Raw genomic sequence first — 72,089 nt, forward strand, 5'->3', positions numbered from 1 at the left:
TTGCCGACCTCTTCGCAGCTTCGTGAATCTCTGAGAAAGTCTGGAATCGAAGGTTTTCTAGCAAGGCCTTGTAGACCGGGAGCATGCCATTGATGCATAAGTCCACCAGTTGTTGCTCCGTGACGTTTGTGTTGTGACAATCTAGGTCTTGGACTCTGAACCTTTTCACATAATCATTGGGATTTTCACTGACCCTATGAAACATCCTTCCAAGGTCGGAGAGGGTGACTTGTTCTGACACGAAGAAGTATTTCCTGTAGAATGCGTTAACCATTTCTCCCCAATTGTTGATAGTCCCTGGTGTGATGTTGTTATACCAGGTGTATGCTCTGCCTTTCAGAGATTTTGAGAATTCCTTGATACGAACGACATGATTATGTTCATGTTCTCCCAGGGCTTCGAGAAAACGAGAGACATGTTCCCGAGCATTGCCAGTTCCATCATACAAGGTGAAAGTTGGAGAAACGTAACCTTTGGGGAGTGGAATCCTCTGCGTAGCGGCAAGAGATAAGGAGGTTGATGACGATGGTCATGCGATGTCTTGCCTTTTCCACGGTTATCCAAGAGGTGCTCCAGATCCTCGCGAGTAACGAAGTTCGATAATCCCTTTGCTGATGAGTTGTCTGCAGCAGTTTTGCGGACTTCGTCGTCTTCCACTGTATGGATTGGAATTACTTCAGGTTCGTCGTCTGAGGATTTATCCTTTTCCTTTCCATTATCTTGAGTCCTCTATGACATCTTGTCAGTAAGGGTTTTGAGATAATTACACAGCTCCTTTTGTGTAGCAGCCATGTCAGTCTGATTCTTTGCAAGAGTCTCCTGAGCTTTGATAAGATCAACAATGGTAGGTGGTGGATCTCCTCTAGCTTTTTCAGGGTGTCGTCCGGACAGTGGATGACCTTCAGCGTGAGGAGGAGTAATGTCACCACCATCAGTGTTGGAGGTCGGAATTGTCTCCGGGATATTCTGATTGTTGTTGTTGCTAGTAATAGCACGGTTTGTGTTAGGATTCGTAACTGAACCCGACCTGAGATCAACCATCTTGTGAAATTGTGAGATTACAACCGAGGGAATGATCTCCCACCGTGGTCACCAATCTTTAGATGGGGAAAAACGATTTGCTGGTTTTTAAGGAATTGAGGAGCCGACCGTACGGAGGAGACTCCTCGAACCGAGCGAAATGTTAAACCTCACACAGATGCACCGCTGCAAAGGGGGTGCTTTAGATTCGAGATATCAATCTGTAGTACTCTGGCCTAAATCAAGACAATGACCGTTCCAGAGTAAAGTCGGTCACAAGAGAGGATGGGTTGATATGTAGAAGGGAAGCTGAGAAATGTGTGGAATCAATGGTAATCAAAGATTGTGCGTGTGTGAATTCCGAATACGATAAGCTCTGAGTAATTGAAATTGCTCAATTGAGAGTAGTTGCTCAATTGATGAGTTGATGATCTCGTGTTGTCGATGAGACGTGATATTGATGATACTGTTGATGCCGATTCAATCATGATTCAGAGACTTATTTATATTGCTGGAATTTTAGACACCATGATTACATGAAGTGTGACAGTTGATGGAATCAACGAGTGGGGAAGTGGAGATCATGTTTGAAACCAGTTGCTCAACGTGTGGAGACTTGGTCGATTTTCCATCCACTACCTCGTGGATTCCTTCAACTGATTACACGACTTTCTCACATTTCATCGTGTGTTTGAACACACGTGTCGTAGACTGCCAGACCAAAACCCTAAGTGATATCTCCCAAGTGACACGATTGACGTCTCGTGGTATCTTATTCAATTTATGACTTCATGGTTTGATGGGATGATGAGTCCATGTAGTTGCTGAGTTGAACATGATGTTTTGAAACTCATGAATTGAACATGTCATGAGACAGAGGTATAGTTCTTACGATTAAGTGATCAAGTATTGCTCGTTCGATGGATCGTTGAATATTGATTGTTGAACCAATATTCCTTGGTTTGAGCAAATATTCCTCATCTGAGCAAGTGCTGCTCATGTGATGAATTGTTGAGTATTTGATCGTCTGAGCATGTGTTGCTCATCTAATGGATTATTGGCAGCGTACCAAAAATATTAATTAGAATACTGGTCGTTGAACCGAGCATAATTAATAAAATTAATGACCATGAGGTCGTCGTAAAATTATTAAGGTTGGAATCTGGAATGATGATCTTTGGATTCAGAAACCCTAATTTGATCAATTGATGATCAATTCATGGTTCGTCAGAATTTTAACCATGGGGCGAAGGAGGGAGCGACTACATGGGACCGTGGATCAAACATGTAGTGTCCATATGCTCACGTGAGAAAATATAAAGAACTCATGAAGATTTGACGATTTGTTGGTGAAAAAATGATCAAATGCTGATTTAATCATTTATTCGAAAATGCTCGTCTGAGCCTTAGGTAAGAAAACCTAATTAATTATGACGAGGCGAGGGACCGACCATGAAGTCATGAAACCGGTCCTGGGTTGTCATGTGACCGTCTGACGATCACTTCATGAAAATCCAAAGTGTTTGGAAGAGTTTTGGACCTAATACGAGAAATTGTGCATATTAGGTCAAAACTGTGAAAATTGATGGGACCGGCTTCCGTGAGCCAAAGAGCCAATCTTGGTCGGTCAAGATAGCATGCTCGTGTCCCCAAGGCGTTCGCGTCTCAGTCCTGAGAATTTGGATATTTTCTGGCGTGCAATTGAGCATCCATTCGAGAAAATATGTCAAAATTAGGGTTTCGACGAAACTGAGGAAAACACCATGAGATGATGAAAAATAATTATAAAATAAGGAATGAGGAGGCATGGGACCGCCGTGGTCAAGGCATGGTCGGTCGGTCGTGACCATGGTCCTGTGGTGCCTTTTCCTTAATTTTATAATATTTTGATGATTTTATGAAAAAATCATGAATTTTGAGAAATTTGATGAATTTAGGGAGTTTCCATGAATTGAAGGAGTTTTCATGAGTTCAGGAAGCAAAAAATATTAAAATAATAAAAACAAGGGCGTGTGGGACCATGGAGGCATGGTCGGCCGGCTATGAACCAGTCCCACGAGTTTTTCATAATTTTTTAATATTTTTTAAGTATTTTTGATGATTTGAGGGAATTTTTCCTAATTTGAGAGAAATACCATGAAATCAAGGAATTTGATGAATTCAAGGAAAACTAATAATAAAATAATAAAACAAAGGGGCGTGTGGGACCGGCTAGGGCATGGCCGGCCGGCCAAGGCCCGGTCCCACAAGTTTTTATATTTTATTTTATTATTATTATTTGATGATTTTTGCAAAATACCATGAAATCAAGGAGTTTTTTCATGAAATTAGAGAAATAATAATAAAATAATAAGGAACCGTGGGGTGTGGGGCCAGTTGGGACCAAGGAATGGCCGGTTGTCCAATGGTCACGCCCCACACTCCTTTCTTTAATTTTATGTTATTTTTATGGATTTATGGAAGTACCATGAAACCGAGGAGTTTCCTCGAGACGAAGGAGATTTGATAAAATAAGAGAATTTTCATCAAATCATGGAAAATAATAAAAATATAGAACTGGCGTGGGATTGACCACGACACGGTCGGTCGGTCGTGTGTCCGTGCTCCCAGCATCCTGGTCAATATTTTTAATTATTTATTATTTTCTTCCCTATTTTGCATAGGTTCATCGTTTTGTTGTATTTTTGAAATACTCGTTCGTGCGGTAACTGTTAGTGTATCGTCGTTGAATACACCTTCACCATTTGAATCGGGGCTTACTTAGAGGTAGCTCAGACGCCCGGTTGTTGATTATTTATTACTAATTATGGAATTCAGTGGAGAATAATTCACAAAACTGAGTAATAAGATGTTTATTATTAATTCATAGGATCAGCTGAGGATTCGACTACGAATTCAGAATAATAAAGTGAGCATTACCATTCCATGGAATCGTAGATTCGACCATAGAATCGGAGTAATTAAGATTTATTTATTACCATTTATGAGACCAGTTGTGGATTCGATCATGAAATCGGAGTAATGAGATAATATAGTTATTGCTATTCTATGAGATCAAGCCGTGTATTCGATCATAGAATTAGAACAATTGTTATTGCCATTCCATGGGACCAGTCGTGGATTCGACCATGGAATATGAGCAATTGTAATTAGGAATAATTAACTTTGTGGCTCTATACTAGCAGAGCAAGATGTCTAGGAGTATTAATTATCCCGATACGAGCTTTTCGGTAAGTCATATCCTTATATAGTCAGGGTAAACTCGTTGTTTGTTCCTGAAGACGTTATCGCTCTATACTAGCAGAGCAAGCTGTCTAGGAGCCGTCCATCTCGTGATACTATATAGAAATAATCACTAAAAGTATTCAGTATTCATGAGATATGCCGTTGTCCAGTCGTGAGACTACATATCTATATGTACTCTGAGAGAAAGTACTCTCTATTGAGAATTCGATGAGAGACTCGTGTCTCGATACTCACGTCTGATTGTTGAATCAGGGCTTCGTATAATTATGAGTTTACGAATTTAGCCTTTGTCGAAAATCCACCATTTACACACAGACATTAGAATTTTGTTAACGAGGAAACCGCAAATGCAGAAAAACCCTGGGACCTAGTCCAGATTCAACATCACACTGTATTAATCCGCTACAGACTCTAGCCTACTACCAATTAACTTCGGACTGGATTATAGTTGAACCCTAATCAATCTCACACTGATTCAAGGTACAGTTACACTCCTTACGTCTTTGATCCCAGCAGGATACTACGCACTTGATTCCCTTAGTTGATCTCACCCACAACTAAAAGTTGCTACGACCCAAAGTCGAAGACTTGATAGATAAATCTGTCTCACACAGAAAAGTCTATAAGATTGAATAAATCTGTGTCCCACAGAAATACCCAAGAGTTTTTGTTCCGTCTTTTGATAAATCAAGGTGAATAGGAACCGATTGATAGCCGGGACTTATATTCCCGAAGAACAACCTAGAATTATCAATCACCTCACAATAATCTTAATCGACTAACGAAACAAGATATTGTGGAATCACAAACGATAAGATGAAGTTGTTTGCGATTTTTTTTCTATATTTCCTATCGGAGATATAAAATCTCGAGCCAATTATTTCAATTGCACTCAACACGCTAGAACCAACAAGATCAAATCACGCAACTATAAAGATAATAGTTGGGTCTGGATTCACAATCCCAATGAAGTCTTCAAGTCTTTAACCTACAGGGTCTCGAGAAGAAACCTAAGGTTAAAGGAGAATCGACTCTAGTTATGCAACTAGTAACACACATGAGGTGTGGGGATTAGGTTTCCCAGTCGCTAGAGTTTTCCTTTATATAGTTTTCAAATCAGGGTTTGCAATCCAAGTTACCTTGGTAACAAAGCATTCAATATTCACCGTTAGATGAAAAACCTGATTTAACCAAGCTAATATTTTTTAACCGTTAGATCGAACTTAGCTTGTTACACACAAATGAAATGTACCCTCATTTAGGTTTATATAACCATACCTAAACGTGTACACCATGTTGGTTCACAAATAGTTAAGCGAGGTTAGCCATATGATTACTCTCATATCAACCTTATTCATCTCAACCATAACTAGTTCAAATGACTCAAATGAAACTAGTTAAAGAGTCGTTCAATTGCAAAGAAAACACAATTGAAACCAAATCGGTTTAATTCACTTGAATCAATCATGAACATTATAGCCACGGTTTGCAAAGATTGCATTCCTTATGATTTAAATGTTTAAGTTCATGAACTGACCGATTTGACAAAGTAACCAGCTTAAGTATGCGTATTTAAGCAACCATATTTGAATTTGTTTAGTTTCCAAACTCAGCAGAAATTTTCGATTCGAAAAATTCCGCCAGTATGCGTACGGGTACGCATACTTAAGGTGACTAGTTAAGAGTTTGTCAATACCAAACTCAGCAGAAATTTTCGGTTTGAAAACTTCCGCCAGTACCCATACTTAAACTGTCTCCTTCACCAATTTCGTATACACACATATGCATACACTTGGCTCCCGGTTTATGGATTTATACACTAATGTGCGAACACACTATATACGCTTATATCCAAAGATGGTTACATTCTCAAATCTTTATTTAAATCATTGAAACATTCTTCTATAATGACAATATCCGTTTTCGCACACTATTAGCATCAAAGCAATTTTCAAGATATTGAAATAATCATTATCGAAACATTACAAGCCTACATCAAATGATTGTATCACACAAACCATGTAAGATGTTACTCGGAAATTTTCTCATGATATAAGATGAACTTGGTCGAAGCGAAAGCTTACCAACACATGTTTCGAGAAATATGTAAGCGAGATATACTCAACTCGAAATCTCAAATGTGTATAGAGAAAACTATATTGTAACACGACTTATGTCTCAATGTAGGAAATAGTATAAATAAACTTTCCAAGTGATAGATGAGTTCAAGTCTCCACATACCTTTTGTCTAAGAAGTTCCACAATCTCCCCTCAGTAGTTCTTCGTCTTCAAGAGATGGACGCCGTGAAAACTAAGCTCAACTATACTATATATGCCCTAGTCTGAGATATCTATAAATAGGCTAGAAATCAAGACTTATAGTTTTGATCACCAACATTGACAAACATGTTTGAGATAGCAACGCATGCGAGTTCGACCGAGCAATGCTCTAACAAAACTCCAATATACTTTCAAGAAGAATCAACTAGACAGTCATACTCAATATAGAGAAAAGTATATCAAAGAGTTTATATCTCTGTTTCACAATGTAATCAGCAAATCAAACAGATGGAGATCCGCGAGCCTGATTATTATGTGAAACAACTTCAACGGTACCAAAGACCAATGTTCAAGTGTCAATCAATATAACAACAACCAAAGTTTGGATTCATAATTGATTGAACTTACGCACAACCTGTGATATCTATTATATAACAAAATATAATGCGGAAAAGAAAGAACACGGACACCAGGATTTTGCTAACGAGGAAAACGGCAAATTAAAAAAAAAAACGGGACCTAGTCCAGCTTTGAACACCACACTGCATTAAGACGCTACAGACACTATCCTACTACCAATGAATTTCGGACTGGAATGTAGTTGAGCCCTAATCAATCTCACACTGATCAAGGTACAGTTGCGCTCCTTACGTCTCTGAACCCCAGTAGGATTATACGCACTTGATTCCCTTAGCTGATCTCACCACAACCCAGAGTTGCTACGACCCAAATTCGAAGACTTGATAAACAAATCTGTCTCACATAGAAAAGTCTATTGGAATAGATAAATGTGTCTCCCATAGAAATACCTATGAGTTTTGTTCCATCTTTTGATAAATCAAGGTGCACAGGAACTAATTGATAAACCATACTTATATTCCCGAAGAACAGCCTAGTATTATCAATCACCTCACAATAATATTAATCGTATGGTAGCAAAACAAGATATTGTGGAATCACAAACGATGAGATGAAGATGTTTGTGACTACTTTTAATCTTACCTATCGGAGATAAATCTCAAGAAAATCTTAGCAAAGATAATACTCAATCACGATAGTAAAAGTAAGATCATAACACGCAACTACAGGGAAAATAGTTGGGTCTGGCTTCACAATCCAATGAAGTCTACAAGTCGTTAACCTGCAGGGTTTCGTGAAAAACCTAAGGTTAAAGGAGAATAGACTCTAGTCGCAACTAATATCACACAGAAGGTGTGGGGATTAGGTTTCCCAGTTGCTAGAGTTCTCCCTTATATAGTTTTCAAATCAGCATTTGCAATCTAAGTTACCTTGGTAACAAAGCATTCAATATTCACCGTTAGATGAAAACCTGATTAGATTCAAGCTAATATCTTTCAACCGTTAGATCGAACTTAGCTTGTTATACACAAATGAAAGTACCTTCATTTAGGTTTGAGTAAGCGTACCTAAACGTGTACACTTGAAAAAGCGGGGGTACAACAACCACACCCAATATTTCGATTAGAAATCTGTATGGACTAACTCCAATATACTTTCAAGAGAATCAACTAGACTCAATCTTCATAAAGTATATCAAAGAGTTATATCTCTCTTTCTCGATTCAATTCTTACTCAAGCAAATAGAAATCTGCGAGTCTAATTGAATACAAGAGAAATCACTTGAACGGTACCAAACACCAATGTTCAAGGATCAATCAATTTCAATCAACAACAATGGTCGGATTTCTAAATTGATTGATTCAAACGCACAACCTGTGATATTTCAATTATATAACAAAATATAATGCGGAAAAGAAATAACACAGACACAAGAAGTTTTGTTAACGAGGAAACCGCAAATGCAGAAAAACCCCGGGACCTAGTCCAGATTTAACACACACTGTATTAAGCCACTACAGACACTAGCCTACTACAAACTAACTTCGGTATGGACTGTAGTTGAACCCCAATCAATCTCACACTGATCCAAGGTACAGTTGCGTTCCTTACGTCTCTGATCCCAGCAGGATACTACGTATTTGATTCCCTTAGATGATCTCACCCACAACTAAGAGTTGCTATGACCCAAAGTCTAAGACTTTAATAAACAAATCTGTATCACACAGAAAATTCTACGGTAATAGATAAATCCGTCTCCCACAGAAATACCTACGAGTTTTGTTCCGTCTTTTGATAAATCAAGGTGAATTGGAACCAATTGATAACCCAGACTTAATATTCCCGAAGAACAGCCTAGTATTATCAATCACCTCACAATAATCTTAATCGACGCGGCGAAAGAAGATATTGTGGAATCACAAACGATGAGACGAAGATGTTTGTGATTACTTTTATATCTTGCCTATCGGAGATATCAATCTCAAGCCAATCGTTACGATTGTACTCAATACGATAGAAACAGCAAGATCAGATCACAGAACTACAAGAAATTAGTATCGGTCTGGATTCAAAATCCTAATGAAGTCTTCAAATCGTTAACCTACAGGGTCTCGGTAGAAACCTAAGGTTAAAGGAGAATCGAATCTAGCTTATACAACTAGTATCACACAGGAGGTGTGGGATTAGGTTTCCCAGTTGCTAGAGTTCTCCCTTATATAGTCTTTCAAATCATGGTTTGCAATCAATGTTAGCTTAGTAATAAAGAATTCAATATTCACCGTTAGATGAAAACCTGATTAGATTCAAGCTAATATCTTTCAACCGTTAGTTCGAAACTTAGATTGTTACACACAAATAAAATGCACGTGTTAGGTTTGTGTAACCGTACCCAAACATGTACATTTGTTGGTTCAACAGTAGTTAACCAAAAGGTTAGCCATATGAGCACTTTCATATTAACCATATTCTTCTTTACCATAACTAGTTCAAATGACTCAAATGAACTAGTTAGAGAGTTGTTCAATTGCTTAGATATTATAGAAGTATACAAGACACAATCGAAGCAAAAAAGATTTGATTCACTCGAATCAGTTCATGAACTTTATAGCCAAGGTTTGTAAACTTGCATTCCTTAGTTAATATAAGTATAAGTTCACGAATAATCGTTTTTAGAATATAACCAACCTAAGTACGCGGACTAGGTACGCAGACTTAAGTACCCGGAATAAGTTTGTAAAAGTTTACAAACTCCAGCAGATTTTTTCGGGAAGAGAACCTCCGACAGTACGCATACTGGGTACGCGGACTCTGTTCTGGTTTTCCTGAGCAGCAAAGTACGCATACTTTGGTTCAAGGAATAAGGACTTATACATGTATGTGTTACCACAGAATGCTTATATCCAACAATGGTTATATAATCTAAACTCTCATTTCAATCATTGAAACATTCTTAGAGGACGTTATATAATTGTTATTCACAAACCATTTTTCGTCAAAGCCATTTTCAAGTGATTGAAACATAATATGACTTTCGTCACTAGGTAAAGATGAACTTGGCCAAAGTGAAAGCTTACAAACACATATTTCGAGAAATAGATAAGCGAGATAGACTCGGCTCGAAATAGAAAATGTGTATAATCAAAGTCTATATAGCAAAACGACTTTTGTCTCAAGATAGGAGATAAAGTAGATAGAATTTTGAGTGATTGATAAGTTCAAGTCTCCACATACCTTTTAATCGATGAAGTTCCACCATTTCCTTGAGTAGTTCTTCGTCTTGTATGATGACCGCTATGGAGTTCTTGAGCTCGACTACACTTTCTATCCTAGTCCGACACTTAGCTATAGTAGACTAGAAATCAAGACTTATAGTTTTGATCACTAACATTGACAAACATGCTTGAGATAGCAACGCATGTGAGTTCGACCGAGCAGTGCTCTAACAACACTAGGTTGGCTCAACAGTAGTTAACCGAGGTTAGCTATATGAACACTCTCATATCAACCTTATTCATCTTAACCACAACTGGTTCCAATGACTCAAAATGAAACTAGTTATAGAGTCTCTCAATTGTTATATTCTCATAGAAGTATACAAGAATACAATTGAAGCAAAATCGATTTGATTCACTCGAATCAATTCATGAACATTAATAATAGCCACGGTTTGCGAAGAATGCATTCCTTATTATATAAATGTTTTAGTTCATGAACAAAACCGATTTTAGAACTTTAACCAATCAAGTATGCAAACGGGTACGCATAATTTAGTAGCCAGTCTGAGTTTTGGGTTCGCCAATATGCAAACGGGTACGCATACTTCCGAATACAACAGAAATTCCCGGACCCAAACCCTTCGCCAGTACGCGTACGGGTATGTGTACTTAGGTACTCAGAATTTCATAACTAACAGGTACGCATACGGGTATGCATACTATAGTTCCGGTCATGGATCACATACATGCAAGAACGTATACTATATTCATAATCCAATGATGGTTAAGTGTCCTAAACTCTATTTCAATCATTGAAACTTTCTTAGAGGATGACAATTGATGTTTTCACGAACTATTAACATCAAAGCAATTTTCAAGTTGTTGAAATAATCATAACGAAACATTCCAAGTCTACACCAAATGATTGTATCACACAAACCATGTAAGATGTTACTCGGCGATTTTCACATGATCATCCTTTGACTTTCTTCAAGAATATAAGATGAACTTGGTTGAAGCAAAAGCTTACCAACACATATTTCGAGAAATATGTAAGCCAATTAAACTCATCTCGAAATCTCAAATGTGTATAATCGAATACTATATAGTAATACGACTTTTGTCTCAATATAGGAGATAGAGTAGAAATAGACTTTCCGAGTGATAGATGAGTTTTAGTCTCCATATACCTTTTGTTGATGAAGTTCCACAAGCTCTCCTTAGTAGACTAGAAATCAATTGATGAACGCCGTGAAATTTAATGCTCGACTACACAATCTATCATAGTCCGAGACATTATTATAAGTAGACTAAAAATCAAGACTTATAGTTTTGATCAGTGACATTGACAAACAAGCTTGAGATATCAACGCTTGCGAGTTCGACCGAGCAATGCTCTAACACAAGTAATGCTACAAAGTGCCAAGAATTCGAGTCTTAGTTTTCCATCTGGCAAAAGTGATGTTGTAAGTAAGTTTTCTTCACCCCTTAAAAATGTGGATCCTAATTTGAACAAGCAGAGCCATCCCACTATCAGAATATCATTTCTCATAAATGAAAAGCCCAACTCTATTTCCAGTGAAATTTTCAACCCAAATATTACGTTACACCCAAATCAATTCCTTTGTTAGTTAATCCATAATTCTGAAATTCCCATTGAAGATAATGTCTCATCTTCATCCACATCGACTACAGATTCTATAATCAAAAGGAAAAGGGGTTGGATGCAAGAAGTTCAATTGCAAATCAACAAGGATAAAACAATGAAACTTTTCTATGTTTTGAAGAAAGTTGCTTGTCCCATGCATGGAGATATACATACCTTTCAAGAGACACCATCAATCACATACTTCTCTAGTGGGTTTGGTGGCTGCCCAAAATCAGAAATAATCCCAATGTTAATCATCTCATGGAATTGTCAAGGATTGAGAAATAACTCGATAGTCCGCAATATGAAAGCGCTTCTCGGGGCATGCAGTCCCTAAATTGCAATTCAACAAAAACGAGTCTTTTTTTTATCTCAATTAATAAGAACTTAGATTTACGTACTACACGTGTCATTCCTATTATAAAGATAAAACAATATAATACGGAAAATGGAAAAAGATAAGCACCAGAAGTTTTGTTAACGAGAAAAAATGCACCTGACTCAGGGACCTCGTCCAGCTTTGAACACCACACTGTATCAAAACGCTACAGATACTAACATACTATCAGTCTGCAGACTGGAATGTAGTTGATACTAAATTCACCCTCCAAGTAATTTAGTTGCAGTCGTATCCCTTACGTCTCTTGAACCTCACAATATCCTAAACACCTAATTTCCTTAGCCGATGTCCTTTGCAGCCTATGATTGCTTCAACCTAACAGACAAGCCAATTTGATTTCCCTTTTGATTTTTTAATCTAGATTTGGAAATTTTTTTGAAGTAGACAAAGTACAACAAACCTTATGAATACGAAACACTTACTCTCAGTTAGATGAGAAGCCTGGATTATTAACCACCTCTCAAAAATAATCCAAACAAATCAAAGAAGACTTTGAATATGTACCTTGAGGAACCACAAAGTCTAAGATGAAGAGAACTTTGTGATGTCTATCTATCTTGTTCTTGATCTGAGATTATTGAAAACCTCAAAGAGCAATAAGAACAAGAACTATCAGGTAAAAGATAGTATGACGGGGCTTCACGAATACCTAAGTAGAGTTTTCAAAGTCGTAACTTAATTATGTTTCTCATATGAAACCTAGATTTTAGAAGACGACTCTAGCTTAGCAACTAGAACACAAGAGTGCCAGGTATTGAGAAATCCAGTTGCAAAAGTCTCTCTATTTTTATATTTACAAGGCTCCAAGTAGTTTTGAATTCAAGTTAGGTTTCCTTAAAATTCAAGTAAACACTTTCTCAATTTAGATGAAATTATTGTTAGGAATTCATGTAAGTGTGTAAATGTCTACCTTGAAATTACACAGAAGAATCCACCATGGTCCAGGGTTCTGGAACCGTGGACAATGATAATTCACGATGGAAAGTATGCGTTTTTAACTTGTAAGCATGAGTGGTGTTCGATAACACTCAAGAATTAAATAATAATCGACAATCCCAAAAGAGTTTTTTGAATAAAGTTATCCCAGAAGTGTTTATGAGAGTTATAACAAAATCTAACATAGTTGTGAAACACTTCGTGAGCATCTGATTTAATAGAACTGGGTAAGTATGTGTATCGGGTATGTATACCTCGTTCCAGTTCACGAACTCAGATTCAAGGGGTACATATGTGTACCGGGTATGCATACCTCATCCAATTCGCGAAGTTAAATTCAACGGCTATGCATACCTCCTTTCATTCCCGAACTCAAATCCGAGAGGTATGCATACCGAATAGGCGTACCTCTCCAGTTCGCGGAATTCCATATTGACTAGGTACACACACCTTGCTCCAAACAGTTATGAAAACTCTCGTTCATAAATTTGAAACACTCTCAATTATTAGCTATAGACAGTATGCACGATTGTTGGGAAATTTCCAAATGATCAACTGAAAACAAAATAGTTTCTGAACAATAAATTGCGATTAACTAAGATTGTTAAGGATTAAATAACATTCATTGCTTGAATCATATTTCAAGAGATTTATCAATACAAGCTTGAACTCGAAATTTCTTCTTTACAATATTAAGCCTATAATACCGGGATTCGGCAGGTAGGGTCGCCGATTGAAATATAAGTAATGGTTTTCCCTTTCATAACACCGAGGCCTTTTTAGAAAATTGGCTCAGAAAACTCTGCAGTTAAGCGTGCTCAGGAGAGAGTATTCCAGGGATGGGTAACCTCTCAGGAAGTTTCTACTGGATTACCACAGTGATGCCCGTTGAAAACCCCAAACTACTAGATAACCGCGGTGGCTAAGTAGGGACAGATCGATGGAGGGATGTGTCATTACAAAGTCTATTAAAATCGTACGACACAGTCTCATAAGATAAAATAATAAATTCCTTGAGTAAATATAATCGCATAATCTTCACACATACCTCTTTGATAAATTTCTCGCCAAGTCTTCGTTTATTCTCCATTCTTCAATCTTTGAGGTTATTCAGTGATGTTTGATACTCGACTACCATAATATATTCATATTCCGAAACTTCACTTTAGTAGACCAGAAATCAAGATATGGTTTTGTGAAACTAACATTGAAAACAACCTTACTATAGAAAACTTGTGCGTTTTCCAGAGCGATGCTCTAACCCCCACAACAACAACATCTCCTTGATTCTCACTGATAAAGTTTGGTCTACCATCAAGAGAATAAAAAGCCTAAAATCTCCATGTCCTAATGGAATGCATGTTATTTTCCATAAAAGATGTTGGGAGATTATTTGAGGAGACATTGGTGAAGTCATCAAGGAATGTTTTAATTCTGCATTCCTTTCCCCAGGTCCGAATCATACTAATTTAGTTCTCAAGGACATCCTTCATTACCCTATGAACCGATAACACTTACCAACATTTTTATAAGGTAGTGACAAAAAACATAGCAAATAGACTAAAAGCTCATTTGCAATGTCTTGTGGACAGATCTTAATATATTTACATCTCAGGCAGAATGATTATTAATAACATTATAGTTGCTAAAGAGGTTTTGCATTATATGAAAAATTCCAAAAAATTTTCATCAGAGTTTTTGCTCTGAAAATTGACATTGTAAGTCTAATGACAAGCTTAGTGGGAATAATTCATATGACAAGCTCAGTTGGAGATTTGTTAGTTAATGTCTTAGGCGTTTTGTTATTATGGGTAAAACTCATGTGTTGATAATGAAATATGTTTTTACTGCAACTTTCTCCATTATTATAAACGGTCAAGCTGAGGTACTTTTTGCGAGTGAGAAGGGCCTAAGACAAGGGTGCCAATTAACCCCTTATTTATTTTATGTTCTCAAGATTTTTCGTGGCTTATGAGAACTATGAAACAAAACGCTATATATAACAGGTATAAAGTTTGCAGAAATTCCCCTATAGTCTCTCATCTTATGTTTGCATATGATCTCTTATTGTTTGGCACTTAAGAGAATAAGAATGTACAGACTCTCCAAAAGGTCCTACATATCCTGGTTGGTCTGGCCAGAGTGCAAATATGCAAAAGTTTGTTGTTCATTTCAGTAAAGGTGTTAGGAACACTACAAGAACTTAAGTTTCTACTATGCTGGATTTTCAACAATTGCAGATCAATGACAAATACCTTGGGAATCAACTCCATCTCTCAAGAATGCTTCTTTTAGTTTATTGATTGACAAATTCGATGCAACCTTGGTAGGTTGGGAAATGATTCTTTAACTCATGCTGGAAGGACCGTGCTAATAAAGGCTGAGCTTGGCCTTATACCTCCCTACTACATGGCTACCTCTATCATCCCAAATAATACTCTGAGTATTCTCACTAGAAATACAAGGAATTTTTAGTGGGCCCATGCTAGAGATGTTAAAAGAACACACTTCATTGAATGAAACTAGTTTGAGTTGCCTAAAGAGGCAGGTGGTATGGGAATCAAATATCTGCAATGTCTAAAAAAAGCTCTAATAAATAAGATGATATATAAAACCTACTTGTCTTTGTATACAACTAATGGCAGTCAGATATCTTAAATGCAGTAGTTTTTCGGATGCTAATAAACCCAGAAATTCACATACTAACTGATCAAGATGGCAACCTTACCGATAAGCTGATATGGACGCACTATCCAAAGGTATTTTTTTAGCCAAGTCTTTCCTCAAAACTATTCATGATAGACAAACCGTCTTCTTCTTTCAATCGAAGTCAGGTGTTTCCATGAAAAAAGGTTTTTGGAAAGTTAAAGTCCTCCCCAAAATCATCTCTTTTTATGGAGACTTCTCAAGAATGGTATCGTTGTTGACCATACCATGATGAGACTCATAATTGGTATTTTATCTGAATGCAGAATATGTTCTGAGCATTTATTACTATACTATCAAGCCACTCAAGTTGTGCTCTTTGCTTCACCCATGAACTTAAGAACCAGTGAGACTCAAACTTATTCCATTCAAAGATTATAAAGTAAGTTGGTTTTCTGAAGGAAGTGATTTCTTTAAAAATAAAAAGATATGGGCTTGTATTTTCTGGGCCATTTGGAGATCCAATAACAATATTATTATCTTCAATGGTGGCAAGTTCAATATCCACTCCATTATCAACGAAGCTATTTATTGGTTCAGCTTGGAGGTCCATTATTACGAGCCTATGGTTTTCCCTGCTGAACAAAATACTATCCATTCAGAACCTTATTCAGCAAACAAAATCAAGAATAATTTTGATGGGGATGCTGGCCATAAAGATGTTGCTTGTATCGCCACCGCCAGGGATAGTCATTCTTCTTTTAAAGATAGCCAGACCAAGTACTTAAATTTCACCGTTGAAGAGACTAGGGCATGTGGATCTTTATTAGGTTTTGAGTTGGCTATCAACAGGGGTTCAATACATTGTCCTGGAGGGTGGCTCGTTAATCGTAATCAACACACTCAAATTTAATTATTCCATCAACCCGCAAGAATATTAGCCTCGCGTTTTTAGGGGCCACCGGAAAGGATTTAGGGGCCATCAATTCATACCCATCCAAAGACTCTAGTTAAGGGGTACCCTATATGATATTGAAGTTGCATAAATGCCCTTCTGGTAAAACTGTATAAAAACCAAATCAAAAAAAATTCTACTCATTTCAACTCTTCTTCTTCCAGTTTCATATTATCTTCCGATTGTGGAAGAAAAAAAACTTTCCCTCGTTCTTGTGTTCAACCGAAACATCGCCGCGAATCGTAAAATCAAAACATCGTCGATTCGTTTATAAAACAATGGATAAGGGAAATGAAACCCACAGACCTAGAACCAAAAACGTTGCTCGGGGTATCGATCCAAAAATTGGGATTTTAGCAAGAAATAAAGAAATTGTTGCTGCAAATGAAGAAGAACGCGAAGAAGAAGTACCCGTCGATGTAGTCGGTGGTGGCGATTCCGATAGTCAAACACTTCGTCAACTTCAAATGGCCCCAATTAGGTAAGAATCTATCATTTTTGGGGTTTATTTCGCTTTAATTCGACGAATCGAGAAAAAAAATTTCTAGGGTTTTCGGTTATTTATCCAGATTCGGGCGATATTCATGCTTATTTACTTCCGAATGTAGTCGTGTTCTTCATTTCTCAAGAACATCGACAGTATTCGGGAGAAATATTTGATGGTTATCGGCCGAATATTGTTGGCCATATCTTCCTGGATACAAACTGGTAATAATCGGTAGTTTAACGAATTTTTTGGCTCCCGAATATATTTAAGTAGACACACAGTATTCGGAAGTACACTCACTACCGAATATATATATATATATTATATATGTATTGAAAAAATCTCAAAATTATGGATAACGAAGATTATGCTTCCCAGTTTGGGGAGAAAGTCACGAAGAGGCATCCGCCCAAGGTGGCAGTATCAAAGACGTGTAAAAGAACTCGAGCTTCATCGAGCGCTGAAGGTGCTCCAACTGAAGCTGATCCAACTGAAGGTGCTCAAACCCGTGGTCATGCAGGACTGGGAGGTAGTCACGGTCGTAAAGTAAAGAAGAGCAGATAAATGACAATGATTTGTGTTGTACATTTGGGACTATACAAGGGCCAATATAGAAGGTTAGACAACCCATATTCGGAAGTTTGAGTAACTGAGTTGACTTCCGATTATTGCAAGTTCAAAATTTGAAAAGTATCAGTTTTTCCCAAATTCTGATTTTTGAGCCATCGTACATTCGGGACTTTACAAAAAAAAATTATACTCCGAATATTACAAGTTCAAAACAAACCATGTCATGGCTCTATGTGGTTCCAAGGGCCAATATAGAAGGTTAGACAACCCATATTCGGAAGTTTGGGTAACTAAGTTTACTTCCGATTATTGCAAGTTCAAAATTTGAAAAGTATCAGTTTTTCCCAAATTCTGATTTTTGGGCCATCGTACATTCGGGACTTTACAAAAAAATATTATCCTCCGAATATTACAAGTTCAAAACAAACCATGCCATGGCTCTAGGTGGTTCCAAGGGCCAATATAGAAGGTTAGACAACCCATATTCGGAAGTTTGGGTAACTGAGTTGACTTCCGATTATTGCAAGTTCAAAATTTGAAAAGTATCAGTTTTTCCCAAATTCTGATTTTTGGGCCATCGTACATTCGGGACTTTACAAAAAAAAATTTATCCTCCGAATATTACAAGTTCAAAACAAACCATGCCATGGCTCTAGGTGGTTCCAAGGGCCAATATAGAAGTTTAGACAACCATATTCGGAAGTTTGGGTAACTGAGTTGACTTCCGATTATTGCAAGTTCAAAATTTGAAAAGTATCAATTTTTCCCAAATTCTGATTTTTGGGCCATCGTACATTCGGGACTTTACAAAAAAAAATTATCCTCCGAATATTACAAGTTCAAAACAAACCATGACATGGCTCTAGGTGGTTCCAAGGGCCAATATAGAAGGTTAGACAACCCATATTCAGAAGTTTGGGTAACTGAGTTGACTTCCGATTATTGCAAGTTCAAAAATTGAAAAGTATCAGTTTTTCCCAAATTTTGATTTTTGGGCCATCGTACATTCAGGACTTTACAAAAAAAAAATTATCCTCCGAATATTACAAGTTCAAAACAAACCATGCCATGGCTCTAGGTGATTCCAAGGGCCAATATAAAAGGTTAGACAACCCATATTCGGAAGTTTGGGTAACTGAGTTGACTTCCGATTATTGCAAGTTCAAAATTTGAAAAGTATCAGTTTTTCCCAAATTCTGATTTTTGGGCCATCGTACATTCAGGACTTTACAAAAAAAATTAGCCTCCGAATAATATAGTCGTGTTTAGAAATACCAACCTAATCGGTAGATAAAAATTTAAGTTCGCTACCGAATGTCCTTTTCGGATGAAATACGTGTATCGTTAGCAACCGATTGTAGTGCATCATTGATACGAAACCTCAACGGCCATATTTTCAGAAACCTCAACGGCCATATTTTCAAAAATTAGAGCCGTTGGAACTCTAATCTATATAAGGAGGGTAACCCCTCTCAGTTATTATTGAGTAAAAATCAGAATGAAAAACCTTTTCAATGGCAAGTCCATCATCAATCGACAACATACTTCGAAGATGCAAGCGAACAACTACATCAATTGCAGTAATGGAAGAAGAAATACAAAAAAGGAACAAACAACCCAAAAAAATTAAACCATCGTTAGTGGCAACGAAGGAGAAGGAAGAGGAAATCAAGGCTAAGAAGCGAGGTCAAGAACAATTCCATCAAAGATAAAGATTAAAACAAGTTGAGGAAGAGACCGAATGGATAAAAAATTATTACATTGTGAAAGATCTACCCAAAGAACAGCAGGACGATCGTATATTTTGGATTAACGTTTCATTGGGTCCTTTTGTTGGTAAGTACAAGAAGCCACGCCACAATTATGAACCATCCCATGTTTCTTCAAGGGTGCACCATGTTATAAAATTGTGCACCGAGTACAACTGTATTCTTGCTAGGCACAGAGACGACAGGTTTGCGGCACAATATGCTTATTTCAAGTGGACATGAGAGTCGTTTCTACATTTCGAATCCGCGTTGATTGTTGCATCTCGGACTGGGAAAAAAGAATAACATGTGATGTTTGAGTGCTGTAAATTCAATTTTTTAATATTAATCGGCGGTTTGATAAAATATGGAATTCCCGAATATGATTAATCGGATTAAAGTGTTATAATACTGTTGTTCCGATTACATAGTTTCAAAAAAAATTATAGTTGTGCCTCGAAATACCCACCAAATCGGTAGATAGATATTTAAGAGTTCTACCGATTATAATATTCAGAATCAAAACGTGTATCATTACCAACCGATTATAATATTCGGAATCAAAATGTGTATCAAAGAGCCCGATTCCTGCATTCGGGAGACAACATTGTATTTTTTGCGACCGATCAAATCATATATCTTCACAAAAAAGTTTCCAAAAAACTTGTACAAATTACATGTTCGAAAAAAAACGATCAAACATCGTCATCATCCGAGGGGATCAATTCGAGTAACTCAGCGGGAAAGTTGTTGTCCATAACGCGATCCCAATCAACCATGTTATACTTGTTTGTCTTATAAGTAGCATCTATCAACAAAATTTGATGAAAGCATTGAGCCAATTGGATCATTTCGGGATGTGCCAAGAAAATACGAAGCACTATACCATCCTTTTCTTCCCTTCTCAAGGTGTAGCCGTGTAACTCCGCTAACCACTCCGATTGTTGCATGACCGTTCTACCATCCCATTCAGTACTTTTGATCGTATCTAGGGCCGACTTAATTGTAGACAAAGAAGACAAGTTATCGGGGTCGTCCGCCTTTATTTTACTTAAGATCGCACTCGCTTTTTGGATCCGCATAGACCTCACCGTCTGCATTTGATGTTGTTTTAACTTGGCAACCATTACATGTCCAATTAAATCCAACGGATCATCATGGTTGTGACAACCGTTATCAACTTTATACATTTATACTCTTTACCTTTAATACCAACGGGCTTATAGAAGACAATCTTAAATGGGCATCCTATCTTCTTGGTATTGCTTCGGTATTTCCTATTCGTCTTCCGTACGTACTTACTATTCTTTCCCTCGTGACTCTTTCGCGTCCCACCTCGCTCACAAATCATTTCAAATCGAGTGTCACTAACATGATTATTTTGAAATACCACGCACATGTTATCTTTTGCCTTGTTCATAAGCCATTCCTTTGCCTCCTTCTTACTTCCAAATGTATAAACGTGCATAAAACAAAACAAATCTAATAAGCATAACCATTTAACATATAAATTTTGAAAAAAAAAATAGTAATGAATATACCAAATCGTTTGCATAGTATAGGGAAGTGTCGGGCCTCAAATAGAAATCATCAACAAACTCTTCAACGGCCTGCATATGAAAGCAACAAATTATTATACAATAATCGGAGGTTATTAAATAAGTCAAACTGCCGAATATACTATATTCGGAATCCTATCGGTTACCCAAAACACCCGATTTATGCAAATGAATGTACACAGTTTACTGAGTGCAAAAATGATATAATCGGAAGCTAAAATATATAGTAAAACAGCCGAATATAAATAACCGGGAGATAACTTTAATCGATAAACATCCGATTTTCAAGTTTTCGGAAATTTTATTTTGAGGCCACTATTATATTCGACAGTCAAATAATGTTAAACTATGACCGATGGTAAAGGATAAGAATACTGAGTTTTGAAATTTTTTGAGGAATTCGTTTTTGGGGCCATTCGGGGGTAAATAACTCTACATAACTACCGAATGTAGATTTTTTTGGAAAACCAGTTTGGGGTTTTTTCTCATATTCGGCAGTAAACTAATATCTTGAAACTACCGAATATACATATTTGGTACTCTGTGTGTTATATTCGTAAGTTTATTCGAGAAATTATCTACCGAATCTGGGTAGTTCATGGCATTCAATGCATGCAATAATCGGTTTTTCTTGTTTACAAAAGCACACAAACGCATGCAAATCGAGTATTTGAGTTTCTTAACACAATATCTGTGTTTTACATGCATCGTTAGCTTCAATATCAGGCGATTCTCCATTTTCTTCCATGAAAGGGTCGTCTAGGTTTTCCTCTCCACAAAAGTTTGGATCATTCAACATATACCCCAAATCGTCTCCGCCATGATTCTCACCTTCTTCTTCAAATCCATCCATTTTTGTAGTGATAAAATGGTTTTTCCCTTTTTTCCTTCACCTTCTTCTCTATAACTCTAACAACTCAAAAATGAAAAAGAAATGGAAAAAATGAAACAAAAATCATTCTAATACTGCACCGACTACAATCGGAAGTCTGGGTAATATTTTGGCTTCCGATTGAAATCGGAGGATAAAAATGTTATCATATCCTCCGAATATATAAGGGTAATTTTGCCATTACGAATTACGCGAGATAAGGGCTGGCTACATTTTCCTTTTGGGTGCCCTTTTTTGTTTTATTGTTGGCCCCTAAATCCTTTTGAGTGGCCCCTAAAAACGCGAGGAATATTATCAGCAGAGTTAAAATTTTATTAAGAAGTTTTGAGTTTGTCGAGTTTCACTGTGTTAAAAATGATGCCAATAGTTTGCTTCAATCCTCAACGACTTATGCTGCTTCAAACCGCTCTTCTGACATGTGGTATCTTTCCACTCCCTCGTTTATTTCTCATCTCCTTAAGGACCCTCCGTCTAATATGCGGACGTGCCTCATACATTTTGTATATGTTCCATCTTTATTTTTTGACACATATTTAAGTTAAATCCTGCTCCAGATTCCGTTAAATATTTTACTTTTTGAGAAAAAGTAGGAAGTTAACAAAAAATATAAATCAACGGTTAGGTAATAAAACTTTTTTTTTATATCATAAGGGCAAATTTAATTAAAATTTAACACTCGTCAAAGTGATGAGTGATAAAGTAATACAAAATAGAAGTAAAAGTAAAAAGAAGAAAAAGAATCAGTTGCGACTAGTTGCAGCTTCCCAATTACAGATCAAAGTACTTAACGAGTAACCTTCAAAGATTTTTGTTCCCAAAGACCAATTAAATAGAGTGTATTTAATAGCAATGATTAATTGATCAAAAGATCTTCGCTTGTTGTTAAAAATTCTGTTGTTGCGCTCTCTCTAAATAGACCACCAAATTGCAAATGGTAAAATACCTCAAATCTTCCTTAATCTGTTGTTGCTCTTCTTAGCAGATCATTCCCAAATATTTGACTTGATGCTTTCAGAGAAAACCCATTTAACTCCAAAACCGGCCAAAAAATATTGCCAGACCTTTCTCGTTTCTGAACAAAAAAGAAAAAGATGGCTACGTATTCCATGTTCCACATTGCACAAACGGCAATGCTGGAATTCACCTTCCCTACTCTAAAAAGATATTCTAAAGTAGGGGCTCCGCCGTGACATAAAGTCCAAACCAGAAAAGAAACCTTTAAAGAAATTTTTGGGTTCCAAATCTGTTTATATGGAAAAGTTAGAAAGCCATCCACCTCTAAAGAAGAGTCACAACTTTCAACTGTGAAATCCGGAGCAAAATTCCATCTTCTACTGTCCCCCTCAGCGTTATTGTGCAAACCAGTGATAAAAACTTCTAGCATCTGTAACAATACAACAACCCCACTGACTTCCCGAGACTTCAAATCTCTCTTAAAATTAAAATTCCATGCCCCTTGATCTGAAATCATATCTTTTACAGAAGTATTTTTAAATCGAAAAAACTTATACAGTGGAGGAAATCTAGCCTGTAGAATAAAATTTCCATCCCACCTATCAGTCCAGAATCGGATGCTAGCGCCATCTTTCAACATGGGGACAATATTATTTTCAATGTATTTTCTTGCTTTAAGAATCCCCGCCCATAAACTATGTCTAGCTGATTTAGAATAAGTGTTAGGAAAAGAAGAACTAATACCTCCCCCAAACTTCTTATGAACAATCTTCCTCCAAAATGTTAGGTAATAAAACTATCTTGGATTTTTTTTGTCCAACTTTACAATACATATCAGCATATAAACATGAGTCACGATCACATTATAGCCGCACCGCCTTGAAAGTGAGATTCATTTGCTTGCGTAGCTTTTTTAGCTTGCCTTGAGCTGTCTTCTCCTTGTTTTGTTTTGTTTTGTCGAGTTCCGGGTTTTCCATTTAAGGATATTTGACTCTAAATAATCCTGTGTATTTGACTTTGCCCTCTATAAACTCGTGTAGGAGCAACTGTAATGGTGCGATCAAAACCAAAGACCAAAAACTAAAAAAAAACGACCAAATTTGGATTTAGTCCGGGATGCTACGCTATGGTGCACGAGTAAAATCTGGCCGAGCACACATTATACTCCCGCCCCATTCAAACTCACATTAAATTTTCGCCTCTCATCAGGCTCACATTAATCTTTCGCCCCATTTTACACTTGCTTTTGATTCAAACGTAAGTATAATATTCGCCACACCATCATACGGATTTTAAATTTACGCCCCGCTATAAGCGGACATTATACCTACGCTCGGTATCAGGCACACTTTTAATATCCGCTCGGCTAAATTTGGTTTTGATCTGGGTTCCAGACCAAGTATAGTCTGATATTTGATTTTAGTCTGGTTTTTAATCTTTAATCCGTTCGACTGCGTGTGGTTTCTGGATTAAAATTTTGGTTTTAGTCATCGATTGTGGATGCTCTAAGTGGCCAATATTGCACAATTAACCCAATTTGTTCCACTATCTCTAATCTCTAATGATAGATGATAAATGTCTTTCGAACAAAAAAAAAGATGATAAATGTGTCACGTATGACGTATGCATGACGCATAATCGCCATTGCGTTTGAGGAGGGCTTGGCTAGTTGCCTTGGTGAGTGTGAAATGGTGAATTGATTTGGATTGTCTGTTTGTGTGAGCTTAATTTCAGAGTCCGATGAATTTAACCTTTTCGTCCCTATAAAGATTGTGTTCATTATTTCTGCACGAGGAAAGAGTAATATTTTGATATTTGAATTAGTTGTTCAAGAGTAGGTTAATCACAAGTAAGCAAAGTATTGTGTTCATCAAAAATTTTCTATCCAAGTAGGTTAAACACGAAGTTTTTATGACACAGATAAACACTCCACTTCTACTCCATCCAGTTTATATACAGGAGTTGAGAAATTTCACTTTGTGCTGCGTTTTAAAATAATGGGACTATACGTCTAGTTAATGATCAAATGGAAGATGAAATTATTGAAGGTATTAGTGAAGTACCAGTAGTTTCATTATGATTTTCCATATGAAAAGGATATCAAGTAGTTAGATTTTTTCTTTCCGTATGTACACATTTCATCATCCACCGCGTGTACAGGAAGAGACACGTGAAAAGCATGCAAAGCGAGACATCAAAATTTGATAACAAGCAGTCATAACCTAGGGGAGCATCTCAACAGAAAATATCACCGGTCAGCAGATCTGACGGTTAAGGACTGAGGATCACAGAGGTATGATGGAAAAGAGGAGCACCAGATAATACCCCTCGGATGTTAGTACATCCTATCCCGAGGAAGATCCAAGATCAACGACTGAGAGAGAGTTTGACTGACACGGATGTGACCAGACTAAGAGACACTTGTCTGACACGAGCGGACGTCCAACTGCCCGCATTAAATACCAAGAGATATACACGCGTCAATCAGCATGTGGAATAAGCGAGGATAGCTCTTCGTATTCAAGCTTAGACCGCAACATATACCGAAGACCTCTGCGTAATGGGCACAAAGCACAAGAAGATAAGGTCGCAACGGCATCTCAGAAGTAGGACCCACGTTTCAACCCTATAAGTACCCCTCTCCACTAAAAGAGAAGGGGTCGACCAATCCACAATCCTTAGAAGAGAACATAAGAGAGAGAAATAGTAAGAGTAAGTAAATCCCCTGCTTCCGCAGACTAATGTATACTCAAAATTCATTCGTCTTTGTAAACATTCAATACATAGTGAAACACCAACCCCCGTGGATGTAGGCCTTAGTGCCGAACCACGTAAATCTCCATCTTATTTATATTTCAGTACTTTTATATTCATCGCATATACCTTATGATTCGTATTTATGTTCGTATTTGTAGTCTTACTCTTCATACAATCATTTTCCTGATATTATTCGACTAGGCAGTGATGAGCCCGAGGGCTTTGAGTCGATGAACCGATAGTATCATCTATTTTATGCATGTGTCATTTAATTCAAGAGTTTTTAGTATGTGCGAACATTGTTTGTGAACACGTATAAGCCCTCGTGATTTATGTGTTCACAATCTGGCGCTAGAAACAAGGAATCCAAGTGACGAAGATGGTTGACTTCATCATTCATCTCCCCCATCCTTTTATGGAGTCGATACACATTTACTTCAAGATCTCTCTCAGACTCCACTTGGCGGGCAACATAAGCTCGAGACGCTGCTAGGGCTTTACTAAGAGAGCCGACCTCAGCCCTAGCATTATCTCTTTCTTCGGTAAGATGCAACATACTATCCCTAACCTCGGGGACTAAGAAGGAATGAGCCTATCGTACAAGATGAAGGATGTTTAAAACTTCTTCCACTAGAGCCCAATTGTACTTATTTGGTTTCCGTTGAGGTACTCTTCTTCCAAAAGGCACACTCTAGCCTCTAAGTCCGAAGCATGCCCTCGAGCTTCCCGCAGGTTATCACGCGTCCATAACAGCGTACCATTGAACATGCGACGGTCATGGTTGTACTTATTTTGCATATCAACCATTTGTGTTCGCTTTTCACGTCACTCAGTTGCTAAGGCGTTGTGCTCATCAGCACGAGCGTTCCACGTTACGGCTTCGCTTTTCAACTTCCCCACCAACTCTGCAATACGGGATTTCTGTCGTTCCCTTTCTTTCCGAAGCCATATCAGCTCGGGGACTCCACTCACTGAAGATAGGGTGGGGATACTCAGACAGAACACCAAAGTACAAATAGGGAATCACGAGGAGTGAAAGATTGGTAAAATACGAACCTGTGAGGGACGAGACATTTCTGCGAGTCTTCTCCAATTCGTTGAGGGCTGAAGCAATCTTTGAACGAAGACTCTCCTCAGAGTTACCCAGCTGTTCTTTTTCCTTAAGACGGCCCCTCAGTTCATTTATCTCCACTTCAGCCGCAGACAGTTCCTCTTCTCTATGACGAAGCTTAGCCTCCAACTTTAAAGACTTTGCTTTGAAGAATTGGTACAGAACATGGTTACAATGTTCGCTCCTTATCATCTATGTTTCAAACAACAAACATTATTACACCAAAGGGTTCAAAAAAGAGTACAAGGATTTACCTCCAAGAAACGCTACTGGGGAAAACCGTACTGGTACCCATCAGCTATAGCCATCATATCCGAAACAGAGGATGGAGGGTCAACCACCAAGTTAGCTTCCGAAGCTCTCAAATTCTTCTCCCACATCTCAGCAACACGGTCCTCAGAAGACAATTGCATCATCTGATGAGTATAGGCGTCAGAATTCTTCTCACCAGTGACCACTGGGGCAGGATTAGGGATGAACATCAGATTCTTCTTCTTAAGCCAAGCCAAGATGGCATCTTTACCCTCAGGCATCAGCGAGTGAGGGAAATCCTCTGAAGGAGACTCAACGGCAGACTTCTCCTTGGCTGTTATCTCCGCATCCGCGCAAGTTTCGATATCACAACCCTCAGCCTGACTACCTGCATTTTCAGCCTGCTGACCAGTGGCACCCTCTTTACCAAGATTTCCAAGCAAATCCCAATCATCATTTGGGGAAAGCAATGAGAAGTCTTCGGCAAGACCCATGGCGGCGTTTACATCAAAGGATTCTCCTGCGGAATATATCCTACCAAAGGAAAACTCTGGGGAAATAATGGGCAGAGTACCCACAATCTAATTCCCACCAGCAGCAAATCCTTTACCACCCACACCACCAGTATTACCGCCAACAGGGGCAGATCCCTCCTCGCCAGTACCACCTGCGGTAATATTGCCCTCAGCTTCACCATCACCACCCGCGACAACTTCTTCTTCACCATTACCACCCTCGTCATCAGGAGGAGAAGTATCAGTGCGTTCTTCTCCATCGGACATTTCTTCATCCTCAGCAAACCCTTCGTTCACAGGACTAGTAACCTCCTCATAAACCTCAGCCTCACCAGTCACAACAGTAGAAGATTGCTTGAGTCCAATTTTCTTCTTCTTCGACACCTAACAAACCAGTACATGTCCCAATAAAAGCTCATTTTCTCCCTCACTTAAAAAATGTTTTCAACCAAGAAAAAGAAAGGGGGAAAATAGAATAGAGAATATAAGAAAAAACTGTACCTTGGCAGTAGCAGCACTCTTCGGTGGAAGGGTAGCACCAGAACCCTCCTCCTCATCTCCATCAACGACATCAAGAGCGTAAGGGAAATTCATGCCCGCAAAATTCAGACGCCAAGGACAGAAATCTCCATAACGAGCAGGAGGAGTTTCACGAGGCTTGCTGTTTTCAGAAGGACGCCAACCGCGCGGACCAGGAATCCAACCGTAAGCCCAAGGGCCAAAAATTTCAATGACGGTAGCATGCCACTCATAATCATGATCACGCTTAATCCTTTCACGAGCAGGAAAGAGTTTCTGTTTAGCAGACCCCTCGGTGCCAGGAACATACTTCAGCTTGGCATCGCTCACCTCACTTAAAAGACGAATTTCACCCTGAGGAGCGGCAATGTTACGAAGACTAACACTCCACGGTTTTCGGTTCCTACTGTTGACATAATCCCCAAAGGAGCTATTAAAATTTTGAGGAGTGTACCACTCTCTCTCAGCAGAATTTGGAACGTAGCAGGTCATCGTCGTCTCCCCCTTTCTCCGCAGATAACATTCCTTCAGTGCACGAAGATAATTCCCAGACAATTGAGACACATAATTATTATGAGTGTTTGTGGAAGAACCTTCACGACTATCCAACACATCATAATAAAAGGAGTCACCCGACTTATACAGGGGCAACATGAGACCCGCCTCGAAGGATCCAACCGTTGTCAACAGATGAAACTCATCAAACTGATACTTTGAGATGAGTTCGTAAGTGATATCATCATCAGGGGCATAGAAGCGAACCTCAAAGGCTTGAAGATCATGTTTTTCCTGGAACATCTCAAGATCAATATGCTTGAACGTGACCTTCTTCCTACCAACTGAAACGCTAAGTATCACTGGGGCAGCCTCTTCCTCGTATGCGGAATCTGACGTAGGACTCAATTCTGAAGCCTTCCGTTTGGAAGGAAGATTTTTAGGTGGATCAGCTTTCAACGTAGTACCCTTGGAGTACTTCCCCTTGAAAGAAACTGTTGGGGGAGGCGGCAAAAAACTCTGTAGGGACACTAAAAGAGGAGCCATGGAACGAAGGGGCGGAACATCCAATGTTTCACTATGAGGAGAAGGATCCCGCACACTCCTAGAATCATCACGAGGAGGAGGAGCCTGCGTACTCCTAGAATCTTCACGAGGACGAGAAGGAGCGCGGTTAACAGCGTACCTATACCTAGAAGGACTCTTCGGCGGATCCCCTTTCTTAGTAGGCAAAGCCTTCGTACCAGAAGAAGATGAAACCCTATGACCGCGAGGATCCGTTTGCGAAGATTTAGAGGAACCTTCCCCAAGTGGAGATCTATCAGAATCTCTACGCGGAGGAGATCTTGGAGGACTAGACGGTGGAGTCTGGTAAGGAGCCCGAGGACGATCAGACATAGCTACGAGGAAACACAAAAACAGTTTAGAGGAGAGTACGAGAGGATCACTAAAGATCAAAAAACCCAGAAACTGATGGTTCATCCGGATTAACATCAAAAACCCTAAAATCTGAAAATAATCAGAAATACCCCATCAGACTCCAGAGATGACACTTAGATACATACTTATAGACTTTGTAACGAAGAACAGGGGCAAGCATATATGCTTCGACATATGTGTTCTTCGTCACAAAGCCAAAAGTACAGCAGCAGAAGATAAACGGGCAGATACAACAACAGAAAATAGATGAATCAATGATGGAAATAATGAAAAATCCCATACCTGTATAAAAGAGGACGACAAGCACCAACCACAGTCGAAGATAGAAATATCAGAGATATCAAAAGCAAGTTATCTTTAATACAGGGGCAGCAACAGTCGAAAGCAAAAGAGTCAGAAAATTGAAAATAGGTTATCTTCCTCACAAGGACGACGATAATAAATGACTAAAGAACAAGAATTAAAAACAAAAAACACATGAAGAAGATGAACACTGACAAGAAGAGGATGAACACTGACAAGAAAAGGATGAAAGTTATTTTCACATTCTCTTTCCTATTTATAAAGCTAGAGAAGACAATAAATGTCCCTCGTACCAAGGAGCAGTTAATGCAAAAGTGGGAAACGTGCCCGTATTTATAGGGGAAGTTATTTCATGAGAGATAAAACGTGTGTGACGATCTTTCTTCTTCTAAACTGCAAAATACGCCCAGGTCAGAAGAAGAGGGGAAAATCGTATGTACACATTTCATCATCCACCACGTGTACAGGAAGAGACACGTGGAAAGCATGCAAAGCGAGACATCAAAACTTGATAACAAGCAGTCATAACCTAGGGGAGAATCTCATCAGAAAATATCACCGGTCAGCAGATCTGACGGTCAAGGACTGAGGATCACAGAGGTATGATGGCAAAGAGGAGCACCAGATAATACCCCTCGGGTGTTAGTACATCCTATCCCGAGGAAGATCCAAGATCAACGGCTAAGAGAGAGTTTGACTGACACGGATGTGACCAGACTAAGAGACACTTGTCTGACACAAGTGGACGTTCAATTGCCCGCATTAAATACCAAGAGATATACACGCGTCAATCAGCTTTTGGAATAAGCGAGGATAGCTCTTCGTATTCAAGCTTAGACCGCAGCATATACCGAAGACCTCTGCGTAATGGGCACAAAGCACAAGAAGATAAGGTCGCAACGGCATCTCAGAAGTAGGACCCACGTTTCAACCCTATAAGTACCCCTCTCCACTAAGAGAGAAGGGGTCGACCAATCCACAATCCTTAGAAGAGAACATAAGAGAGAGAAATAGTAAGAGTAAGTAAATCCCCTGCTTCCGCAGACTAATGTATACTCAAAATTCATTCGTCTTTGTAAACATTCAATACATAGTGAAACACCAACCCCCGTGGATGTAGGCCTTAGTGCCGAACCACGTAAATCTCCATCTTATTTATATTTCAGCACTTTTATATTCATCGCATATCCCTTATGATTCGTATTTATGTTCGTATTTGTGGTCTTACTTTTCATACGATCATTTTCCTGATATTATTCGACTAGATAGTGATGAGCCCGAGGGCTTTGAGTCGATGAACCGATAGTATCATCTATTTTATGCATGTGCCATTTAATTCAAGAGTTTTTAGTATGTGAGAACATTGTTTGTGAACACGTATAAGCCCTCGTAATTTATGTGTTCACACTTTCCTTTAATTTATCCTCTTATCATAACTCTAAAGTCCAAATCGTCTGTTTACTGTATTATATAGGTGAATGCATCGGAAACAAATTGGAAGCAGCTTTGGATTTGTTTTGAGATGTTGGCGAAAACTAAAATTTGTAAGTGAAGGTTATGTTTTCTGTCTTGATACTAATTTAAGTGTTTTGGTATGCAGTGGATGGAGAGTTGGCCTCGTATATGTTCTGCTCCAATTGCCGCCTCTTTTTTCTGGGGGCATGAGTGGAAGAACCACGGTGCTTTCTGTTCACCCGCAACTGCTATTTCAGGCGACTTTGCATCAGTCTGTAACCAATTACGTAGTAAAAATTGTATCACTATATTCGCTAATTTCAGAAGATAAAATGCATGTATTTCAGCAATGTTGTTAGCTCTAGCATTCTTTGTTAGAAGCAGTCTCACAGAGATTTCTACCAGACCAGTGGATTTAACAATCATATTTCGGCTTAAAAGATAAGCCCATTAGGTGAATTTCAGGCCCAGAATGATACTGCATACACTACTCTAACACTGACTGCCCTGGTAGTCTCTCTGAAAGCTGAAACCAGAACATCAAAAATCTCAAAGATTTTCATCAAATTTTCATGCTATTCTCTTTAGAAGCATCAGGCATTCCTTTTTCTACACACTCAGCCTTATCAGAAACTTTCAACTGAGAACTCTGATGGTGGAAAGCACTTTCAACTGAGAATTCTGATGGGGGAAAGAATTTGATAATGTAGTGCCCTGAAACTTGTGAAGTATAGAAAAATGAACCCATGAATAATGTGAACAACACACATAAAAACTCCAAGTATAACAGGCAGTCATCTTGCTTTCCTGCAAGAGAGAGGCCAAGAAATCAAGACTAGAAACATAAAGTCAGAAATCCTGCCAGTAAAGCTCACTGAAAATCAAAATATAGTTGCCGAAAAGACTGGGAAATAACCATAAAGGCAAATTGATAGAACTGTTGGTTTATCTAGCAGCTGTCCCACAATGGAAAATATACACCAATATGAAAACCATATCTCATAAGAAAAACATTAGCATGTTGCTGCTTGAAATATTCAAACGCATTGGGGTTACATATACTAAACAAAATTACTCATGAAACAAAACTTAGTACTACAGATTCTAGCCAAGGAAATTACATATAACATGTAAACATCAAAATCTTTCTGCCAATCTGGCACTCACAGCTCTAAGTTTTGAGTAGACCTTTCCAGCAGGAGACCCCATTATGAGGCTACAAAGAGCATCTCTAGCTACTTTGATGTTAGCGAAAGATCCCAGAATGTGAATACGAGTATCAGCTACTACAATCCGGGTTCTTGTAGAGTTTTCAATAGCAAATCTAGTTTTACCCCCTTTACCCGATAATCTACCGATTGCACGAGAAAGGTGCTCACCTCTTAGTGTCTTGACATCCTTGATCTCGAAAGAATCTACATATAGTTCATCCATACGTAAGAGGGCAATAGCATCTATGACCTCAAAACCAAGCATGAAAGCATGGACAAAATCAGCACATTTCTGCAGGTTGCTAACATCAGGTGTATCTGTTCTGGTTTTTAGTTCAACCTTACGGGCTTTGAGGTTCATACGAACATCAATCTTCATCTGCTCATAGATTGGGGTGTAAAGATCCATCCATGCTTTCTTCAGGGGAGAAAAACGATGTGCAGGAACAGCAACCTTGCGAAACTGGATTTTACCTTCAGACATTTCATGAGGCTTCAAAGGCTCAAACTGGGGCTTTGATGGGAAAAATCCAATTGCAGATTTTGGTTCTGAAGGAACCTTCTCAATTTCCATTGAAGTCATAGCTCTGCCAATTTGAATGTCAAAGACTCAGATAAATCAATTAAGGCTATTATGAGCAAAATCCGGATAGCAATAGATACAGAAATTAGGGTATCTTACAATAAGTTTGACACATTGATATATCAAATACACATTGATCTTCAATAACACTAAAACCTAAAATTGGTCAATTCATTATCGGCAACGTACAGCGCTGTAAACACTATCGAGTAAGCGTTTCAGAGACTCTAATTTGTTGTCTTCGTTCTCAAATTCAAAATGATATGTGAAATCTAAACATTATCATTTCTACAAAGACATGGGTTTGCAACGTGAACATCAAATTTAATCAAGAGGACCCCTCTGAATCAACAAATCATCATATATATCAGTCCACTACTTTAATTTTTGAACATGATCATCATTGGGATACAAGAGTAGCATACAGAAAGAGAAGACAGGAGGAAAAACAAACCCTAAATAAGAAATTCCCGAGGTAAGTGCACCCAGCGATGAAGAAGCTCAAGCAGCCAAAGGAGAGCCGACAGAGAGTTGATTTAGGGTTTATGGAGTCTGGGACTTAATTTTTGATCACCCTATAATATACGCCATCATAAGGATTTAGATATTTCCACCGTTATTCATCACACCCCAAACACAACTATAAAATGCATCTCGCTTTTTTTTTTTTTTTGTCAATCAAATTTATTCAAAACCCTAACAGTCCGCGAGTTATAACCTCAAAGGTGTCACTATTCATCCACAAAAAACCCATCAAAACAAAAGTAACACAAAAACCCCAACAAAAGAAAAGTAACTCGCGGTTGATGAAACCAAAATTTGGTTTCATCATAAAATTTGATGAAACCCCAAAGAATTTGATGAAACCAATTTTCAAATTTGGGGTTTTTGTATCAATTCTTAAAAATTTGGGGTTTTTGTATCAATTTTGTTCATGATGGAGTTTTAATGGATCCCAACATTTGAGTGGGGTTTTTGTACCACAAGTTTGGTCACCTTGGGTTTTTATGACTAGTTTTGAAACCCTAATACAAACGAATACATCAATAGTAAATCGCGAAAAGAAAGAGCCATAAACTGCAAAGATATCCGATTTTTCTATAAATGTAATAGGGAAGGATGATGGTATAATCCGGAATCGATTCCGACCATTTAATCTGATTTTCATCTTCTTCAATAAGAGATGCTCCTGTAAGAAAGGAGTAATTCGCCTAAAATCTTTAAACCCAAACGAACCCGGATGCCCTAAATTTTTTGGATTGAATATGGATTCAAAGCAATACCGAGTTCAATAGGCGATGTTCTTGAATCGAGAATAGCAAGTCACGAACCAACGATCAAGGTTTGAATAAATCGCCATCAAAGCGAAGAGAAACTCGCCCAAAATGGCGAAGAAAAATCGCTCTAAATAGCGAAGAAATATGTCAAAAGACATCAAAAACATAAAAAAAAAAAAACTGATTTTTATTCAATCAAAACTTAAAAAGAAGAAGAAATCTTGCTCAGATCTGGTCCAAAAAAGACCAAACCTGAGCAAGATGTAAATGGAGGTTAGTTTTTTGTTCTCCAAAGAGAGAAGATGAAAAGAGAGGAAAGAAAAAGTATTAGGTTACTTCATTAAAAGGCATCTCACTTGATGTATCTTATTTCGAAGTTCACCATTGAGAGATGATGTGACCCCGCTTCATGATAATAAAGTGACCCATCATTTTAACATTATCATACAATAACATCGTCATTCTGTCGTGAAAAGAAGGTGGGACTCGATACATGACCAACAATTCCCAAATTACTAATTATAAAAATATCAATACGACATATGTGGGGAGGAGGTATTGGTTGAAGTTGCATTAGGTGGAAAATGCATTATTATCCCTATGCTGCTTACTTAAAAATGCGTCATTATCCCTATGTTGCTTACCAAGGAATGCATCATCTAGCATGTACCATGTTACAAAAAGGGTGAGAGTCGGTGCATGACACCTAACTTCCAAATATTTATTTATAAAAATGTCAATAAGATATATACAATGAAGGAGTGTTGGTTGAAGGTGCATCAAGGAAAAATGTATTTTTAAGCTACAAAGTTTAGCCGGTAAAACATATTTGACACAAAAACATCATTACGCATGTTGACTACTGATGAGTGTTTCATGATGTGTAAGCATCATTGTTACTGCATTGATGAACAAAGAATGCATCACTTTGATGCATTATGAAGGAAATGTGAACTTCGTATCAAATTTCATGTCCCGAACAAGAGAATGCATGATTGTAAACGAAGTGGCATTAATACTGCACAAGTTTATGGATCTCCTGCGAATGTCCATTGGCCCATATGTATTAGGCTTTGCTTGGCCTTTTTCCTTGCAATAAGAGTTGGCTGTGAGTTGAGAGTTCCGAATTTGATTAACGAGGAAAAGTACCTGGAAGAAAACCACATGACCTAGTTTAATTTTGAACCCTCTCACAATCAAGATGTTATATAAATTGACTATCACACCTTTGTATAGTTGAGACCAATCAATACTCATTCGTTGCTCAGTTCCTTCAATATCACTGCGTCCGCAACCAATCATTCCAATGCACGTGAATCCCAAGATAGATTCCATTATCTTGAGTTGCTTCACTGATGTGAAGACTTCTACACTCAATTTCTTAGATCGTAACCCGAAGCTGCAAAAGGCTAAATCTATTTCAGTAACCACTTACTTATCGATCACCAGACTCAATCTTTAAATCAATGATAAAATATAACGAAGGATCTTACGTTTATATCTATAAAATATTTTGGTTAAAAGATCAAACCCAAGATAATGATTATCGAAATCCTAATTTATCAAGGTCTTCGGAAAAGAAACTGTTGTTTTCTTCCTCAGATCTATTCAATCGACGTTATAAGTCCCTACAAATGTTTCTTGAATTTGGGTCATCACATTTTCCCTAATTCCTTATTGAAAGAAATATGAAAATATATTTGATTCTGAAGTTCGATATCTCAAGAGATCATTGTGCCGATGGTAACAAATGGCACAACGATTCTATTTCAATCTGAGAACGGGATTTGAAGTCGGCCATTGAGTTAAACTACCTGATCCCTAAGACTAAACCACAAAATTTGGAGAATCATCGTTTTTCTTTGACACCGAATTGTTGGGGCTTACACTTCCAAATTGAAAACCAGATCCAGAATAACCCGAATCAATCGGAATATTCGAAAATGACCTACCCAAAATGGTTTTCGACTTAGAGATTTTTAAATGTTCATGCGAAAGTTCATTCAAAACTCTTTATGTATCTTTTTTAATTATTATTCAAGCGAATTTTCTACCAAAAATTTGTTACCATTCAAAAAATGACAAGCAGGTTAAGTCTCAATTGAAACAAAATTACTCGAAATAAAATTAACAAAACTCGAATTCAATTACCAGCTAGAAATCCGATTTTTGAAATCATTAATCAATTCCTCATTTCCATCAAAAATCTGTTACTTTTCCTAACAAAGTAAATTGAGGAAAAATTAACATAGGAATTGTCCCTGAATCCGCTCTAGAATAGGATGTAGAATACTTGGTCATAAGAATAATATTATCTTCCGCCATAATTATCGTCAAACGCATGCTAGGTTTAGATACTTGAGCATGGGTTCGTTACGTTCTTCATTTATTGTTTCTTTACATTCAACCTATACCGTCTTATAAATTTTTTTCTTTCTTTTTATAATCAACGGCTTATAAGAGGCTAAAGATGTACCTCAATAATTTTCATAAGCCGATTGGAGGTCTAGACCATAAATAGGTTTCAGAGTTATCTTTGGCCCAAGCTTCCAGAGAATAAGTAACATTGTTATAAATTCTAGGTTGAAAAGAGAAAATACATGCTACTAGACTACTAGACTAGAACTGAAAAGAGAAATGTCTTTAAAAAATGCATCAGTCCGTTGATTGCCTTCAAATTTTCCTTGAGAAAAATGGTCAATCATTCCTTTTGCATCACTTTCAATTATGATGTGAGTGAGTTGTTGATCCACTATTTTCTTCAAAACTACCCAGATGACCCTGTTTTTTTCCTCTTCTGGAGAGAGATAACTTCAAAAGTAATAATCACAAAAAGATGGTTTTCAAGTAGAATCTCGCATTATGTAGCTTGCACCATTGGCCAAAGAAACATAGTCAAATACACCATTAGTATTGTATTTTAGTCCAACCAGATAAGAAAGGCATCCAATTTGTAACACCATTGACATTAATGACATGGGAAGGGGATATATTGGGACTCCTAAAGACTATCGTAGATGTAGCTCTAGCGATAATGACGATAGGTTTCTCATTCTTTTTTACTAGAGACAATGTTATTTTTATTATCCTAGGTGGACCTCACATTATAACAATTTTTTTTATTCATCAGACATAGATGTAGTATTGGTCGAATTTTTATAGTGGTACATAAAGTTGTCGTTCACTCAGACTTAATGAGATTGTTTTTAAGAATTAATAAACCAAAATAAAAGAAAAATATATATACAATTTTTGTCACAGGATGAAGAGAGACCGGGACTCGGGATTCCACTGTTTTTCATGTTCATAGGGTTCATAAATTAATCCTAGACATTTATAGCTCAAAACAAAAGAAACAATAACTCTATTCTTTGCCAAAGTAGATTTCGTAAAACATCAATTGTAAATTACAAGCATAGTGTATCTAAAGCATCTAAGACTAAGTATACACTATCTAACAAGATAACAATTGATCAATAGAAATCATAAATCATTTAAAATTTGTGCAAAAAGTAAATAAGAAATTTATTAAATTACCCCAAGGATGAAATACAACTTCCTCCGTCGTCCCAGTGATGGGTTCTAGCTCCGCATATTGAAAACACGCTCAAAATTCATTTTTATTGCTCGAAGGGTGTTTACAAAAATGAAAATGGAAATGAAATAATAAAAATCGGCTTTGTAACACTTATATTTGTTACAAACTCAATAGTTACATAGAACGATAAAAGCTAGATGTCGTAGGCACTGTAGCAATTACGACTGTTCTAAACTGCAGCTAAATGTGCGTCTTATGCTCTTCATTTGTTCTTCACCAGCAGCAAACTAACCTCTGCAACTCTGATTTTTCCGGCTCTCTAATGTCCTAAACTGCTCCCAATTCTCTCCATCCCCTCTCATAACCCTCAGCACCCTTTATATACTCTCCAGAATCAAAAATACTCGCCAATAACTCCGAATAATCTTCATTACTCGATAATATTCTTCACTGCCAGTCACGGGATTTCTTCCCTTTTTACAGCTTCTCACGCGTCTGTATCCATCCAACATACTCTTAACAGACTCATACACGTCATAGAATAGGATATACATGCTCTGACCTCGTGCAATCTTTCCAAGAATAAAGAAAATCCCGAGAATAACTCATGGGGATATATGATGCTATGTTTTCTTCCAATCGGTGATACAACCGTACTTTGACGAGTCTAAGAGGATTACCAACCCTGTTTGCGGTTAACAGGCCCATACCAAGCTAAAACTTCGATTGAATTTCACCAGAAACTTTCCAAACCAAATCCAAAATATTTTTCCCTGAACACGCAACTCTGTTTCCTTCTCGCCGATTATCTGGTCCAACTGGATTGATTTTGAATATCACACCATGTTTGTTAAGCCCATATGAACAAATCCAATCAAATTCAGTCGTTTAGTCTCACTGAAACGAGCTCAATTCGCAACCCTAATTTCGGCAGCTGAAGGTTGGTTTTTCCCGCCGGTTTTCATAATTCAAATGAAGAATAAAGGGTATCCCCCTAACCAAACTGGGGGTGCGACTAACAGGTGATGCTCTGGGGTGTAAATAGTGAAGAAGATATCCCTTAGTAATAAAGGTGCCCCTTAATAACCAGTGCGAGTCTGAATAACATGTGTCCTCCGGGTGCTTTAGACAACTTTTTGAGCCGATTTTTCCACCAAAGTTTATTTTCCAAAAATACCTACAAACACATAAAACACCATAATAAGTACGAAATCGAGTACCAATAATACAGAAAATTGAGGACAACTTAGACACAAAAATGTGTTTATCAAATACCCCCAAACTTATTATTTGCTAGTCCTCGAGCAAAACTAATAAATAAAACCGAGTTAATCTCGGGAGGGTTTACCAGAGGTGTACCCACAAAACCTTTACTCCAGACCCTAACTATCTACGCAGAACCTTGGACGGCACTAAAGAATCTCCTTGGTTGGCATACTCTCATTGACTACAGGAGGAAGTACCCTGATGCGAAATTCCAATTTTTGTACACGAGTTTGCACTCAAGCATACTAAAATTCATATAAAGTGACAGAGCTCTACTCATATAGTTTCTGGACATCATAAACCGGAGCCAACCAATCACATGGATAGATTAAGAAGATGGATGTAGAGAAAAAACGTAGATGATGTTGACTAAGGTGAACCTATCCTAATGGACTGAGATACTGGTCTGGACTAATATCAACATACTGGCATATACAAGGGAACCAGTGGTCGATAATCCTAACTCTAGGTCAACTCAGCTGGCATATACAAGGGTACCAGTGGTCGACTTTATTGTATTTATTCCGGTTGGTCTGGTGGTCTGGTCTTTTTTTTTTTTTTTTTTAATCTCAGTCACCCTATTTCACCCTATCAATGGTAAAAATAAAAATAAAAAAGTGATCAGGATTCTTTCGATGTTTCCATCACGAGGATATGGCGAAACTACCATGTTTTCTTTTCTAACACCTGAGGTCTGTGCTTTTATAAATAGAATCTTCTAGATGTTTCCATATAATCAGATTGGTTCCTCAACTCCTACAACCGAGATGTTCCCATCCACTTAGATTATTTAGTGCCAACCTTAATAAGCATAAATTTCTAGTCTATGGAGTTTATTTATTGCAACTAAGAAGTTTCTCCCATACCCACAAACTTAAATCTAACATTGTCCTCAATGTTCTAAAGATGAAATTAAAAGCATGAACATGGAGAAATTGTTACCAATTGAAGTAAAAGAGATAAGGAAAGATATTACCGTGTCGCATGAATATTGGGTTACCTCCCAAGAAGTGCTAAGTTTAAAGTCTTCAGCCAGACTAAGCAAGGATTAGTCACCACGAAGAATCATATAGCAACAGCCGGAATAATTGCGGGTCATCTGAATCAAAAAGTGTTACCTAAAAGAAGAGATAATCACAACAGACCATGAAGATACCTAACATACCATTATTTAACTTTAAGACAACAATATCTAGTTGTGGTTCAAGTTCAGGTTCTATAAATGGGTCTAGATAAAAGGTTTTCATCGGGTGGACTTCCTCAAAGGCAGGATCCTGAAGGTCAGGTTGTAGAGTCTGGAAATACTCAACTAAGAATTTAGAAGCACATAAAAGTAACCTGAACAACCGGGGATCCTCTAAGTCAATCAAATTTGACTTACACAGCTGACCATAATGAACGTGGTGGTCTTCCTTAAGCAAATGTGTCGACCCTAATCTCCTAAAGTAATAAGGTTTAGTCTCAAAACTCAATATCTGACACATCTGTAACTCATATGTTCCCACATTTGGTTGAAAAATATTTGGTGGGAAAACAAAGTCAATCTTGGTATCATAGCCTGGGTTAACCACATCACTAGGATGGGTTTCTAATAACTGAACTTCCTTATGGACATCACTAGGTTCTGGAGAGCTAGTATGAAGGTAATCTGGCACAATGGTTGAGGCACATATATCAAGTCCCAAGTAAGGGATCTCTACAAGAGTCAAAGGTGAAGCAAATGGAGAATGATAATCACCCCCAAACTTAGAGTGTTCAGTGTCTCTAGATAGACTGGACACAATTTCTCTAATTTCTAGGTCATCAGATTCCTGAAAATGGTCAATTAATTCTTCTAAGTTATAATCGGGAGGTACATCCTCACTCATATTTGAACTCTCTACGAGCCTGTATTTTTTGTCTAAGACTAATGTTTCTAAATCGCTAGACTCTAAAACACTATTCTCAAAAGAAACTCGTTCCTCAAAACTATCATCGGCTTCGTAATCATAAGGGACTACTACATCGTCTAAAACGGTGGTATCTCTAGTCAAATCCTTGTCCTTTTGAATAGGTGAATAATTATTAAAATTATTTGGATTTGAACTAGAAATAATATTATCATTGTACAACTCAATTGGAGTAACAAATTCCTGATCACTATGCCTATATGTGTCTGATTCTTCATCAACACTGTCCTCATCATAATCATTATAATAACATGAAAACGGTCGAACCTCATCTAAAAAAGTAGTGTTACCAATTCTAACCTCGTTATCTTGATTATGCAAATAACTATCCTCATTTTCAAAGGTACTATTGGAAACACTATATTGGAAATTAAGATTATTTCGAGCAGTTCTGTTCTGGGCCTCTAACAAAAGTTTTTGATTTGACTCACATGACTTCCTGATTGAATCTAGGAAAGAAATTTCACTCGTTGCATTGCTTTCGTCCATAACTAAGTTATTCATTTCTGCTAACATACGTGTCGACTCACCTAACTTACGAGTTGACTCTAGTAGAGAGGAATTTTGCTCATATGACCGGTTGGCGTGTGGATAGTAATTGGGCTCACCATGGTATGGACCATAACCTTCAAAAGATTGGCGTTCCCAACCACTATCCAAACTATGGTCAAAGTAATGTCCATTTTGAAAATCAGGCTTATATTCGTTATATGGGCTATTGTAATACCAGTTCGACATCCTAACTGCAAGGGAATTCTGAACAAACACAAAGAAGGCTGACTCGACCACAACAAGCCTATTTTATCTAGCAAACAAAAATCATGATGGCTCCACTTAGATTGTTTCTAGACCAGCTTTTAATCCTTCGAAAGGGAATTCGTTACAATTTAAGCAAACACCTCTGGAATCAATCCGAGTCAAAGTAAGTTGAATAGAGGCGAGGGAAGCTCGGTGGAGCTTTGATACCCAAGGCCTCACCGGTATTACAAGGAGGCGCAGTCACGCATTCAACTCACAGAAACCATCATGAACTTCGAAGTATGCTTAAAAGAGTAACCAATTTTTTTTGTAATGACTTTCCTATTAAGCTCGTTACCCTATCGGTCTCGTTCTAGTCAGTATTTTAAGCTTAGGTTCGCGTAGGTTACGTGTTCCTAAGGCGGGCAAGAAGGAAACAGTGATGAAATCCCAGTCCTTAGCTTGATTTGGCCAGGCCTTGCCCTTTACTAGAAAATTAAATCCGATTTCAGGTCCTCAACATATATGCATACAAAATCATCCAGTAAACCCGCTGACAGGGGATTTGCGGGTGTTTAGAATTCTTACCTCCCGTTCCAGACGGGGGATGAACCGTTGAAGTCGACTCGGGACACGACTCCTATGTCATGTACGAACCCGAGGGGCCGAGGCGATATCGTAATCGTCGTCCTTCTTTGCAAACATTTTATTTAAAACTACCTTTCCCTAGGGTTTTTTAAAAATAGAATAAAGTCCAATGTCCAAAAATAAAGTCCAAAAAGTGTCCAAAAATAAAAAGAAAAATTACAACAAATAAAATCCTAATTACAGTTTCTAAAAGAATAAAAATAAATAACACTATATACAAAATTTTATTCTTCACTCCGTTCGGATCTCTCTTTTCTTTCCTATTTTGGCTTTGCTTTTCTTTTTAGCATTTTCTCTTTTTCTTTCGCTCCGCTCCAAATCTGAAAGCAAACAGAAATGCCAAAACGCGTAAAAAACAACCAAAAATAAATAAATAAATAAAACCTAAAAACAAATCTATACAAAAGTCCGCGTCGGCGGCGCCAAAAAAATTGGTCGAATTTTTATAGTGGTACATAGAGTTGTCGTTCACTCGGACTTAATGAGATTTTTTTTAAGAATTAATAAACCAAAATAAAAGAAAAATATATATACAAATTTTGTCACAAGATGAAGAGAGACCGGGACTCGGGATTCCACTGCTTTTCTTGTTCATGGGGTTCATAAATTAATCCTAGATATTTATATCTCAAAACAAAAGAAACAATAACTCTATTCTTTGCCAAAGTAGATTTCGTAAAACATCAATTGTAAATTACTAGCATAGTGTATCTAAAGCATCTAAGACTAAGCATACACTATCTAACAAGATAATAATTGATTAATAGAAATCATAAATCATTTAAAATTTGTGCAAAACTTAAATAAGGAATTTATTAAATTACCCCAAGGATGAAATACAGCTTCCTCCGTCGTCCCAGTGATGGGTTCTAGCTCCGCATATTGAAAACACGCTCAAAATTCATTTTTATTGCTCGAAAGGTGTTTACAAAGATGAAAATGGAGATGAAATAATAAAAACCGGGTTTGTAACACTTATATTTGTTACAAACTCAATAGTTACAGAGAACGATAAAAGCTAGATGTCGTAGGAACTGTAGCAATTACGACTGTTCTAAACTGCAGCTAAATGTGCGTCTTATGTTCTTCGTTTGTTCTTCACCAGCAGCAAACTAACCTCTGCAACTCTGATTTTTCCGGCTCTCTAATGTCCTAAACTGCTCCCAATTCTCTCCATCCCCTCTCATAACCCTCAGCACCCTTTATATACTCTCCAGAATCAAAAATACTCGCCAATAACTCCGAATAATCTTCATTACTCGATAATATTCTTCACTGCCAGTCACGGGATTTCTTCCCTTTTTACAGCTTCTCACGCGTCTGTATCCATCCAACATACTCTTAACAGACTCACACACGTCATAGAATAGGATATACATGCTCTGACCTCGTGCAATCTTTCCAGGAATAAAGAAAATCCCGAGAATAACTCATGGGGATATATGATGCTCTGTTTTCTTCCAATCGGTGATACTACCGTACTTTGACGAGTCTAAGAGGATTAGCAGCCCTGTTTGTGGTTAACAGGCCCAAACCAAGCTAAAACTTCGATTGAATTTCACCAGAAACTTTCCAAACCAAATCCAGAATATTTTCCCGTGAACACGCAACTCTGTTTCCTTCTCGCCGATTATCTGGTCCAACTGGATTGATTTTGAATATCACACCACGTTTGTTAAGCCCATATGAACAAATCCAATCAAATTCAGCCGTTTAGTCTCACTGAAACGAGCTCAAATCGCAACCCTAATTTCGGCAGCTGAAGGTTGGGTTTTCCCGCCGGTTTTCATAATTCAGATGAAGAAGAAAGGGTATCCCCCTAACCAAACTGGGGGTGCGACTAACAGGTGATGCGCTGGGGTGTAAATAGTGAAGAAGGTGTCCCTTAGTAATAAAGGTGCCCCTTAACCAACAGTACGAGTCTGAATAACATGTGTCCTCCGGGTGCTTCAGACAACTTTTTAAGCCGATTTTTCCATCAAAGTTTATTTTCCAAAAATACCTACAAACACATAAAACACCATAATAAGTACGAAATCGAGTACCAATAATACAGAAAATTGAGGACAACTTAGACATAAAAATGTGTTTATCAAGTATCATTAACAAGCCAATCAAGCAGGGATGAGTTATGAAAATTATGAAAATTCAAGCAAAGATAAGAAGAGAGCCAAACAGAAGCAACAAAGGGACATAAAACCAAAGCAAAGATTATTTCTTTTATTTTAGTCACTTTATCAAACTTTTGTTCAAACTTAGCTTCAACATCACCTAACTAGTTAAGGGAAGCATCATCAATGCACTAATGTTTCGTTATTAGACGATAATCATCTAGGGAAAATAACAGTTTCAATTGGCATTCTAGTTTGAAAAATATTTCTGGTTCGTAAAGCATTTCTAACAGCTTTCCAGATTAAAATTTAGATCCAGTGTGGGACTTTGAGATTCCATATGCACTTCCAATGAGTGTTGCTTGGGAAGATTAATACATTTGAGACCTAAGTAGGCAGATTTAGAGGAAAATCTACCCTTCTTTGAAAGCTCCCAAGTCCTTCTGCTAGGAGTGCATAGCTTCCTTTAAGGGTATAATAACAATCTTTTACATAGAAGCGTTGTCATAGTTGGGGTTTAACCTGGAAAATATTCTAGGATCTAGTGACAGGATCAATGAAATAAGACACTTCCAGGCTAAGGGATTGTGGCACAAAGGGATTGGTTATAGCGGATCCAACGTAGGAATCCAATTATCACACCAAAGGTCAATTAATAGGCCATGACCCACAATCTAGGAAACAAAAAGTTTGATAAGTTCCTTTATAGTATTAACACCAAGAAAATTGGATTTATATATTTTTTTTTATTTATATGAACATTAGATTTTCGTATTTCCGTCCTTTTAACTTTAAAATTGAATACCGTGCGAATAGAGTTATTAAAAGAATGACAGAAATGACAACCGGAAAAATGAGATATTACATAAACATATATATAAAAAACCCATACCATACATATACATAGAAAATATTAAAGAAACAAAAGGCTATCAGAGAACTGTTACCGGAGGAACCAAAATAAATGAAGCACGCAACCTCAAGAAAACGAGGGAAAATATTGGGAAGGATAAATTTTTCTTGGAGGTATATCCATGTGCATACTTGAGGATGAACACCAAGAAAATTGGTACCTTGTTACCAATTTTTTGTTGCAAATGTACAACACCAAAATCGCATTCTGAATACTAAATCAAATGCTGCTTATCCATTAACTTGACCAGTTTGTTGGTAGATAATTAGGTTTGTCAACCTGCGAAAGTCTTTGTTGTTTACCATTTTTTATTTTTTGACATACCGCCATACATAGGTAACTCAAGAAGTTGGTGAGTACTAAAATCCTTACTTCCGGTCCTACCAGGAGATTAACACAGATTAACACAGATGGTCCACCCTAAACGTGAACTAGATTAAGATTAACGCAGATGGAGCGGATGAGGGCCATCCAGGTTTCGCGAGTGGGGGTTTTATTTGCAGGGACTCCGACGCACGAGTTGTACTGGTTCTAGCTCAACCTATGGGAATCTCGACTTCCTTAACTGTAGAAATAATATAAAGGAAATGGCCAAAAATTCTCATCGAGGCAAACCCAGAGAACCTTCTACTCCCCCCCTGCACATCTCAGGGATGATTGAGAAAATAAAGAATAAAATACGATAAATTCCTGTAGTAGGCTAGTGTCTATAGCGGCTTAATACAGTGTGGTGTTCAAATCTGGACAAGGTCCCAGAGTTTTTCTGCATTTGCGGTTTCCTCATTAACAAAATTTCTGGTGTCTATTTTATTTCTTTTCCGCATTATATTTGTTTATTTAATTGAAATATCACAGGTTATGCGTAGTTCAATCAATTAGATAATCCAACCTTTGGTTGTTGATATAAATTGATTCACACTTGAACATTGGTCTTTGGTATGTTCAAGTTGTTTCTCATAATAATCAGGCTCACGGATTATATCTGTTTGATTTGTTGATTACATTGAAAAACAGAGATACAACTCTTGGATATATTTCCATTGATTGAGTCTGACTGTCTAGTTGATTCTCTTGGAATTAGATTGGAATTTTTCCATACAGATTACCTAAACGAAATATTGGGTGTGGTTTTTAGACCACGTTTTTTCAAAATAAACTAATAAAACTATAATATAAAGATTATGGACATAATTGCCTAAGATTTTGGTATCCATTCACCATCCTAATATTTACTAGTCCATTATAACCATGTTTTAAGGATCTTTGGACAATTCACCCATTTTCTCTTAACACAAAATCACTTTGGAGCGTGGATATTCTACAAGGAATTTTCGTGAACAATATCACCCTTGATTTGCAGATGTGGGGACCTAGTAATTCTTACACTCACGGCCCACATCAAACTATATGTCGTTATGCTTTGAAAAGAAAAAAAAACTATGTAATTCATTTTCAATTTTGAAACAAACAAAAAAATATTGAGAAGAAAGGTTGAATATATCGAAAAAAATGTAAAAGGGACAAAACCCCCATTTTGTGTGTAGATTACATTATCCGCAGTTGATGATTAGTTGCTAATGCGTTACAAGATCTCTAAAAGGAGTAAATTGGAACCATTTTTGACTTGCTCCCCATTTATAAAGTAAAAGCTTAACTTCATTAATCACCACTTCAGCTGCTCTTGGTCTTTTGTGAGCCATGACCCTCCCGTTTCTTTCATCCCAAAAGGACCAGCATATTGCAAAGATCAATAAAGGCCAAATTCTTCTGCCCCTATTCCTTCCTCTGTGAAATTTCCAAGCTTCCAATTGAGAAATGAGAGTCTCACCTTGTGCCCATCTGATATCATATCCTCTAATGAAATAATACCACACTTTATAAGCATATTGACGATGTAAGAAGAGATGATTTACTGATTCTGGTTGCATATGGCACATGAGACATAAGTGATTTTGTATCTGGCATCCCCTTCTGAGCAAATTGTCTAAAGTTGGTATGGCATTTAATACTGTAGACCACATAAAATACTGCACTTAAAGAGGCACAAACTGAATCCAGATACAAGAGACTGGAATTTGATTTGGCAATGTTGGAAACTACTCCACCAGCCATTTGTAACATGTTCTGACATTAAAACCACCTGCAAGTGTACATCTCAGCTCATCTGTAGCTTCATCATCTAATACTGGGGGAACACCCAAATCTGCAACAATGCAAGCATTTCTGTTGTCTCATTCTGTGTCAGATTCCTGCTGAATTGTATATTCCGTGCTCCATTTTGCACTATACTTTGATAGTATCCTTCTTTTGTTTTGATAGTTTATATATATTTGGGTATTTCAACTTTAATGCCTGAGCCCCTCTCCATTTGTTCCACCAAAACTGACTGCATCTCCTTTGTTAACTTCTGTGACTGTAATTGCCTCCAGAATTGGCTTGTGTTTATGTATAGCTTTCCATATGCTTCTCCATTGAGGTTCTGAGTTATCTTTTACCCATAGATCTTTTACTTTAGCTTTCATCTTCTCTTGTATAACTCTTCTCCATAGATATTTATTTTCTTTTGTGAATCTCCAAGACCATTTGGATAAGAGAGCTTTACTAGTAAGTCTTAGATTTCTTATTCCTAGACCTCATATTTTCTTTGGTGTGCACATTTTATCTCATGATACCCAATTGATTTTCCTTGTATTTGTTGTTGAACCCCACAAGAAATTTCTCATTATCTGGTTGAGTTTCTTTTCAACACTAACTGACATTGGAAATATAAACATATAGTATACGGGTAGACTAGATAGAGATGTTTTAATCAGCAAGACTCTTCTCGCTTTAGTGAAAAGTCTTCTCTGTGCAAGCTTCTTCTGGAATCTTCTCTTCCAAGGTGCAAGCTTCTTCTGGAATTTCTCAATTACTGTCTCCCATATTTCAGTGCATTTTGTTTTTGCTCCAATTGAAGGCCCAAAATACTTTAGAGGAAAACTTTCAATCTTGCACTTTAGAATATCAGCAATAGCTTCTATTTTGTGGTCAGCCCCTATACTGATGACAACACTCTTACTGATGTTTACACTCAAACCGGTAATAGCTTCAAAGATTTGAAGAATTAAGACCAAATTTTCAGCTTCATCTTCTTTGGCATCCAGAAACGCAAGAGTGTCATCTGCAAATTGTAGGTGTGATATTTGTATTGATTTAATTGAAAAACCTGATATCATGTTCATCCGAACAACATTCTTCATCAGTTTTGAGAAAATTTCAGCTACAAGTATGAATAAGAAGGGAGAGAGTGGATCTCCCTGTCTTAAATCTTTTTGTGGTTTGAGTTTTGGTGTAGAGACTCCATTTATTAGCAATGAATGTTGAGCTGAAGTTAGACACCATTCCATCCAGCTGACCTAATTTTGATCCAAATCCGGAGCTTTGAAGTACATTCTTTAATGTTTTTCAACTAACATTATCAAAGCCGTTTGAATATCAAGCTTGCACATAACTCCTGGAGCTTTTCCTTTTAATATAGAATCCACCAACTCCCCTGCAATTAGAATGTTGTCTAGAATTTGTTTATCAGTTATGAAAGCTCCTTGGTTCTCTGAAATTAATTTTGGCAGCACTTTTTTTGAGTCTTTGAGAGAGTACCTTAGATATCACTTTGTAGATACTACTAACAAGACTAATGTGTCTAAAGTCTTTTGGATTATCCACTTGCTTTTTTTTTGGGATTAAACTAATGAAGGAACAATTGGTTCTCCAGTATAACTTCTGTTGATCTTCAAATTCCTTAATAACTGCCATGAAATGTACTTTTATTACTTCCCAAGCTACTTTCTATAATTCCATATTGTACCTATTTGGTCCTGGAGACTTATTGCTTTTAAATTTTTTTATTACCTTCCAAACTTCCTATTCTTCTATCTTTCTTTCCACCCAAGTTTGACTTTTTTTTAACTCGGTTCTTCATTCCACTCTTTCATTAAATTGTTGAATAGTAAGAGTTGTACTTTACTCAAGAGTGTTTATGGCATCAATAAAAGTTTTTAGTTCTTGTTTCCTATTGTCCATTTTTCCATAAGTAGCTCTACTCCACCTCTCCAGAAAGAATTTTAAGTTTTGGAGATTCTTTGACATAGTATAACTTGGGGATCCAAAGTTAATCATAGTGTCCCACCATAATTTCAGATTATTCATAAGATATGGATGAGAGAACCAATAGCTCTCTACTTTAAAAGATGTTTTTTTCCTCTCTACATTTGCAGTTGTAATTAAGATTGTTGAATGATCAGATAAAATTCTGGAAAGAACAGTTTGTGTAAGGAGAAGAAATTTACTTTCAAATTGTGGTGACACAACTGCTCTATCCAATTTGCAAACTAGTGGTTCTGGTTGCATGTTGCTCCAAGTGAAAAGCCCTCCATTTAGTGGTAAATCCACCAAATCATGCTCCTTCATATACTCATTGAAGAGTCTTGTATTTCTTTTAGAGCCTCCAGGCTTATTTCTTTCATGTCTCTTTCTAATGACATTAAAGTCACCAGCCATGCACCAATGTTCAGATACCCATCTTGTAAGATCTTCTACTTCCTCCCAAAAGTCCCATCTCTACCAATGAGTATACATTAGTTAGTGTCTATTCATATTCTTCAATTTTACTTTTAAACTTCTGAGAAAGAGTATTTGGTCCTACCAATTCATCAAGACATTCAAGTGCAGTATCATCCCAAATTGTTAAAAGACCACCTGAGAGTCCCTGTGATGGAATGAATCTCCAATGATGTTGATCATTACCCCAAATTTGATTGACCCACCAATTTTTTACCTTCATCATATGAGTTTCCTGTATTAAACATGCTGTTGGCCTTATCTTCCTGATTAAATCTTTTAAAGCATCAATTTCATCTAATGCAGTCAATCCTCTCATATTCCACACCAAGATTTTAATATCCATTAAGTCCATCTGAAGCCAGATTTACTACATCCTCAAGGATTTCAACTTCTCCCTCTCCATCTGTGGATGTATTCTGAATTATGTCTTCTATTTCAATAAACTGTTTAGTTGGAGCAGCTTTGTTCTTAGTTATTGCATCATTTAAGTTTGCATGTTTTGTCACCAATTTTGTAAATAACTCTCTAATTTGCTCTTCTTGCCCACCAAATTTTCTCCCACATTTCTTGTTGTGTCCATGATTAGATCTACTGTATTATGAATTGAGTTTATTTTCACAATTTCATTGTTAAAATTTATCGGATAAGTCTCTTCCACCCTTTCTATAGTTGGGTTTGCATACATAATTAATTGTTGAGAATTCGTCGTTTGAATTGGAGGTTCAGTCAAAGACGACGAAGAAGAAACCGTTCTTTGTAACTGTTTTAGATTTTTTCCGGTGTAGTAACGATTGATGAAGTTCTGAACATGATTTTGAATTTGAATAGTAGTGGGAAAAGGACCGTTACCTGCTTGACCTTGACCAACAGATATTTGACTTCCATTGACTTTCTTTTGAAAGAAATCCGTTATGACACGCTGGCCCCTGTCCACGTGTCTTGATTTGGTCCAAGAATTGTCCTTCTCCCCAATGTTTCCATCCGTATGCTTGTCGGGGAGATGAGAATTTGAATTTTGAAATCTCACCAGAATCTGATGCTCCTCCAGCAGTTGCAGAGTTTGCCGGTAAGACTTGACCGTAAATTTTTTTGCCGGAACATAATCATAATTCCATTCCACTGCCAAACCCATGTTGCTCTGTTAAGTTCTACTTGTTAATCTGCTGGGATATCTTGAGCCGGATATTTTACTCTCAATCTATAGCAGGAAGGATTTCTTTCTGTTGTTGCATGATCCACCTCTGCTAAACCTCCCATTTTTCCCCTATTTTATCAAAAATTTTCTTTGACCATAATTGTATTGGCAGACCTTTAATTGTTACCCAGTTTTGAGCTGAGTACAAAGATCTAGCATTTGTGGTCACATCATCATATATCCATCTCTTTACTTCCATTATTGTGTCCCCAGAGCTCCATTTGATGGGTCTCCGACAACTATTCCATTCCTAATGTTGGAAAATTAAATGGAATTTCCGTATGAATAGAAAATCCCTTGTTTAGCATCTAATGGAGATGGGTTTCTTAAGTTAATTGGATTTGGCCCAATTAGAGTTTGGTCCGGTTAGTTAGGGTATTTCCAATTTGGAAACCAATTACCGAAAACGTGAAAGGACATAGCCTTTCATAAGAAACCTTTGGAAACAACTCCATGAAGCACCGTGATGTTTCATCGAAGAGGTATGATTAACTTCTATAAATACCCTGCACACACTTAGAAAAGATATCAATAAAAAACCTAATAATCATCCTACTACATTCTAAAATCATCAATTTAGTTTGTGTTAAAGAGAGAGTTCACCACTTTAAGTTCGGTTCGCAGTTTCTCGAAATTTGGAGTGCTAATAGATCGAGAAAATAGTCGTTGTATCCTGGGAGACACACATTGATAATCCGTAAGCACCAGTGTGGGGTGAATCTGTCTTAAGGCTAGAGGATATAACCCTTGCCTCGACTTTGGTTTCGTATAATTGGGTTTGCATTTCTCTTCTTCTCTGTTTGTTTTACTGCAATTTATACACAAGATTTCCAACACCTAATCATTGTTAGGTTGAAACGTAGCCATATTATCATCAAGAACATTGATTTTCAAATATCTACCCCATTTAAGTTTTGCTGCAATTTCTCTAGCCACTTGATTCAATGAGATAGATCCATTAGCTACACAACAGAAAATACGCTCAGGTCTATGATTTGCACTTGAGTTATTAATCTTCCTCAGAAGGTAGTTGTTGGTGACGTAACTCAGATTTCCCCAAAAGTTTATTTAACAACCCAAGGAATCTCAACCACCCAAACTGATTTTTTCCTTTTGAAATGAAAAGAAACTTTTTTGTGCCTCTGTTGATATCAGTTCTTTGTATTTCAATGAATTCACCCATTTGATTTTTGAGTCTCTCAATAAGAAAAGAAAATTTTCCTTCTCGGAGAAACTGTATATATCTTCGTCGTGCTACTCACTCAACCTTCTCCGAGAAAACATGTATTTTAATGACCATCGGAGAAATTGTATATTTCTTCACCGTGCTACTCAACCTTCGACGAAATATATATTTTCCTTTACGAGGATTTTTTAAGGTGTCCTATCTATGACCATCGGAGATACGGAAAATTTCTTCGTTGCGCTACTTGTACATTTTTTCTTACGAGGATTTTCTTAGGAGATATGATTAACCTAATTATAGAAAAAAATTAGGTATACTTATTCCAATAAGACAAGCTAAAGATGAGAACTTTATTAATGTTAATAATTAGTCTTACGTCCAAAAACAAGAATTTATAATCGAAATTATATGTTTCTTTCCCATCATTTTTAGCATAAATCTTTTTCAGACACAAGTACCACCACCTCTTCCGGAAAAAAGCACGATATTATTATCGGCCCAATATTTCGCACCATAGAACTTTGGACAATCAATAGTATCTTCTAGGTGTTTTCGTACTGGTTCTAAATTATGATCGTTCTTGTCCTTGAGTTTGAGTGCATCAAAAAATCCCGTGGTCTCTTGGAATCTATTAAGATTTATGCCGCTAGTCATTGCTGGGCTAACTCCGTCTTTACCAGATTTTACACGACCGCCCCAATAAATATACTCAACTCCCGGTCTAAATAGTGGGAATAGATCTTTTGCCCAATATCCAATTTTGATGTCTTTTTCAATCATCAACCACCATTTTCCTGTTCCAGGTTCCTGCAGTATATAACATAACACAGGATAGTCACAGTCATGAAATTTTCAAATACCGGAGGCAAGTTAAACAACAAAAAATCTTCGAAGCTACATTTTCTCTTCGTAATATACTGGGGTTGTTTGGTAACCATTATTTTAATGGATTATCAGCCCATAAACAATTATGCAGATTATAATTGACTCTATATGTGTTTGGTAACCATTATAATTGATTATCTTAATCATAATTGAAAAAATCCATTATTTCCATAAACAGAAAAAAATTGTTTTAAAAATTTATTATAATCAATTATTTTTCCAACAAATTCAAGTTGAAATTTTTCTTCATAGTTTCTCTAAACTATCAAGAGAGACAAAAAAACAGTATAGGATAAAAAAAATCCTAGATCATTGTTCCTTCCTCTCTTTTTTGAGATCATCATTCTAAAATAATCAATTATTTGAAAAAAATGTTTGGAAAAATTTATTTTAAAAATGATTAATCAAAATCATTTATCAATTTATGATTATCTATGATCATAAATAGATAACCATAAATTTTACCAAACAAAGCCATTGTTGTGAAATAAAGAGAGTATATAGATGATGAAGATTTTTTGTTACTTACCCTAGAAATCTCCACAGTAAATGCAACCGGTGGTTTTCGTACTTGTGACGTGTTTTGGAAAAACATAACGGGAGTGTATGTTTGATGAACTTGAACAAAACCTTTGCAAAGAGTGTTGTAGCAACCTGTCTTGTGACCACCATCACCCTGTTGAAAAATGAAACTCATATTTAACAATTAAAGATTAAGAAAAAAAACCAATATACAAAAACAAAGTAGGGTATCAATTATAGCGGTAATCAAGTTGTTCATGTATTATCGGAAACTTACAGTCCAGTATGCAAAAGTTCGAGTCATATTATCACCATATAATTGTGGATTGACCTGATGATACATAAAAACATATCCCAATCAATTCGAGTTATTATAATTAATATTAATTAACAAGCAACATAAACCATTCTAAGCAACAAAGAAACATGACAACATTGCTAATCAAACAAGGCAAGTAGTTAACAGCCTAATCAAACAAGCCTAAGTAATTAATAGCGTCACATTTTGAGCATGCATTATAGTATATACGTAAACTGAATACATACAGTCCATCCAAATTTGATTGCACTGGTCTGTTCCTGTGGTCCGGATTTAAGTGCCATCTCTGCCGAACTAAACTGGTCTTGATTTACTTTGGGATTCCATACGCTAACTATTCCTCTGGCGCCATTAAATGCTTCTCCCATTTTCAGATAAGTTACACCTGCTCTCTGACGATTATACATTTTGTGAAGCAAACCAAATAAACCAGAATTATTTAAGCACGCTTAACAAATAAAAATCAAAAGAAAATTATAGCTAAAATACATACATATTCAACACCCGGCCGAGGATTTGATGAAGATAATGGTGATGAAACACTTAGAGATTTGGCTCTGATGAGATCTTCCTTAGATGTCCTGCGAATTGGGACAGTTCCTTTTGGACACCCATCAACTCCGCTCATCGGCATTGTATCTGATTTTTTGGACACAATCATCTCCTCCCTCATCTAGAAAGAATGAGACTGCTTAGATCATCTCGGTGCATTAAAGGATAATAACAAAAGGTAAGGAATTGTATGCATGATTTGAAGCAGGCAATCGAAAATATTACCGAGTGCTTATACTTCTTCAGCAATGGATGGTCAAAAGCAGGCTGCTTATGGAATTCAATGCAATCGTATAAATCACCCCAAGAAGTCTTTACCCATGACAAAAAGGAAAACGAAATAATGTTAATATTAGTGTATTTGTGTATATTCCTAAAAGAAGAAAAACCTTTAGTTTTGATACGCAAAAGGGAAACTTGTACATACTTGTATTGTTTTGACGGGAGGTTTATTTAGACTATTGAGTTGTGCCTCCAAATCCAAATCCTCTTCTTCTGATGACATGCCACCCATAGCCGTTCTTCCTTCGACTAGTATTGCCACATCATAAGTAAGAATCAAACACGCTAACAGCAGTAAAAACTTGATATTCGTTAAACCAAAGAAGCGAGCCATCAGTAAAACTTTACGCTTCAAAGAAGAAAAAAATAGAAGAAGAAGACACTTTTTATTAGCTAAAGTTAGAATGACGGAAGATGGTGTATACTAACAAGCTAGGGTTGGTGCTTATTTTCATACAGCAAGACTGGGTAGAAAGTTGTTAGAAAATGGTAACTAACTATACTCCAAATATATTTTACTTTTTATATTGGATTCTTCCATATTTGGGATATATATATTCGTATATAAATAGTATAATATTTTTGATTTTGTTTTGTTTTTTAAGGAAATAATTAAGCTTGCCTTATTTGGACAACCATAAACAATACTCCCAAGTAAGTATTGTAGCAGCATCTTCAATGGAGTATGGGTTTTAAAAATTATTGATACCACCTAGGATTTTAGAAATTCTTAACAACAAAAAAACCTCTTCAGTGGTGATTGGATAATCAAAATTTATTATGACGTGGAAGTTTGAGTTTGGAGGAGATTATGAGTTTTTGGAGACTCCCATCGATACCCACGTCATCAATTTGGTATTATTTTAATTAATTTTTTAGATTTTGTGAATTATTTTTCTATAAATAAGTGAGAACTATATCAAAATAGATATGGATACAACTACCACCGGAGATGCTTATCAGAACAAGATTTATATTTGGATTCTATGTTATTAAATACCATTTTTTTAGGTCTTCACATCCACATATGATAAATAATCATACTCCATTGGAAATGCTCTAAATATGTTAAAAGACTTTACCTAAATGCTTATTGATAATCTGTTTGGATAACACTAAGTTGCTTTTCGGCATTTGGAAGCAATAATGATTTCTACATGCTAACAAAACATTAATTCTTCAAAGTTCAATTCAAAATACACAGTTGGTACATGTAAAAATCAGGTCATTATAAGTTAATTTGGGAACACAATTTCAAAAATGATTTCTACACACAATTGTTTTTAGCTATTTGTAACTCAAGTTTTTTTTTGCTTCCGTCTTTGGAAAAGGTTATGGTAGTTTGGGGCGTTTTTTGAACTTTACTTTTGTGTTGGGCTTATTTTCTCGGAGAGTTGAATGAGAGTAAGTATTTTGGATACTAAAAATAGAAATCAATCTCAAAAAGTATAGACGATCAGGATATAGTTGAGCCATATAACAACGTTTTTTATACACAAGGTTTTTACGGCCTTATATGACCATCATAAAAACACATCAATAAGTTTTTGATGATGCCAAGAGATAAAGGAACAAAAGGGAAAGTAATTAACTAGAAAAAATTCTTTAGATTGATACTTCTTATATATTGTTGAGTCGTGCAGCCGCGTGACAACCAAAATGAACTTGCGTCTCTCAACCATCAAATGTACTATCTTACTTGCAGATCCGAAATTTGATATTATGTCTTTCTTTTTTTTGATCATCAAACTATAAGTATTTCATTCCATAAGAAAAATTTACATGATGGTTTTAAAGAGAAACAAGTATATCATAACATGAAACAAATACAAAGAAAGATACAAAATACAAGTAAATCGAGAAGATAAAGAGTGATCTACCACGATAGTACCCATATCTTGTACTAAGAGATTAGAGAAGAAATGGTAATCGAAATTTTTATTTGACCATTTTGAAAGAGTTTCTTCTCGGAAAAGAGATACTCCTAAACAATTCTTCATGTGCAACGACCAACCCGAAGTCCTAGATCTATTTTTATGATGAAGAAGAACTTGATCTTCATCCGTGTCGAATCACCAATGTAATTTTATCAAGAAAACAAACACTAATAAATCATTAGAAACACTATAAAAGTGCAGATAAAATTGCCTTAATAGCAAAGATAAAAATCCCTCTGATAACGAAAAAATTATTGGAAACAACGAAAATAACTCATAAACCGAAATCAACGACATATAATTTTACTGAAAACAAGTATTATGTCATTATAACTAATAATTTTTCTAATCTTTTAATCGAAAAATATTTTATTGGACCCTAATAAATCAATCAAGCAACTTTTAGCTTGTATACGACCATGTTTTTAGATTAATATAAGAGCAAACAGGAAGAAGTGAGATATTGAATATATTTTTTTCTTAAGCATATATCAAATCAGTTTTGCTTGAATGAAATCCCATAATAACAACTTTATTTTTTGATGTATTATGAATCATGATGATTTTCTTAATCAGCCATTGAAGATATGTCGAATTTACCGTTGTACATACCTTCATGATGTCAGATCACAGTCCTTTATCTCGGAGTACAATCTTTATTATCACTCTGATCACTTATCTCCGGTTAGGTCTTTGATGATATGGAGTTATGGTTTCATGGTTATCTTCTAAGTTGGTCGGAGAGGCTAGAAGTGAACAAGAGAGAGAAGAGAGAATTCTCTGAAGTTTGATTTTTATTGATCAGAATGAACTTGTTTACATCATCAGCCTTTTTGGATATTTATACATGATATGAACATGAGAATTACATGTAAATTTCTAAGCACGACAACTTGGACTTAATAGTTTCCTTCCTTGCACTTGTACCAACATGGGACAAGTCTTTGTTATGACTACCCATCTTTTCAAGCCGCCATTCAGCTGACAACACCGAATCTTCTCTTCTTCGTATCTGGACTCAGGTATTCCGAGTCTAACTTTGTGTCTTTTTCTTGATCGATAGCCCATGGATCGATTTTTGGACATCTGGTTCAAGTCTTCGACGTTTGACCTTGAGTCTTATTCCATGTCTCAGCTGTATTACTCTCCAGTTGTCAGTTCTCGGATTGATGCTATATTTTGTAATCTACATATTTACCCCCAGTTTAATTAAGGTAAGTGTGTTAGATTTCTAATTAAACTCTAGTTCATTTTTGCTTTTGGCTTTATTTCTTTCAGCTCTCAGCTAATACTTCTAGTAGCTCATTATCAACATGTGCATGTTTACTTCTCAAGTTAGATGGGACACCTGAGCATCTTTTTAGGTGTTACCTCCCCCTTTTAGGTTACTTCAAATATGGTGGAATACCTGAGTGTTTTTTTTAGGTGTGTCACTCCACATTTTAAGTTACTTATGAAAATTTCGAGTTTTCTAGGTCGTACACCTGTCCTCTTTTTCCCTTCAAAAGCCAAGTATCTCTTCAAAGATATTGCAAATATGATCTTCTATTGATCAATATTTTTGTCTTGTCATGTCATACTAGGTGTCTTATATCGCCTTAAAGACTTAGTTGCTTTTTGCAACTTTGTACCGTTCTTTACCATTGAGATGTATTTTTCTCAGCAATAGAGCTAATCAATCTCGTGATACTCAATTATTCTCTTAAAATATTATTTTATTTTGTTGCTAATTATTAGCATAGTTTTCAATTATTTGTGTATTGTTCACCTTCTTGGAATACCAAAAGTTTGGTAATTTATTGCGGTATTTTTTTTACCCACTTTCAATTGTGCACTTTATTGACTTGTAGTAGTTGATTACTTGCCTTTAATGCGTGGAGAAATGTTAGAATAAGTCACCGTTTTACCGGTTATGACCTTTTCACTTTCGTTATCTTTTGCTTGGAATAATAAGAAAGCTCTGTAAAATTTACCTTCATCATTTCAACCTTTTAGTTTAATTTTTAGAGAATATTTCCTGGATCTTCAAATTTTCCATCTCTCATCTAAATCTCTGAACTTTTGACCCAACAAACTCTTAGAGAATTGTTCGGTTGAACCTACAAGTTTTGCTATCTCAAGCTTGTTGTCACTGTTAGGTGATCAAAACTATGTCTTGATTCCTAGTCTACGATTTCAATTCATGGACTAAGTTAGAATTTGTAGTTGAGTATCTGACATCACCCTTGATGACCAAAGATCGACGAATATATTTGGAGAACTTCTGTATCAGGTATGTGAAAATTAAACCATTCTATTTTACTCACTATTTTACCATTTTATCTGTTGAAACTACGTCGTATGACTTCAAGTAGTATTACAAAGAAGAAGTTTCGAGATTGTGTTTTGAAAATATAAAAATATGATTCTAAGCAAAGATGTTCAACGGTCCTTAACAATATTAGTTCTATAAACTAATTTTTGGATCAACTGAAAGTTACCCATGCAAATAATTTTATCACTTGAGCATGTTTCAAACATCATAAGAGAGAAATATTAAACTTACTGATATTTTTACTCAGGGTATGTTGGCAAACCAGTTTTCAAACCATAGATATCTGAGTTTCCAAAATACAGGAAGGTTAGCGAACCAGTTCGCAAACCGCAAGTTCAGTTGGGAACAGTTCACGAACACGGTTGGCAAACCGTGGTGAACTGAATTTTCAAAGTTGGTATAATAGGCTAGCAGTTGTTGAACACGGTTCACCAACTGTTAGAGCATATCTCGGTTGAACCCACCAAGCGTTGGTATGTCAAGTTTAATTGTCATATTTTAGTACCAAAACTCATCTAGAGTCGCTTGATTAAATACTAGAATCAACTTCGTTTAGGTTAGAAAGTCTAGGAATGTTGAGACGTACAAGTATTACTCCGAAGAACTGAAAAAAGTGAAGAAGTAACGACTACAACGAAGACATCATCCTTCTTCTTGAGGTTAGTAATATTGACTTGATCTTATTTCCGTTCCTAACGTATCTTCAAGCCAGATTATATTGAAAACATAACATGTGAAGCTGTATATAAATAATACTCTAGTGGTTATACTTGGTCATAACATTATGATCAAAGTGTCAAGGAATCTATTGAATTACCAAGTATAAAGTTTATCTTTTGGAACTTCGTAAAAACGACATTGGCATAATCTTTGTATATAGTTGTTAGTGTGCATCATATAGGTATGATTTTACCCTAGGAAACAATGTTTTATAACATTTTTTTAAAGAAAGTACATATATGAACTTGTTTCGTAATCGAAAGGAAATCATGATTGGTCAGGTTGTATATTGAATATCTTTTGAATGACCAATATAAGATGAAAAGATAGAACCTATCTTAACTTGTTGAGATTTGAGGTATAACCGGTCATAGCCTATTATATATAGCTAGTTGTAATCGGTCACTAGTTACATAAGAAATCAACGTATAGCTGATCACAAGCTATATTGGAATGCAAGTTGTATCGGTCAAAAGTTACTTTGGAATCTAAGGTATAACCGGTCACAAGATGAATTGGGAAGTTAGTTGTAATCAGGTCACAAGCTACCTTTGGGAAGCAAGGTATAACCAATCACAAGCTACTTCGGAAAGCAAGGTGTAACCGGTCACAAGCTACTTTGTGGAGCACGGTGTAACCGATTACACCCTATCATCCCGTCACAACATATTTTGGAATGATGGTATAGTCGGTTCCATGAGCAAAACAAAGTTTCCATAGTTCACATATTTCTTCATGATGTGTGTGATTATGGTTTTGGGTTTTTTAAGATGAGAAGCTTCTATATGTCGACATTATTTGAACATGTACATAACTCTTATCATTAATTGTTCAAATACATTCCTTGATACTCAAGGTGATCCCATGTCGGAAAAGGTAAAAAGCATTTAATTATGATTTTCATCATATATGTTTTTAACTACCAGCAATTAAAGCATATCTTGTTAAAAATATTATTAGTTAATGTGCTAGACTAATAATAGAAGTTTTCTATGAGAGTATGGTTTGGCATTTAAAAGGAAATAGGAAAACCAAAATTAGGTACTTTAATGAATATCTTGAGAATATTTTCGGTTTTGGAATATTTTCGGTTTTGTTATCCAAACAACCTTGGTATATAAATACTTGAGTTTGTATTTCTTGCAAACTATCCTAAGATCCATGCAAACTTCATTCTTGTTGTTTCTAGTGGAGCCGTCTATTTGGAGAGGAAAGTGAAAAAGCGGGGGTACAACAACCTCACCCAATATTTCGATTAGCAATCTATATGGACTAACTCTAATATACTTTTAAGAGAATCAACTAGACAGTCAGACTCAATCTTAATAAAAAGTATATCAAGGAGTTAATATCTTTATCTCTCGATTTGATCTTTACTCAAGCAAATGAAAATCTGCGAGTCTTTATGAAATACTAGAGAGATAAATTTGGATGGTACCAAAGACCAATATCCAAGTGTCAATCAATGTAAATCAACAACCAAAGTTTGGATATTCTATTTGATTTATCTCAACGCACAACCTGTGATATTTCAATTATATAACAAAATATAATGTGGAATAGAAATAACACAGACACCAGAAATTTTGTTAACTAGGAAACCACAAATGCAGAAAAAAACCCGGGACCTAGTCCAGATTGAACACCACACTGTATTAAGCCGCTAAAGACACTAGCCTACTACAAACTAACTTCGGTCTGGACTGCAGTTGAACCCTAATCAATCTCACACTGATTCAAGGTACAGTTGCGCTCCTTACGTCTCTGATCCCAACAGGATACTACGCACTTGATTCCCTTAGCTGATCTCACCCACAACTAAGAGTTGTTACGACCCAAAGTCAGAGACTTGATAGACAAATCTGTCTCATACAGAAAATTCTATAGGATTGAATAAATCTGTCTCCCACAGAAATACCCAAGAGTTTTTGTTCCGTCTTTTGATATATCAAGGTGAACAGGAACTAATTGATGACCCGGACTTATATTCCCGAAGAACAGACTAGTATTATCAATCACCTCACAATAATCTAAATCGTATGGTAGCGAAACTAGATATTGTGGAATCACAAATGATGAGACGAATATGTTTGCGATTTCTGTTTATCTTGCCCTATCGGAGATATAATCTCAAGTTAATAATTCAATTGAACTCCTATAGAAAATTGCAAGATCAGATCGCTCAACTACAAAAAAGTAGTTTCGTCTGGCTTCACAATCCCAATGAAGTCTTTCAGTCGTTAACCGACAGAGTCTCGAGAAGAAACCTACGATTAAAGGAGAATCGACTCTAGCAAAACCAACTAGTATCACACAGGAGGTGTGGGGATTAGTTTTTCCAGTTGCTAGATGTCTCCTTTATATATTTTTCAAATCAGGGTTTGCAATCCAAGTTACCTTGGTAACAAAGCCTTCAATATTCACCGTTAGATGAAAAACCTGATTTCTCCAAGGTAATATCTTTCAACCGTTGGATCGAAACTTAGATTGTCACACACAAATGAAATGTATTCATTTAGGTTTGAGTAATCGTACCTAAACATGTACACTTAGTTCACAAATAGTTAACCAATGGTTAGCCATATGAGTTCTCATAACTAGTTCTAATGACTCATAAGAACTAGTTCAAGAGTTGTTCAATTGCTTAGGTCTTTATTCATAGACACAATTGAAAAAAAATCAGTTTGATTCACTTGAATCAATTCATGAACAATACAACCACGGTTTGCAAAGATTGCATTCCTTATAAATTATTGTTTTAAGTTCATGAACAACTGATTTGAGAATTAACCAGCTTGAGTACGCGTACGGGTATGGTACCTTAGCTACCGGATTTGAGTTTACAAACTCAGCAGAAATTTTCGGTATGAAAACTTTCGCAGGTACGCGTACGGATACGCGTACTCAACCTGTCTCCTTCACCAATACCGTATGCACACATATGCACGCACTTGGTTTCCGGCACATGGATTTATACACTAATGTGCGATCAAACTATATATGCTTATATCCGTAGTTGGTAATCTCAACTCTACATTTCAATCATTGAAACATTCTTCTATAATGTTATAACAATCTTTATTCACGACCATCGTCAAAAAAGCTATTTTCAAGATTGAAACGTCTTCATGACTTGCGTCACGGGTAAAGATGAAAATGGTTAAAGCAAAAGCTCACGAACACATATTTAGAGAAAAAGATAGGCGAGTAGACTCGGCTCGAAATAGCAAATGTGTATGTATGAAAACTATCATACTTATACGACTTTGTCTCAAGAGTAGGAGATAGAATATACTTTTGAGTGGCAGAAAAGTTCAAGTCTCCACATACCTTTTTGTCGGATGAAGTTCCACTATTCCTTGAGTAGTTCTTCGTCTTCGTAAGATGATCGCCATAGAGTCTGGAGCTCAACTGCACTTAACTATCCTAGACCGAGACTTAGTCATAAGTAAACTAGAAATCAAGACATATAGTTTTGATCACTAATATTGACAAACACGCTTGATATAGCAACGCATGCGAATTCGATTGAGAAGTGCTCTAACAATCTCTCCCTTTATCAATTTTAGTAACAAAACTATAAATACATATGGATTACAAAATAGATAAAAACTTTATAGCTTCACGTCCACATGCTTGATCTCCTTGGCGCTTCAACATTACTCGAAAACTTCGTCTTTTCCAAGCACTCTCATGATTCCAGAGGTTGTAAGTTCAGCATCATAGTTGTTGAAGTTCCGTAGCCATAACAATGAGAAAACAAAAGCTCTCGATCATTGTTAACAGTGCCATAGTATTATTACACAGCATCAAAGTTCTCATATCACAACTTCGACAACAATACTATGGTGATATGTATCACTCCCCCTTAGTCAATACTTTGTCTCCACACGAAAAACCACTCCCCCTTACATAATGATCCGAAAACCATTTGTATTTGTAGTATGAACTACATATTAATTCTCCCCCTTTTTGTCAATAAAATTCGCAAAGGTACGAAGACGAGATCCTAATGAAAATTTTCATGGAGACACTTCAAGACTAAAGAAAAGTACATATCAACTTTGTTTAGATGCAATCATAAAGCCGAAGCTAAATGCATTCATCACGGAGTTTATAAAGATACAAGATAACTCCTCAAATATTCCACAGCCGCACTCCCCACAAAGATATGGGAATAGCGCAAGTTCAAAAGAAATCTCCCCCATTTGATGTCATTCCCGAAAGAACAACAAGAACGACCTTACTTTTACGAGAAAATAAGGATTTTTTTGGACACCAAAAACCATAAAATGATTTTGTATCCAAAATTCTCAATGAAACTAACCACAAGAGAACTCATGGTTAACTTAATCGGAATACACAACCAAAATAACCACAAATGAATCTATGATTAGTCTAGTTGAAAATGCTCACACAAGAAAACTTATGGAGCCGTACAGTATATACATAAAATATGGATCAGGGAAGATCAATACTGCGGAGTATACAAGGATTCATTCTATTTTATATCACTATTTGCACAATGACATTTAATAGACATAATCCTTGTAAACAAAAGATTTTAACCTATCTTCCATCAATAAATGACATAATAGGCTTAACTTTTGTTTGTCAAAAGTTCATCGATCTTGTATCAATACACGCATATCGACATATAAATGAGATAACTTTTGACAATATATGGGACAATAATAGTACACGGATGCAAACACACATATCCCATAACACATTGCAATATATAAAACCATAAAGATTCATATTGCAAAAATCATCTTCCAACCCAAACTTTTTCAATTTTAAACAAATAAATCTAAAAACATGAAGATGAAAACATTGGACATATTTATGTGTACTCACAATAATGGCTATTCCAAACCCTAGTTATCCTTCTTAAACAAAAACAAGAATAAAATTATTTTAAGAAGTTTTACTAGATAAATAAAAAGCACTACATCTACTAGAAACCAATCACAAGCTAAGGTTCGCGTTCGCCAGCTTCACGGGTCTCGATGCCTTTGAGCTTGTGATTCATAATATCAACTGCGTCTTCGGAGAAGATATCCTCATTGAGAAGTTCTTTAGCATGTGATTTTATGAGACCAAGGTCAGTAGTAACCTTTTTCAACTCAATTCTAACCACATCAAGATCCTTCATTGTATCAACAAGTTGCAGTTTTTCTTCCTCAAAGTATTTGAGAAAGTCATGAACCACTTCAGCAGAAACCATATCCTCATTCTCAACATCTTGGTGTGAGTAGGCATAGTAGCATGAGGCATTAGGTTCACCATCTTCTACAAGAGTTCTTTTCTTCCTCCCTTTTGATTCGAAACCAAAACCTTTCTCAAGAAATCCCTTTGCAAAATCACCATAGCGAGATGAAGAAGATGGCATTCTTGATAACCCGGAAAATAACCTAGAGTATACGTATGAGACTTATGAAACTCAATAGGTCGGGTACTTAAAAAGGTTTCTTAGAGAAGGAATTTTTAGGGTTTCCTTAATTGGCTCGTGCCAGTCACATGGATAACCTGTACGAGATCAATCTTGACTCAAAAGCAAGTCAAAGGTCGTGCACGCACAACCATGTTGAAAACTCTTGAAATTTTGAAGAAATCAAAAACGACTCAAGAACTCCATGTCTCATAGAGAAGTAGTTTTAGAGTAAGTGAGTAGCACCTTGTTTTAACCAAACAATAAAAAAAATTGACACAACAAATACAAATACTTGTACAAGTATTCTTCCAAAAATACTCATGCTAAAGTCGATAAGAAAATAGCTTGAGAATCCAAGAATACTATTGACACAAGTATACCTGAGCATGTCTCTCAACCAGGATTTGTGTGTGAGATATTTCAACCTTGTGATTAATTGGCACAAGTATGAGCTTTTAGCTCATCAAATGAATATTGTTTTTGGTTAAACCCCTTTCTTTGGTATTTTGGAAGAAGACTGTTATGATGTGAAAAATTATCATAAAAATTACTATCATCATAATATGTCATATAATAAGGATTTTTACCTGAAGACTGTTGTCTAGATGGAGTACACAGTTTGTTGATAATTTCCTTATATCCCTCAATAATCAATTTTAGGTTGTCATCCATCTGCTCATATCTGCATTCTTCACTTGATAAATGATTCGCATCATTGGGCCGACCGACCGTGGGCCCGAAGGGCCGAAGGGAGGAAGTCCCTTTTATGGCCACTTTTTTGTCAAATGAAACCTAACACAAATTTCCAATTTGATAAAAAGATTGATTTTGGTGGTAGTTTTTGGGAGCTGAAAAGACTAAAACACCTTAAAATTTGAAAAAAAAATTCCTTCGTAATCCTATCTCTCTATTTCACGAGTTCACCACCACCACTAGTGGAATAACCAACTGCACATCTCTACCGTAACCTCACCACCACCACTAGTGGAATAACCAACCGCACATCTCTACCGTAACCTGTACCACCACCGTGGAACCATATACCTGAACTAATTCAAGCATTTCGTGTTTCAGTTTCTTACTCACCACCACCACCTTCCTCCTTCGGTTTCGAATTCTACTCCTCACCTCCATCAACACCATCACCACCATTACAGATTTCTTTTTAACATTAGTTCAGTTCTATTTCAATTCATACCAGTTCCATTGAATTTCAGTCCATGCCAATTTGAATCCCAATAATCCCCACCAGCTCCACCAGTATAACCATCTTCCCTCCGTCAACACTTCCACCACCACCAATAGCATCTTCACAAAAGAAGACAGTGATCATCACGAACAAAAAGAGCATGAATTCGAAGAAGATTAATCGAAGAATCAATGTCACCGATCTCAATTAGCTTTCTGATTTGACGAATTACTAACGAGAATCATAACCAAAAGATGAAAGAGAAGGAGATTCAGTGCAATCTTCTAGTAAATTCTCAGATTTAGCAAAACTGATAATTAGAGAATCTAGGGTATCCCAATTAACTGGTGTAGCATCATTTCTCACACTAGAGATTTAGAGAAAGAGAATGTACGGGAGGAACTTATCGTCGTTGGATTTGTAAGTGCAAAAATTTCACTGTACATCTTTTATTTCCCGACTTGGGTATCTATCTAACATCGAAGCACAAAACTGTTGGATTTATATGGCCTCCGTCAACACTTCGGATAAAAAACCACTGTGCTATGGTTAGGTTCTCGTACCTCATGAATACTAACTGCGTAAATACAACGGGATTAGACTAAGAGTACAAATGTGCATAAACATATTTTCAATACATGTGTGCATAGTGCATTGTGCAAAAAAATTTAAAAAACCACCAATGCCCCCCCCCCTGTTGCCGCTACCACAACAATGCCATGCCATTGTGACATAGGTTATCTACTAGAACACCATGTATTACTCAATATTATGTTTCCCTCCCCACGGTGATTTATTTGATGGGGAATTTTACTTTTACATTCTGATTTTAGCGGTGTTTTGTTTTTCTTCGATCGGCCCTCCCTGTCGTGGTAGTGGTGTTCTAGTTATCTCCATTTCTGATATGAGAGAGAACATGAGTTCTTCTTGGACGATATTTGTAAAAAGGTCTATTATGCCTTTGTGCATTTGAGGAACTCATCGAACTGACCTTCCTGGTAGGGAACACAAGATGTGTACTAAAACCAATTGGTTGAGACATACGAATGTCAGTTACACCTTTAAGAATTAAATCTAAGGTGTGTTGAAGTTGAACCAACGATTTGTTTTTCAACTTGGATTTCCTCTTTTGCACTATATGCCCTTTTGAATCATAAAAAAGACACACTTTCTGATCACGGGAGTGATTAGAGATCTCAGACCTGACATTATCGTTTGGAGATGTCTTTCTTCCAACTGATGTGTGAATCCAATGCTCATTAGCTTGAGTGGGAAGGGACTCTGAAATTACTTCTTAAACTGTAGCTCTTTCAGTTTGAACAGAAATAGATGGTATAGTAGACTTTCCTGAACATCCTTGAATGGAGAGTTTACTAGGAGGTATTCAACATCTAAGGCATCCTTTTTAAGTTTTTCCTCAATTAGGATACGAGATGATCGAGCTTCAATATTTTCTTTATAAGAAGCCTTTTCACTGGAGCCACAGTCTTTTACTACGCCAAGAAGAACATTGACATGTTTTTTTAACTATTTGAATCTATCAGCTTGAATTCTAACAAGATTTAGAATTATTTTACTCTATCTAGCTTTTTCTCTGAATAACAGAGTCAGATTCATTGGAACAAAACATGTCAGTGTTAGTCTGTTTCGTTTGAACACTAGGTTCGTCTATAACAGAGATTGAGGGATCTTTCTCTTTGATAGACATATTAGAAACATAATCTTTATTTATGGTGACGCGTTTATCAGAGATTTTACTGTCCATCTAGTCAGATGGCCACAACCACAAACTTTTTAGGTCTTAAACGTGTTTGCACGCTCTGATACCAATTGAAAAAGCGGCGGTACAACAACCTCACCCAATATTTCGATTAGCAATCTGTATGGACTAACTCTAATATACTTTTAAGAGAATCAACTAGACAATCAGACTCAATCTTAATAAAAAATATATCAAGGAGTTAATATCTCTATCTCTCGATTTGATCTTTACTCAAGCAAATGAAAATCTGTGAGTCTTTATCAAATACTAGAGAGATAAACTTGGAAAGACCAATATCCAAGTGTCAATCAATGTAAATCAACAACCAAAGGTTGGATATTCTAATTGATTGATCTCAATGCACAACCTGTGATATTTCAATTATATAACAAAATATAATGTGGAATAGAAATAACACAGACACCAGAAATTTTGTTAACGATGAAACCGCAAATGCAGAAAAACCCCGGGACCTAGTCCAGATTGAACCCCACATTATATTAAGCCGCTATAGACACTAGCCTACTACAAACTAACTTCGGTCTGGACTGTAGTTGAACCCTAATCAATATCACACTGATTCAAGGTACAGTTGTGCTCCTTACATCTCTGATCCCAGCAGGATACTACGCACTTGATTCCCTTAGCTGATCTCACCCACAACTAAGAGTTGTTACGACCCAAAGTCGGAGACTTGATAGAAAAATCTGTCTCACATAGAAAAATCTATAAGATTGAATAAATCTGTCTCCCACAGACATACCCAAGAGTTTTTGTTCCGTCTTTTGATAAATCAAGGTGAACAGGAACTAATTGATAACCCGGACTTATATTCCCGAAGAACATCCTAGTATTATCAATCACCTCACAATAATCTAAATCGTATGGTAGCGAAACTAGATATCGTGGAATCACAAACGATGAGACGAAGATGTTTGTGATTTCTTTTTATCTTTCCCTATCGTACATATAATCTCAAGTCAATTATTAAATTGAACTCCTACGATAGAAAATGGCAAGATCAGATCGCTCAACTACAAGAAAGTAGTTTCGTCTGGCTTTGCAATCCCAATGAAGTTTTTCAGTCGTTAACCGACAGGGTCTCGAGAAGAAGCCTACGGTTAAAGGATAATCGACTCTAGCAAAACCAACTAGTATCACACAGGAGGTGGGGATTAGTTTTTCCAGTTGCTAGATGTTTCCTTTATATAGTTTTCAAATCAGGGTTTGCAATCCAAGTTACCTTGGTAACAAAGCATTCAATATTCACCGTTAGATGAAAACCTGATTTCTCCAAGCTAATATCTTTGAACCGTTGGATCGAAACTTAGCTTGTCACACACAAATGAAACGTATTCATTTAGGTTTGAGTAGTCGTACCTAAACGTGTACACTTAGTTGGTTCACAAATAGTTAACCAATGGTTAGCCATATGAGCACTTTCATATTAACCGTATTCATCTTTCTCATAACTAGTCCTAATGACTCATAAGAAATAGTTCAAGAGTTTTTTAATTGCTTAGGTCTTTATTCATAGACACAATTGAAACAAAATCGGTTTGATTCACTTGAATCAGTTCATGTACAATATAGCCACGGTTTGCAAAGATTGCATTCCTTATAAATTATTGTTTTTAAGTTCATGAACAACCGGTTTGATAATTAACCAGCTTTAGTACGCGTACGGGTATGCATAGCTAAGTTGACTGGTTTACTAGTTTGCAAACTTGCAAACTCAGGCTGGTACCGCATGCACACATATGCACGCACTTGGTTTCCGACACATGGATTTATACACTAATGTGGAACACACTATATATGCTTATATCCATAGTTGGTAATCTCAACTCTACATTTCAAACATTGAAACATTCTTCTATAATGTTATAACAATTGTTATTCACGACTATCGTCATCAAAGCTATTTTCAAGATTGAAACGTCTTTATGACTTGCGTCACGGGTAAAGATGAAAATGGTTAAAGAAAAAGCTCACCAACACATATTTCGAGAAAAAGATAGGCGAGTAAACTTGGCTCGAAGTAGCAAATGTGTATGTATGAAAACTATCATACTTATACGACTTTGTCTCAAGAGTAGGAGATAGAATATACTTTTGAGTGATAGAAAAGTTCAAGTCTCCACATACCTTTTTGTCGGATGAAGTTCCACTTATTCCTCGAGTAGTTCTTCGCCTTTGTAAGATGATCGCCATGGAGTCTGGATCTCAACTGCATTTAACTATCCTAGACCGAGACTTAGTCATAAGTAAACTAGAAATCAAAACATATAGTTTTGATCACTAATATTGACAAACATGCTTGATATGGCAACGCATGCGAGTTCGACCGAGCAGTGCTCTAACAGAAAGTACCCTAATTAGGCGAAATCTCTTACAACCGCTCGTTTAAAGACTTTTGTGGGATCAAGAAGCTCTATGAGTACCGTTGGTGAAACTAGATAATCGCATTGTTATTGTAGTTTTCGATTATTGATTTGATTGACTAACGGTTGTTGAAACTTTGATTGCATCTGGTTTGTTTATTCTTGAGAACCTTCTCTTCTGATATAAGGCTCACTCAAACTAGATCAAAGTATTAACGGGATCTTTAAAACCATTTTCGGATCTAAAGATATCTTGTGATAATTCATTGTTAACAGACTTCGTTTTGTGCGTGATTGATCACAAGAGGTTTCAAGTGGCATTGTGCAGGTTATTATTGAAGACAAATTGAGATCTGAAGACGAGGAAGTTTTTCTGATTAGTTTTCGTATCTTGTGAATTGTATGCACAAACCTTGATTGGCTGGGTCCAACTATAATTGTTTTTATCTTTGATAGAATTGATTTTCTAGTTGGGTGAGATTGGCACCACCTTATAATTTCTCTTTGAGATCTATATTTATTGATTGCTACTCTAGAGTTTGATTATTTCGATAGTCAAAGTTTGGATTAATCTAACCAGACAAAGGAGTTTATTAGATAAAACATAAGAGCCTTTGTCAACAACTCATAATATCTTATTACCAACATTGAATAGAGTGGTTGCCAAACATATTTATCCTTTACTGTTTGGAGTACGATCTAAAGGATTGGTGATTCACGTGCGTGACTCTAGAAGTCAAAGGCGCGGGGTAGTCTACTAGGTCTCAAGTATACGAAGTTGGATTAGATTTTGTATAACGACTTAATTCTAGGAGTATTCAAAACTGGACTAGGTCTCGGGGTTTTTATGGATTTTCGGTATCCTCGTTAACAAAATCTTTCTGTGTCATTTACTTTATTTTCCGCATTTTTTATTGTAATTAAGTAAATTACACACGTACGTTAATTCCATGACACTTGATATTGATCCTATAGAGTTTCAGTTTATTACCGAACCTATTATCAAGTTATCACTTCGTTGTCATATCGTATGGATGTTGAATCTATATATAGTCAATCACACAAGTGATTGTTGTTGTATTGTCTGGATCTCGTATCCATAGACGATCACATGAAGTGTGTACCGAAGTTGTTGTATTGCCTCGACTCTGTCCATAGACGATTACACTTGGTAAAGGACTTCTAGGTTGATAAATAAAAGATTGTGGTGTATTTGGGTACCCTCTTCTTTTCACGAACAGTTGTCAACTCAGTTCGATAATCTTGTAGGGTCGGAAAACCAGGTTCACGAACAGTTACACCCTTACTCG

At 36.7% G+C, this 72,089-nt stretch overlaps 2 protein-coding genes, 1 non-coding gene and 1 pseudogene across 3 annotated transcripts; all 4 read right to left on the reverse strand.

Annotated features, from left to right (window-relative positions):
- Positions 1-32,236: 32,236 nt before the first annotated feature.
- LOC113358005 lies at positions 32,237-33,608 on the reverse strand (annotated as a pseudogene).
- Positions 33,392-33,467, reverse strand: LOC113362502. The gene has a single exon (XR_003365754.1). It is a non-coding gene; the product is annotated as a small nucleolar RNA R21 (small nucleolar RNA).
- A 19,199-nt stretch (positions 33,609-52,807) lies between the features above and the next one.
- On the reverse strand, positions 52,808-54,208 carry LOC113362264. Its single transcript, XM_026605190.1, has 3 exons — positions 54,161-54,208; positions 53,891-54,037; positions 52,808-53,283 (listed from the first exon to the last, which is right to left on the reverse strand). The coding sequence occupies exons 1-3, from the start codon at positions 54,185-54,187 to the stop codon at positions 52,921-52,923; spliced, it is 537 nt and encodes a 178-aa protein (XP_026460975.1). The 5' UTR covers positions 54,188-54,208; the 3' UTR covers positions 52,808-52,920.
- A 62-nt stretch (positions 54,209-54,270) lies between these two features.
- LOC113360336 lies at positions 54,271-55,370 on the reverse strand. The gene is made up of 5 exons (XM_026603855.1): positions 55,182-55,370; positions 54,980-55,066; positions 54,696-54,875; positions 54,430-54,594; positions 54,271-54,321 (listed from the first exon to the last, which is right to left on the reverse strand). Exons 1-5 carry the CDS (start codon positions 55,368-55,370, stop codon positions 54,271-54,273), a joined length of 672 nt encoding a protein of 223 aa, XP_026459640.1.
- Between the last annotated feature and the right edge of the window lie 16,719 nt (positions 55,371-72,089).

Source organism: Papaver somniferum, chromosome 3 (assembly GCF_003573695.1).
Source record: "Papaver somniferum cultivar HN1 chromosome 3, ASM357369v1, whole genome shotgun sequence".
NCBI classification, from domain to species: Eukaryota; Viridiplantae; Streptophyta; class Magnoliopsida; order Ranunculales; family Papaveraceae; genus Papaver; species Papaver somniferum.

What these genes read in the sequence shown, in the direction of transcription:
- LOC113362264 (XM_026605190.1), bottom strand. Translation starts at nt 54,187, where the DNA reads ATGACTCGAACTTTTGCATACTGGACT. An exon ending in GAACTTTTGCATACTGGACT is followed by an intron (nt 54,038 to 54,160) that starts GTAAGTTTCCGA and finishes ATTTTTCAACAG; the next exon opens with GGTGATGGTGGTCACAAGAC. An exon ending in TTACTGTGGAGATTTCTAGG is followed by an intron (nt 53,284 to 53,890) that starts GTAAGTAACAAA and finishes TATATACTGCAG; the next exon opens with GAACCTGGAACAGGAAAATG.
- LOC113360336 (XM_026603855.1), bottom strand. Translation starts at nt 55,370, where the DNA reads ATGGCTCGCTTCTTTGGTTTAACGAATATCAAGTTTTTACTGCTGTTA. An exon ending in TGAAGAAGTATAAGCACTCG is followed by an intron (nt 54,876 to 54,979) that starts GTAATATTTTCG and finishes CATTCTTTCTAG; the next exon opens with ATGAGGGAGGAGATGATTGT. An exon ending in CTCGGCCGGGTGTTGAATAT is followed by an intron (nt 54,595 to 54,695) that starts GTATGTATTTTA and finishes TATAATCGTCAG; the next exon opens with AGAGCAGGTGTAACTTATCT.